Raw genomic sequence first — 53,359 nt, 5'->3', positions numbered from 1 at the left:
TTCTCTTTAATAGGAGGGCTGCAGATAGCTGACTACTGGACTTCAGCTATCTTTGGCACTCCCATCAAAGTGAATGAGAGCGTGGGTTTCTCCACCCACCAAGCAACACACCTATATTCAGCCTGGCTGGAGGAAGGGGGGGGGGGGGGGGGGAGACAACTCTCAGGCCCAGAGGGGGTCTCAGCAGGCAGCCCACCCTCAATCAGGTATTTATCCACTGTCATCTAGGTAAATAGAGTGCAGTAACATTTTGTGACTTACAGGTGACATCTCTGACTAATCCTTGACATTTCCCTTCTCTTCCCTTTGGACCGCCATGACCACTTCCAGATGTGACTTGTCTCTGTAAAGTTTGTAACACAGACGTCTTTGGCTCCTCACTTCTCCAGACACCTGACCCACATTGTCCTCACCTACACAAAGCCCCCAGCCTGCTGCTACCCCAATTATAAAATATAGAATATAACCCCCCCATAATGACTAATACCCCCAAGTTCATAATGTCTGTGTGCACCCCCATAAATAGTGCCCCTTATTAATAATGTCTGTGTGTACCGTGTATAAATGCTGCCCCTTATTATATAATATTGTCCCATGTGTTTTCTAATTAAAAGGTTTCTCAGGTCATTAATAAAAAAATAAAAGAAATAAAAAAAATCAATGGGGCTCAAAAACCCAGGACCCCCACTGATCAGCTGTTTGGATGGACCGTGGTACCTGGGTAAGCGACGTGAGTTTCTCTGTTTAAACAGTGGCCTTGTAATGTAACTACAGACTTTATCTTATACACGTCTATGTGACAAGACTGTAATTACATCACACATTCTCTAAAAACAGACAGCGGGAGATATGCACAGGTGCCATGGCCCCTTCATACAGCTGATCAGAGGGGGGACACGGATCTCTTATTGATGATCTGTCCTAAGGATAGATCATCAATTAAATTGAACGGGAAAGCCCCTTTAATAAAGCCCAAATGCCACCTTAAAAGGGTTGTCCACGATAACCACTTTTTTAATATGAGGCTGGGAAAGGTTCTCCAGTGTCTTCCAGCGTGTTCCAGTCCTGCTGCTCTGATGACTTCTTATACAAGAAATGCTGGTTGCGGGTCCACAACCACAAATTTGGCAGGAAATGGCAGATGCTCCAGTATTGGGGCATCAGGACACACAAAGTCGTCTGGTAGCTCCTGGGATTCGGGAAGTGGTTCAACTGAGGGAGAGACAGTAAAAGGACCCAAAAAGAGATCCTGGGAGGGGGCAAGGGTGGGATGAGTCTGTTGGGAAGATTAGGCATGTTGGGAGGAAGGAGGGGCAGACTTTTGGTTATGAACATGACTGCAGGTAGTGGCTGACTGGCTGGTGGAAAAGCAGCTGGAAACATTATCCACTAGCCATTGTAACACCTTTTCCTGGTGCTCAGGCCTGGTCTGCGTTGTACCCTGCACCCTGCTTAACACATTTGTCATATCAGGAATTGTGATGAGCGCATGCTAATCTTTCTTTCGGTTTAAATTTATGTTTCTGTCCATATTAATGTAGAGGAAAGGTTTCCAAGTATTTTTCCACTTTCATAAAGGTTCTAGTGAGTTTGTAAAGTGTCCAGTGGAAAGGATGGGATAGGATTTCACATAAGTCTGCCATCCATGGGCACTCATGGTGCAAAAACTGAGGGAGCTGACTTTGATGAACCCTTGGGTTTTGGAGATGGAACTCCATCAAAGGTCTCTGCTGCTCACACACCCTGCTCAACACATGGTATCTAGCGTTTCAGCGTGTGGTAACCTCAAAAAAAGAGCCGGTGCTTCAGGCAGATGGAGGCGCTGCTGGAGTGTATTGAGGCTAGCAGCGACTACTGTAGACTTGCAGAAGTGACCACACAAGTGCCGCACTTTCACCAGTAGCTGGAGAACATTGGGGTACATTTTCAAAAACCGTTGCACCATTAAGTTGAAAACGTGGGCCAGGCATGGACCGTGTTGGAGGCTGGCAAGCTCCAGAGCCGCTATCAGGTTCCGGCCATTATCACACACGAAAACATGCATAGGCCCAGGTGCAGCGGCGAAAACCATATTGTCGTTTTTATCAAGGATGGCATCCCTCACCTCGAAGCAGTGTGCTGTCTGTCCCCCAAGCTGATGATCTTCAGCACGGCCTGCTGACGTCTCTCCACGCCATTGTTGCAGCATTTCCAGCTCGTAGCTGGGGTTGATTTAGTGGAGGAGGAGGGTGGTATTTCAGCGCTCCTGCCAGGAATGTTGGGTGGGAAGAAAAGGCAGGTCGACACAGTTTGCGACTCTGTCCCAGCCTCAACTACATTCACCCAGTGTGCCGTGATTGAAATGTAGCGACCCTGTCCACATGCACTTGTCCATGCCTTGGTGGTCAAGTGGAACTTTGTGCAAAGCGTGGAACTTAGGGCCCGCCTGATGTTACGGGACACGTGCTGATGCAAGGCATGGACGGGACACCGAGAGAAGTAGGGACGGCATAGCGAGGTGCCGCAGTTGCCAGCAGGTCTCCACAAGCCGGGACGGCAACATCTCCTGGGACAGCAGTTTTAAGATGAGGCCGTTGAAGCCTGGGGCATGTGGGTGGGTTGTGCTGTACTTCTGCCTGTGATGAAAGGCCTGGGAGATGGGGAGTTGCTGGGAAGAAGCGCATGATAGTGCAGGCAGAAGGAGCAGTTGCAGGAAAAGAGGAGGATGAGGATGAACTCCCCAAAGTGGCAGAGGCAGATGTGGAGGTGACTTGGCTGGTGATGTGGACTGCAGTGCCAGCACTGCCATCACTGAGGATGGGTTGCTGGTCCACAACCACAAAATTGCCAGGAAATGGCAGAGGTTCCAGTGTTTGTGCATCAGGACACACAAAGTGGTCTGGTAGCTCCTGGGATTGGTGAAGTGGTTGGACCGAGTGAGGGACAGTTAAAGGACCTGAAAACATCTCCTGAGAGGGGGGGGGGGGGGGGGAATGTGGGATAACTGTCCTGGGAAGATTGGGCATGTTGGGAGGAAGGTGGACCAGACTCTTGGCAAGAAGTCAAAAGGACCGGCGAACCAGATTCAATAATAAATCCGGCATTAAGGAACTGCGCTCTTCTTAATAATTGGAAAACATGGATTTATTGGCATCAAACTCACACACAACGCGTTTCGGGCGTATAACCACGCCCTTCCTCAGGTGTAATAGTTTCTACAATCAAATCATAAATAAAAATGTAATGTAACATCTCAAATAAAACAGAAAAGTATACCCAGCATCCATTTCACCATATATGTTCGCACCACAAAGCAAGTATAAAATTGCATGAGTCACAATAAACATAGACTCATAATACAAATAATAATAAAAAAGTGACGGTCTGCATCATTGTTGAAGAAGTCCTTTTTCCTGTTGGCAAAAAAGAAATCCATTCCATGTTCTTATAATGTTCTTATTATGATTTAAGACTTTTCCTAAATACATTGCTTAAGCAAAACTGCTTTGTTTGGTGGCTATCTAAGATTCTTCACTTCATTGTTTACACTGTGTTTCCATAACCATGGACCTGGGGATGGTCTTATTTCTCCGCCCAGGACAAGTGATGTAGCTCCCTGCTCTCAGGAGGGGAGGGGGAGTTGAGTGCGCGGTGCTTGTATTTCTAAGCTGTTAATCTCCGGCTCTTCCAGTTATCAGTTGGCTAATTGAATTTTACTGATAAGGGCTGAGACAGGGAATCCATTAAACACAGACCTTAAAGTGAGTATATTGCAAACTGACTCTTGGTCATTCTTATCTACTATTCTGATTTTCACATTGGGGTTCATGTAATGGGAACTCTGACAGGCTCAGATAGAGGTTAAATCTTCTGGTCAGTTATTCCATATGCCGGCTTAGATGTTGTAAGGATTACTTTGAAGTTGGTAAAATAGGGATGTTTAAACCTCGACTGCCTGGACATGCTCTTAAACCAGCGACTTAGGGGATGTTCACACTTGCGCTGCTGTCCGCTCTTTGTGATACTGCCGAAAAGCCAGGAAAAACTGCTTGGGGACAGCCTGCCAGCGGTCAGTTTAAACCCTTTGAAATGAATGGGTTTATAAACTGACCACCGACAAGCTGTCCCCACGCAGTTTTTCCTGGCTTTTTGTCGGAATCACAAAAGGCGAACAGGTGAACACCTCAGAGGTACAGAGGTAGCAGTCTCTAATGGGCCCTAGACATTGAGGGGGCCCAAAGGTAACTTTGCTCTATAAAATAAAGCAGTATTTTAAATGGTACAAAGTAGGTAGGGGCCCCTTTACAGATTTTACTTCATGGCCCAGGGGCTTCAGGATACACCTCTAAAAAAAATGGGACCCCCACTTTAGAGAAATATTTGGTAAACCATGGTGACTTTATGGGCTAGGGCAGACCTGGGCAAAGTCCGGCCCGCGGGCCACATCCGGCCCTCTGACTGATTCAGTCCGGCCCGCACAGCTTTGACTAGGGAGGCGTGTCTAGGGGGGGGGGCGTGTCTTAGTGCCGGCCGAAGATGGAGATGTGGAGCGTGTCATGATGATGAGAGATGTAAGGTGAGCTGCAGGGGGGAGAGAGAGAGAGTGTGTGTGCCTGTCTATATGTGTGCCTGTCTATATGTGTGTCTGTCTGTCTGTCTATATATGTGTGTGTGTCTCAGTAACCTAGGGGCAGAGATGGAAGGGGAATGTTATACTAGGGCAGAGATGGCAGATGGAGGGAGGACATGAAACTGGGGGAGAGATGGAGAGGGGACATGAAACTGGGGGAGAGATAGAGGGGGAGGGGACATGAAATGGGGAAAATAAAGGGGGATATGAAACTGAGGGAGAAATGGAGGGGGGGACATGAAACTGGGGGTAGATGAAGAGGGCACAGACTGGGGGGACATTAAACTGTGGAGGAAGCTGTAGGGGGACCTGTCTGCCTCTAGTTGCCCCCAGTTTAATGTCCCCCTCCAGCTACCCCTACAGTTTAATGTCTGCTTCCAGCTTCCTGATTTTAATGTCCCCCTCTAGTTGCCCCCAGTTTCATGTCCCGCTCCAGCTGTCAATTTATTGCCGCCCTCCAACTACCCCCACTGTTTAATGTCCCCCTCCAGCTGCTCCAGTTTTGTGTCCCCTCTAGTTTCCCCCAGTTTATACTGGGGCACCAGGAGAGGGACTTAATACTGTGGGGCAGTTGGAAGGGAATATTACAATGTGGGGGCATATAATGTATGGGTGACTGTAGGAGGATTGTACTGTGTGGGGGGGATGGAAAGATGATTGGGAATGGGCGGAGTCAACGTAGAAGTGGGTGGAGCTAAATTTGTCGTGGCACGGCCCTCTAGCATAGTTTCAATTTCTTATACGGCCCCATGGGAAAATTAATTGCCCACCCCTGGGCTAGGGTATGCACCAATTGTCCTAAGATATTTGAGACAGTTGGCAGCAATGCATTAGTAAATCTGCCCTGTTGTCCTTAGTTATGAAAATGCAATCTAGATAAGAAATCTGTTCTCTTAATGTACCAGTAGAGGGCAGCAATGTATAAAGTTATTGATGAGATTGAGTACTATGCCCCCTCTGCTCTGTGACTTTACCCTCCCCTCACTCGACTAGATCATCACTAATTACTTTACATACATTCTTAGGAGACGCAAGAGAAGAATGCACAAAGTCTTGCAGACGTGGATGCTGTATTTTCTTTTATCCCAGTGTGCTTAAAATATTCTGACATTAAAACTACAAGAGGAGTATTGGGACCACGTGCCAATTTGTGCCCGTGGACAGGACATTGGCAGATGACTGGCTGCCGAACCCGCTCCCTGGCATGGATCGGACAACTATGGGAGTACGAAACCCCAAAAGTTATTGTGGTCAAGAATCGTCATCTTGGAACCATATACAGGCTACTGCAGCTTTTGATCATTGTATACTTTGCTTGGTGAGTGCACATACAGGAAAAGCTGAGGATACAAACAGCAGATTTAGTGAAAGTAACATGAGTTAGTGTTTGTATATACGCCATCCTTCCTATAGTGACAGAATCTCCATATCCTGATGTCTAATAATCACTTCTGCTTTATTGACAGGTATGTATTTGTGATACAGAAAGGATATCAGGCTCGGGAGACTGGTCCAGAGAGTGCAGTCATCACTAAAGTCAAAGGCGTTTCTATGTCCAAGGCACCCAGAGGAACTAGGAAGATCTGGGATGTTGCAGAGTATGTCAAGCCTCCAGAGGTAAGCTGCAGAATTATTTTTATTATGAAAATATCCGCCATATTAATGTTATATTGAATACTCCATGGATAAGGGAATAAAGAATGTTTGAGTGTGAGTAAAGACACTTAAGTAATGAAACACTGAGGAATAGATACATCTATTATCCATTATAGATGTGACTGAGGAGGAGAACACATCAATGATATGATGAATATGTGACCTACCTGATACATGGAACAATCCACGAGCAGGGAGTTGCTGAAGACAAAGGAATCCATGATAGATGGATAAAATGATATGATGGATAAATGAATGTTATTGTGTGGTGAAGGTAGATACCCAGCAAATTTAAGGTTATGGCAGTGTGCTAGATGAAGGAAATGTCACAGTAATGGGGTAAGGAAAATGTTTGTTCTCGTACCGTGTTAGCCAGTGGTTATGAAATATAAAAAACAAAAAACTTGCAAGTCTTCAGTAGGTGATACCTTTTTTAATGGCTAACTCATAATGATGACAGAATATGACGTTTCGAAGCTTCCTCTGAGCTCCTTCTTCAGATATATCACAAGATATAAGAGATATATCTTAAGAAGGAGCTCAGAGGAAGCTTCGAAACGTCATATTCTGTCATCATTATGAGTTAGCCATTAAAAAAGGTATCACCTACTGAAGACTTGCAAGTTTTTTGTTTTTTATATTACAGTAATGGGATGAATAGAAAGCTGCGCTATGAGATGGTGGAAGGTGTTGAGGGGAGAGAAAGGACAGTAAGGAATTGCGTAACTGAGAAAGGAGGAGGAAGTGAAGGCAAAAAAACATGGTTTCATTTTATAGAAATGAGTACATGATGATTGTCCATTAAAGCATAACTAAATTTTCGGACAACTTTTGAGTTCTGGCAGTATTTGTGCCATTAATACACTCTGTAATATACTGTATTAACACATTTTGGCTCCTTTCTGTGAAATCCTGCATCTCTTTATTTTTTCACTTGTTTCTCTATCGAGATCCATTCCCTGCTTCTTACTATGTATTGTGTATGTGCTTGCATGTGTAATGCAGGGAAAATAAGGGTGGGGAAGGTTCACTTCAAGCAGTTATATCTCAGGTAATGTAAAGCATAAAAACCTGCTTCCGGTGTTGTGTGAAAGAGGAAATTCCCATCTTCATTCTCATAGTGTGGCACTAAATGTACTATTTCCAGTAAAATCTCTGTTTGGATATACATTCGGATTGGGATATTTATATGCAAAAATTATGGATATTTAAACCAAATCCCTTACACCCTACACAGTGAGAGGGAAGTAAGAGAAAGAATAAAATGCAGGATTTCTGAGAAAAGAAAGTAAATTTGTTAGTAAAGTCTAGAATGTATTAATGATACAAGAAATTGTTTGACAGTTAGTGACACTTAGGGTCCATTCACATGGAGGAAAATGGTGAGGAATTTGGTGTGGAATTTCAGCGCTGAAAAAAAAGCCTCCCATCGACTTCATTGGGTTTCTGCTAGCAGAAAAAGGAACTCATTGAAGTCAATGGGAGGCTTTTTTTTCAGCGCTGAAATTCCACACCAAATTCCTCACCATTTTCCACAGTGTAATTGGACCCTTAAGAAGGAAAATGAGGAAGTGGAGATAAATGTGAGAATGGAGATTGAAGAAGGAATAGAATTAAGAACACCATTAAGTGTGGGGCATTGGATGGTAACATAATTGAAAACCATATCAGTTCTTTTCTTCTGTGTCAGGGTGGCAGCATTTTTACCATCATAACCAGGACAGAAAGCACCAAGCTCCAGACCTTGGGAACCTGCCCTGAGGTGAGAGCCATGTTTCCTTTGGGGATACTTGTATTTTCTTTGTTGACACATTCTTTCTTAATGCAGAGTAGCATATCTGTTATAGATGTACGCACCACTACATCAGGGGGTCATAAACCTGGGAGTCTAGAAGCAGAAGCAGCAGGGTGGGCAGTAAAAAAAACTCAGGTTACAAGAGATGTCCGCAAAAGGTGCAAGTATTTGAACATGGGATGACGCAGTTGGTGTGGTTTAGGGAAAACCATCAGCAAAAAAGACACTTTTTAAAGAAATTTTTCCCAATGACTTCGGAAATTGTTTGTTCTGTTTTATATAATGAAGTACAGTTTTACACTTGCAGTAAAGTGGGACACACTATTTGACCACATTAGAAAGGCATTACATTTTATGCATTCGGATATGCATTTCATTAGTAGATATTTTTACATTGCTTCTTATGAGTAGTGCTGCTTTTGTGTATATGGGGTATAACATACACTAGTTTTTAGTTCCAACCCAGTAAAATATTAAATGCAAGCACCAATGAGGCCTTTATGAAACTATGAACATTCTGTAGAGTCTGTATTATCCTATTAACAGCATAGTTGAAGCTTTGTAATAGGGAAACTTTTTTAGACCTATATTTTGCCTGTTTCCCAATTCAGAGATTTAGTATTCTATAGAGTCTATAGAATACAGTGTGTAGATTTAGTCATTTATTGTATAAAGTCAGCAATGCTGATTAAGGACTTATTCACACATGCACGAATCGCAGATGTGTGCTATCCATGTTTTCCACAGACAGTGCACTGGCCCATGGAGTGTAGTAGGTGTGTGCAGACATCATTATTTTTACAAACCAGTCCAGACCAGTCCATGAAAATTACAAACAGCAACCCAGTGCTGAGATACATTTTTCCACACATCCATTACATCAAATATGCATTGAAGAGTGTAAAAAAAAAAAAAAAAGCCAAATCGACTATGGACAAAAAAGTCCCAAAACTAAAACATGTCCTAAACTTGGACCACTGCAGATGAAAAACTACTGCCAAACAGTTACAGACCACAAAACACTCACAGATGTGTGAATTGTGCCTAAAACTTTTTAATAGCAGTGAATAAGCAATGAGCAAAACTGAAATTGATCAAAATTGCTTTTCTGATATATTTTTTTTAATTTTTAATATATTTATCCTCTTTTATTCAGAGCAAGAGTGTAATTGATGCTCGCTGTGTATCATCTGCAGATTGCAGACATGGTGAGATGCATGTGCTTGGGCATGGTGAGTTACATAATATTCTACTGCAAACTTTATTTTAACCCTTAGACCTTCACAATACTTATATTCTGTTGACTGCTTTTGCTCTGCGCAGCTAGAATGTAAATAAGGGCTAGGGCTTGTCCAGGATAAAATAAATAAATAAATGTACGACCCCTTTCATTCAATGAATAGGAGCTGAAGCAGCCGGGCCACAAAATCGGACAAGAATAGGACCTGTTCCATATTTTGCGGGCTGGACTGTCAGCCCACACACGTGACTGTGTAATTCACAGTCATGTGTTCGGGCCTGATTAAAACATTTTTAAAAAGTAGGCCGGGCAACCTCTTTAATAACGAATCATGCTACATGGCGTTTTACCATTAAAGAGACTTTCAGCCCAAACCCCTTAAGTAATAGGTTCAGTTCCATAACATAACATAATATGCATTTGCATTTGAGACTTGAAAAAGCGCTCGGAGGAGCACGAAACGGCTGTTGCCTTTTTCAGTCGCCATTTATGCTGTTCTTCCCTCTCAAAAGGTTGTTTTTAATGTTTAACCTTAATAAAGGATGTCTTTTTAGAAGAAAATCTTCAATGGGTGAGTTCCCTTCCTATTTTTTCCTTTTGTTCCATTTATCCCTAACATAACAAGCTTCCTGGATTAAGTGGGACAGTTCCAGATTCCAGGTTCTGTCCCAGTGGGTGGGAGATATGTCTCTAATTTATCATATGGACCCAGTCTCGGCTCCCAGCATTTTGGGAGCACTAGGCACAAGGTAGTCACATCACTACATCGCGATTGCTGTCCCAGTACTCCAGGAGCAGAGACAAGAGAGAACTGCAGGTGAACAGGGAAATCTGAGTATTGTTTGTTTCAAATATTGTACTGTGGGGGCAGGGCCGCCATCAGGAATTTTGGGGCCCCATACAGCCTAAGTGTCTGCCCCCCCCCCCCCCCCGCCGCCATTTTAAAACTACTTTAATTTGCGACATACCCATTCTGTATTACATTTCCCTTTATATAGCAGCATTACAAGGCTTAATCAGATTCTATTTGCAGGTATAATCTGCTACGTGTGACCGCGCCTATAGAGAGCCAACACCATCTATAAGAGCCCTCCTAATAAATCCTCAGGGCTTATTCACATTGCGTTTTTGGCCTCCCTTGCCGGGATACGTTGGTAACCAGTCAGAATCAGCTGTCAACTTATCCCTGCACGAAGAACTGGCCATTAAAAAAAAGGAGGGCCTGCAGTTCTCCGTGCAGGGATAAGTGGGGAGCTGATTGTGACTGGTTACCAACGTATCCCGGCAAGGGAGGCCAAAAACGCAATGTGAACACTCCTTTATATTGAAAGTCCCACCCCCAAACAGGCTGCTATGCTAGTAGTATAGCGGCCTACATCATTATTAATACAAAGCACACATACCTTTGGAGGTATTGTGTGCTTTGTAGTTCTCCAGCTAAAAACTTATATATTATATATTATTGCCCCAGACGTTCCCTCTCCGCAGTGCCGCACACCTGATGTCCCAACAATCCCCCTTCCCCCACGTCCACCTTCTAACATCTTTCCACTGCCCCCTGTACCCATACCTCCCAACTTTTGAAGAACCAAAAGAGGGACAAAATGTGCGGGGCGCTTCGCGCGCCGCGGCAAATTTAGCCCCACCCATTGTTATGTTGACTCCACCCATTCTCATTAATTTTTCATGTGCCCGCACACAGTATAATCCTCCTACAGTCACCCGTACATTATATGTCCCCCCTCTATCTCTCCCCCAGCTTCATATACACCCTTCATCTGCCCCCAGTTTCATGTCTCCCACCCAATCTCTGCCCCCAGATTCATGTCCGCCCATCCATTTCTGCCACCAGTTTCATGTCCCCCCCTCCATCTCTGCCCCCAGTTTCATGTCCCCTCCATCTCTGTCCTGTTTCATGTCCCCCATCTCTTCCCCCAGATTCATGTCCCCTCCATCTCTGCTCCCATATTCATGTCCCTCCATCTCTGCCCCCATTGTCATGCTGTCCTCTCCATCTCTGCCCCCATATTCATGTCCCCTCCATCTCTGCCCCCATATTCATGTCCCTCCATCTCTGCCCACATTGTCATGCCGTCCTCTCCATCTCTGCCCCCATATTCATGTCCCTCCATCTCTGCCCACATTGTCATGCCGTCCTCTCCATCTCTGCCCCCATATTCATGTCCCCTCCATCTCTGCCCCATAGTCATGTCCTCTCCATCTCTGCCCCCATATTCATGTCCTCTCCATCTCTGCCCCCATATTCATGTCCCCTCCATCTCTGCCCCCATTGTCATGCCGTCCTCTCCATCTCTGCCCCCATTGTCATGCCGTCCTCTCCATCTCTGCCCCCATTGTCATGCCGTCCTCTCCATCTCTGCCCCCATATTCATGTCCCCTCCATCTCTGCCCCCATATTCATGTCCCTCCATCTCTGCCCCCATATTCATGTCCCTCCATCTCTGCCCCCATTGTCATGCCGTCCTCTCTCTGTCCCCAGTTTCACGTTCCACATTACACTGACTGACTTACCTTCTCCTTCGTTCCCTCGCAGCTCTCTGCGCGCCTGTCTCTCACTGGCGCACAGTTATAGACGCGATGTGACGTCATCACATCGCGTCTACAAGCCAGTAGCGGAGGCGGCGAAGCGAGGAGCTGACACAGGTCAGCTCCTCGCTTCAGCCGCATGTGTGACAGCGAGAGAGGCGCACAGCGGCGAAGCAAGGAGCTGACCTGTGTCAGCTCCTCGCTTCGCCGCCGGCTACTGGCTTGTAGACGCGATGGCTGAAGCTGTTACCGCCGGCTACTGGCTTTTAGACGTGATGTGATCACATCGCGTCTACAAGCCAGTAGCAGCGGCGGCAGCGAAGCGAGGAGCTGACACAGGTCAGCTCATCGCTTCAGCCATCGCGTCTACAAGCCAGTAGCAGCGGCGGCAGCAAAGTGAGGAGCTGACACAGCTCCTTGCTTCAGCTGCGTATGTCTTCAACTCAGATCTGCGTCCTCTGGATGCAGATCTGAGTTGAAATAGGACATACACAATGACTGCTACGGGCGCCAGGGGGCCGGCACACGGTGGCCCCCATTTTTCAATTTGGCCGGGCCCCTGACGCCAGTACCAGTAGTACTGCCCTATCGGCGGCCCTGTGTGGGGGCACCAAGAGGGTGACATTATAAGGTGGGGGCACCAAGAGGTTGGGATGGCATGGATGGGAATGGGGGAATAGTCTAAGTGGAAATGGAAGGGGTTGGAGTTAGCGCTTACTACAAGTAAAGTCAAAGAGAAATCTGGGACCCAAATATAGGAAACCTTCTTTCTGTATTAGGGCCATTTATAAGGAAACATATAATATGACTGGTCTGCAACTGCCAGTGGGAGGAGAGGAGCATGCTGGGAGAATATGATCTGTGCATTCCTCTGTATATACAATTCATATTACCCCATATTCCTCCAGCACCCCTCCCCCTACACAGTTAAATAAACAATAAGCTTGTAAAATATTAGTAGAAATCCCCCAATTTTCCTGTACCACCATTCGTTATGCCATGGATCCATTTAATAATGCACCCATACCTTAGAAAATATGCTATATAAGATTCACACAAAAACTTTTTTGTAACTTCCCTCAATCTACTTTTATGCTATGCCCCCATTTTCAAATGCTACATATACAAAGCAGGAATTGAACTAGAAACAATGGAGTCTTTGTTCTCACATGCTATAGCAATGATGTAGGTTGGGTAATGTATTTTGTATTGTTATAAACAGGTAAGTGTAGGGTTAAATTAATGACAATAGCGTAGAAAGGGAAATTTGATCTTCTATCCTATTTTCCCATTAACCTCTACATAAAATGTAATTGAAAAAGAGTCTGTTTTAGTATCCCATTAAAGCCCCAAAAAGTAAAAGGCCTTGGTTTTGGCCAGTAAAGAAGAACTGTGAAAAACAACCTGTGAATAATGTGAGCTTATTGCTAATTTTTCTACCCTTCTATAGGCGTGCAGACTGGGCGCTGTGTCAATGCCACTCGTGGATCACTTAGAACTTGTGAGATCCTTGCATGGTGTCCATTGGAAGATGAAACTGTGACCAGGTCAGAAACAGATATAGAAATAGATATAAATTTAGTACTTTGCAAAAGTTTTAATTGTGGTTGTTGTCCAGTTGCAGAATAAATTTTGAGCTAGTTAGATTCCTCCCTGATAGTATTGCATGTTGGGTAAGCATTTGCCTGTATTTCCAAGCATTGAGAGAACCATTAATCTTGACCAAATCCTCAACTCTATTTGCTGAAATTCAGCCCAAACTTTTAGGGCCCATTCACACAGAGGAAAATGGTGAGGAATTTGGTGTGGAATTTCAGCGCTGAAAAAAAGCCTCCCATTGACTTTTTCTGCTAGCAAGAAATATCAATTTAATTAATACATTTTGGAAAGTACTTTATTAACAAATGTTGGCACCTTTCTGTGAAATCCTGCATCTCTCTATTCTCTCCCTTGTTTCTATGTTGGGTATTCCTGCCTCTCACTGAGTAACGCTGAGTTCACATGTGTATCGAAGTCTCGGTTGGAAATTACATTGCAGAGAATATTGAAAATCGATGGAGAAAAAAGTTCTGCATGGAGGACTTTTTTCTCCACTGCTTTCAGTTTGGAATTGGCAGACTCCATGACCATCTATGGGATACGCTGATCTCTGTGTGTAACGGCTGTTGTAGCGGTCCAATTCTCCATCGTTCAGGTCCCCCAATGGATCCAAATGACAGGGAACCTGGCACTAGTGTGAACCTAGATTAACTGTGTATGAAGTTTGGCCCAGAAATAAGAAAATGAGGGTAGGGGAGGGTCAATTCAAACAGTTATATCTTGGGTGTTGTAAAACTTAAAATCTTACTTTTGGTGTTTGATGTGACCCTCCTCACTCTCATTATCTTTTACATAGCTCCGTACTCAAGCCTGTACTCCATATACAGTTATCAGTGAGAGATAGGAACAGTTCTTAGTACAGATGCAAGGGGAAGAATAAAGGAAAGCAGAATTTCATAGAAAGGAGTCAATATTTGTTAATAAAGTGTATTACAAAATGTATTAATGAAACAAATATTGCCAAAAGTTATACTTTAAGAAGTATCAGCATAAAAAAGCCCTGGAAGAGATGGATAGAAATCGTGCTTTTCGTCTGTATGCAAATAAGTTCTCTCGCAGCACTGGGGGCATCAAACAATGGGCGTCCCCAATGCTGTGAAAGAAATCTACAGCACCACCTCCATCTTCTTCAGGAACGACCTCTCTGCGTGTCTTCTTCCGGAGCTGGGTTCAAACTTCTACGCATGCGCAGTTGGCTCTGGCATCGGGCCTCGGGCAGAGCCGACTGCGCATGCCCACAGGCCACAAGAAAATGGCCGCTTACACAGCTTACTGTGTAAGCGGACATTTTTCTTTTGGCCGCGGGCATGCGCAGTCGGCTCTGCCTGAGGCCCGAGGCCTAGAAGATTGAAACCCAGGACTGAAGAAGACACAGGGAGAGGCTGTTCCAGAAGAAGATAGAGGCATCGCTGGAGATTTCTCTCGCAGCATTCGGGACGCCCCCAGTGCTGTTTCAGCGCTGAGGCCCGCCCCCAGTGCTGTGAGAGAACTCATTTGTATATAGACGAAAACCGGGATTTCTACCGAACAGGTGGTGCAGAGAATACATCTAAAGGTAGGAGAAGAATAGCCTTTCTTAAGGCTATTCCTACGTGTGATCAAGAAAAAATGTGATTTTAATTATAGAATCCCTTTAAGGGACTTAGATAAGAATAACTTCCTTAAGATAATACAGGATCAGAATAGCTTTCTATAATAACTGGTGCTTTGTGAACAGACACAGGATGTTTTACAACAAGTTACTGTTTGCATTCATTAAAGAAAATCCATCTATTATGTCATGGAGAGCTTCTGTGCTTTTATTTAGCCATCACTTAATATTGTTGGAAGACCACAGCGGAAATGCAATGGATAAAACTCACCACAGACTTTTTCGTGTATATATTATTTTCCACTGCGTTTTGCATTTTTCCCTCTCCCCATATAGGTTAATGGGGAAAACACAGTATTCTAGCAGATAAAATAAATTTGCCACATTATTGAAAATGCATGTGTGTTTTAGTGTTTGTTTGTTCTTTAAAACACTGTCTTTTCACTTGTCTTTTCTTTCTGGTAATGAGATTAAATAAGATCTCATTAATTTAGTTGGAACTGAAAAACGCAGAATGTTTGCAATGTGGGGCCTTAGCCTTAAACTATAACTCTATTTGCAAAACCTTAAAGCATTTTCTACTCCAAGTACCCCTTCTACATATTCTAATGCCTCCTTCCCAGCTTAGAATTGAAGGTCTAAATAGTGCAAACAGGTAAAGGTGATCTGAAATGTAGCCCAAAAGCAATACAATGTGTACAGTGAAAAATATAATTTATTAAAGAAATTTTTCAAGAGTTTATATACTATATATATCAGCCATTTTGGCTACGTTGTATTGTTACTTCTTAATGAAAAATAACTAAACAAATGAAACCAAATACACGAGAGGGATCATTGTATACCTAAAGATCGTGTATTTAACCTTCCATTTCCCCTCCATAACTCCAATCGGCTTTGGTCTCTGTCTACTAGGCCGAAATGATGACATGCTGTCTACACACGTGACTGCTGCACCCAATCTGTGACCTAAATGGAGAGACTGCTGAGGCCAGTGATATGCGGTCATGTATGCAGACAGCACATCATTGCTGCAGCTCAGTAAACCCAGACCAGCAGGACGTAACAGGTAAATATGGCAACTTTTATTATTTTAGGCTAAAGCCCCACATTGCAGAAACTCAGATTTATTTATTTTTTTTGCAGTTTTTTTTAGCCAAAGCCAGAAGTGGATTGAGCAGTAGGTAGAAGTATAAGAACTTCCTATATAGTTTCCATTCCTTTCTAACCATTCTTGTCTTTGACTCAAAGAACCGCAACAAAATCTGCAAAAAAACCCCCCAAAAAGCAGCTTTCCCGCAACATGGGGTCTTAGCCTCAAACCGTTACCCCCTTTAGTCATTTTTTAACACAGGAACACATTTAATATATAGTTACAAATTGCTAATCTAGGTTAGAAGGGAAATTTTTTATCAAGTACCGAATATCTGGAAAAATATGAAGACATTAGTGACGACAATACCATTGACAGAGAGAAGTTAGATTCTCCCATATTGAATATTACATTGTAATTGGAAGTTGTCATTTCATAGTACATTCTAATATATTTTGTATTCGAGCTATAAGCTATTCAGTAGTCCCTATACAAAGCCACGGCTCTCCACATTGTATATTAATTCCATCACTTTATGTTGTTTTATTAAATGAATACTTCTAATAAATCTTATCGTGGGGGGATATACAGAGTATTGAATGTATGGCACCTCAAGGGTCATGCGTAGCTCATTCTATTGAATCTGCAAGCTACATCGTAAAGCTCCTACGTTTTATTGGCTGCTGGTAGGGAACCCCACCATTTTATTACATCTTTGCTTTATATCTTATTCTTTACAAGGGTGCTTTAGTAGACAAGTATTGAGATAAATTACACAGTGCCAGGAAATGCAATACTGAATGTCCCCTGAGGAGAACTCAGAAATATGGCTAATATCCTGGAAACTTACCATATCCTCAAAGGGTTTTTATGTGTCATTTCTCAATTGTCTTTTATCTCTTCTTCCTATTTCTCTCTCCGCTATAATGAAATCTTCTCTGCCTTCTTTCTGCCCATTGTCTCTTTGTTTCTAGTGAGTCATTGCATGAGTTTGTCCCAAGCTTCACCATCCTCATCAAGAATAACATCCATTTCCCTCAGTTTGGATTCTCCAAGTAAGATTATTTAATCGATATTTCTCAATCTCACCTCCTGCTGTGCAAAACCTTGTCCAAAAAGCGTGCACATATCGAGTCCAGACTACTTAGATTGCTCCTTGAGGTGATTCCAATGCTCTTAATGTATGTCTAACATCATTTCCTTTCCACGCTCCAGACAATGTGTTTAGTCTTTACCTAAGATAAAGTATGGCTGATCACTGCCAAAATAGGCTATAAAGTATAACTGATCAGCTCTTAGTGCAACACATTTCAATAAAAGGTGGTCTAATAAGTGGGGGCAATGAATATAAAGGTATCTATGAGAATCTGTGGGCTGCTTATATATATTTATGGCAGGAATCTGGTGGAGTCCATGGACTTCTTATTGTCATTTTAGATGAAAATCCCTTAAAGGGGTTGTCCCATCTACCTGTTTCAAGAACTTTGCCTACTGTCTCTTCTTATCACTTCCTGTATTCCTTATCAAACAGTCAAAGCCGCCTCCCCCAAGCTTGCTGAACAGGACACTATGAAGTATCACAATAATTATTATGATTCCTAGAATCCTAATATAAATGCATATCAGATAATATGCAGATGCTTGTAGAGAAGAAATCAGTGTTGTGTGTTTACATAGAGAGATAACCAACACTTTATCAGCTAACTGCAGTTATCCAAAGGCAGAGCTGTAGGTAACAGTGAGAGCAGTGAGTGATGTCATCTGTCTTGTCTTATCACACAGGTCCAGCGCTATGGAAACACTGTGTAAACAATGGTAGATACAATTTCACATAGCAGGAAAACAAAGCAGCATTGCTAAAGCAATATATTTAGGAAAAGTCTTCATTTACATAAACTAGCAGTATAGATAGGATGCTAGAGATGGGAATAACCCTTTAATTGGCAGAACAATTTGTAAGAATTCTACAATGGCTATGAAAATTCTCAAAAGCTAGTTATTGATTAAACTGGCTATGAAAATGCCATGTGAGACAGTTCAATGCAATTAAATATGGCTAAGGAGCTATATAACCAGAATGGCGACTATGTAGGAGCATAGATAGCACTGTTATATCATGTTGAAACATACCTCTATTGTTTCTTTAAGGATCTGGAAGGCATCTGACTTGAACAATAGAAATTGGCCATTAGCTAGGATATTTAAGTGACTGAGTGTGGAATAATAAAAGAGAAAGGTCCTCATGCATGAAGGATGTCTTGTTGGAAAAGTGGCCTTGTTTTGTAAAGTGCACTAAAGATCCATTGTGGTCAATTGCTACGGAAAGGAAGGCCATATTTTTTATGACAAAGTGTTGCTGCATAATGTTTATTATCATTACTTACATATCTAACTTAAAGAGCTAATGTGCCAGAGCTTACAAAGCAGATTTGTGGTTTTTGCTTAGGCAAAGCAGGTGGCTGAAAAGAGCCATATAAAAAAACAGTGTTTTTGCAAAACTATTTTTGTCATATAAAACAAGGATATGAATAATGTTGGTAAGATATGGGGGTATGCCATCCTCTTAAAAGATTTTGTCAAAAATGCAATTGCTGAAAACGAGTGTTTTGAGGAATCTTATGAACATCTAGTAAAATATGAAATATGCTGAACAGATAACCCTAGAATAAAGTAGAATCTGGAACAGGATAGATTTTGTTTGTGGCTAATTCTTGCGGTGAAATATGTAACAAATCATCTATGTTATATGCTCCGCTACTCTCTGACCTTCTTATGTGTATTGTGTCTTACAGGGGTAACATCGAGGGAGACAATGCCTTAAAGAACTGTACTTATCACCCTGTCCATTCTCACTCATGCCCAATTTTCACCATGAACTTTATTGTAAAAGAAGCTGGTGTTAACTTCACAGAAATTGCATATAAGGTCAGTTTATATTTCCTGAAGAATGCTGGTGAGTCTGGGGGTCACCAGTCACAGCAGATAACAAAAGAGTCATTTTCTATTCTTTATGGGGTTGTCTATCTATGGTGAGATATTGAGTTAAAATTCTGCCTACAGACTGCCATCAATTTTGCCATTATTCATATGACTTGCAGTCAAGCCAAGACTTGGCAAATAGATCTATCTTTTACATGGATCCACCTCAATGGGTGAATCAGGTCCATGAAATAGGACCCCCATAGTTTGACTAATGAAAAAAACGAATGGCCACTCTTCCCTCATCGAATCCCGCCCCCATGGAGCCTGTTGTTAAAAATTTTAATCCTACCCCTGCCTCAAAGAGTCGGCTCCAGTCTTTTACTGCTTATGTCCGTGGCTATACTGTAAAGCATATCACTAAATATTATTAACAGAAGAGATAAAACAAGATTTTATTATTTCATTTATAATTTTTTATAAAAGTTATGTATAGAAAATAGGATTAAAAAAAAATCTACAATCTGAAAATAATTTTTTTTTTTGAAAAAGTGATAAATAAATTTAGAAAATGGTGATTCCTATAAACAAATTCCATCCACACACTGCAGGGAATTTAGGTGGGCTAGACACAAAGAGGTTAAAAATCGTAGCAGTGCCTGCAAATTTGGGACTGTTGGCAACTATGTGGTACAAGAAAGAAATGTATATGCCAAACAAGATGTGAACAGAATCATGTAGCTTCTAGTTTACAAGGAGAGATATTATTGGCTGCCATCCCCACTGCTATAGTTAGTAGAGATGAGCGAACACTAAAATGTTTGAGGTTCGAAATTCGAATCGAACAGCCGCTCACTGTTCGTGTGTTCGAACGGGTTTCGAACCCCATTATAGTCTATGGGGAACATATACTCGTTAAGGGGGAAACCCAAATCCGTGTCTGGAGGCTCACCAAGTCCACTATGACACCACAGGAAATGATGCCAACACCTCTGGAATGACACTGGGACAGCAGGGGAAGCATGTCTGGGGGCATCTAACACACCAAAGACCCTCTATTACCCCAACATCACAGCCTAACAACTACACACTTTACACACTCAATACCACCTCTCTGACAGTAGGAAAACACCTTGAAACATGTGTATTTGGCACTTGCAGTGAGGAGAGCTTGTCACCAGCAGTGAATTTGGCCCTTGTAGTAAGTTGAGGTTGGCACCAACATTTGTTTTGAAAATCAGGGTGGATTGAGCCTCTAACCAGCAGAGTTTGGGCAAATTCATGGTGGAGGGAGCCTCTAAAAACCCCAGTTTGGACCAATTCATGGTGGAGGGAGCCTCTAAAAACCCCAGTTTGGACCAATTCATGGTGGAGGGAGCCTCTAAAAAACCCAGTTTGGACCAATTCATGGTGGAGGGAGCCTCTAAACAGCCCAGTTTGGACCAATTCATGGTGGAGGGAGCCTCTAACCAGCAGAGTTGTGGGAAAGCAGGGTGGAGGGAGCCTCTAAACAGCCCAGTTTGGACCAATTCATGGTGGAGGGAGCCTCTAAAAACACCAATTTGGACCAATTCATGGTGGAGGGAGCCTCTAACCAGCCCAGTTTGGACCAATTCATGGTGGAGGGAGCCTCTAAACAGCCCAGTTTGGACCAATTCATGGTGGAGGGAGCCTCTAAAAACCCCAATTTGGACCAATTCATGGTGGAGGGAGCCTCTAACCAGCCCAGTTTGGACCAATTCATGGTGGAGGGAGCCTCTAAAAACCCCAGTTTGGACCAATTCATGCTGGAGGGAGCCTCTAAACAGCCCAGTTTGGGCAAATTCATGGTGGAGGGAGCCTCTAAAAACCCCAGTTTGGACCAATTCATGGTGGAGGGAGCCTCTAAAAACCCCAATTTGGACCAATTCATGGTGGAGGGAGCCTCTAAACAGCCCAGTTTGGACCAATTCATGGTGGAGGGAGCCTCTAAAAACCCCAGTTTGGACCAATTCATGGTGGAGGGAGCCTCTAAAAACCCCAGTTTGGACCAATTCATGGTGGAGGGAGCCTCTAAAAAACCCAGTTTGGACCAATTCATGGTGGAGGGAGCCTCTAAACAGCCCAGTTTGGGCAAATTCATGGTGGAGGGAGCCTCTAAAAACCCCAGTTTGGACCAATTCATGGTGGAGGGAGCCTCTAAAAACCCCAGTTTGGACCAATTCATGCTGGAGGGAGCCTCTAAACAGCCCAGTTTGGGCAAATTCATGGTGGAGGGAGCCTCTAAAAACCCCAGTTTGGACCAATTCATGGTGGAGGGAGCCTCTAAAAACCCCAATTTGGACCAATTCATGGTGGAGGGAGCCTCTAAACAGCCCAGTTTGGGCAAATTCATGGTGGAGGGAGCCTCTAAAAACCCCAGTTTGGACCAATTCATGGTGGAGGGAGCCTCTAAAAACCCCAGTTTGGACCAATTCATGGTGGAGGGAGCCTCTAAAAACCCCAGTTTGGACCAATTCATGGTGGAGGGAGCCTCTAAAAACCCCAGTTTGGACCAATTCATGCTGGAGGGAGCCTCTAAAACCCCCAATTTGGACCAATTCATGGTGGAGGGAGCCTCTAAACAGCCCAGTTTGGGCAAATTCATGGTGGAGGGAGCCTCTAAAAACCCCAGTTTGGACCAATTCATGGTGGAGGGAGCCTCTAAAAACCCCAGTTTGGACCAATTCATGGTGGAGGGAGCCTCTAAAAACCCCAGTTTGGACCAATTCATGCTGGAGGGAGCCTCTAAACAGCCCAGTTTGGGCAAATTCATGGTGGAGGGAGCCTCTAAAAACCCCAGTTTGGACCAATTCATGCTGGAGGGAGCCTCTAAACAGCCCAGTTTGGGCCAATTCATGGTGGAGGGAGCCTCTAAACAGCCCAGTTTGGGCAAATTCATGGTGGAGGGAGCCTCTAAAAACCCCAGTTTGGACCAATTCATGGTGGAGGGAGCCTCTAAAAACCCCAATTTGGACCAATTCATGGTGGAGGGAGCCTCTAAACAGCCCAGTTTGGGCAAATTCATGGTGGAGGGAGCCTCTAAAAACCCCAGTTTGGACCAATTCATGGTGGAGGGAGCCTCTAAAAACCCCAATTTGGACCAATTCATGGTGGAGGGAGCCTCTAAACAGCCCAGTTTGGGCAAATTCATGGTGGAGGGAGCCTCTAAAAACCCCAGTTTGGACCAATTCATGGTGGAGGGAGCCTCTAAAAACCCCAGTTTGGACCAATTCATGGTGGAGGGAGCCTCTAAAAAACCCAGTTTGGACCAATTCATGGTGGAGGGAGCCTCTAAACAGCCCAGTTTGGGCAAATTCATGGTGGAGGGAGCCTCTAAAAACCCCAGTTTGGACCAATTCATGGTGGAGGGAGCCTCTAAAAACCCCAGTTTGGACCAATTCATGCTGGAGGGAGCCTCTAAACAGCCCAGTTTGGGCAAATTCATGGTGGAGGGAGCCTCTAAAAACCCCAGTTTGGACCAATTCATGGTGGAGGGAGCCTCTAAAAACCCCAATTTGGACCAATTCATGGTGGAGGGAGCCTCTAAACAGCCCAGTTTGGGCAAATTCATGGTGGAGGGAGCCTCTAAAAACCCCAGTTTGGACCAATTCATGGTGGAGGGAGCCTCTAAAAACCCCAGTTTGGACCAATTCATGGTGGAGGGAGCCTCTAAAAAACCCAGTTTGGACCAATTCATGGTGGAGGGAGCCTCTAAACAGCCCAGTTTGGGCAAATTCATGGTGGAGGGAGCCTCTAAAAACCCCAATTTGGACCAATTCATGGTGGAGGGAGCCTCTAAACAGCCCAGTTTGGACCAATTCATGGTGGAGGGAGCCTCTAAAAACCCCAGTTTGGACCAATTCATGGTGGAGGGAGCCTCTAAAAACCCCAGTTTGGACCAATTCATGGTGGAGGGAGCCTCTAAAAAACCCAGTTTGGACCAATTCATGGTGGAGGGAGCCTCTAAACAGCCCAGTTTGGGCAAATTCATGGTGGAGGGAGCCTCTAAAAACCCCAGTTTGGACCAATTCATGGTGGAGGGAGCCTCTAAAAACCCCAGTTTGGACCAATTCATGCTGGAGGGAGCCTTTAAACAGCCCAGTTTGGGCAAATTCATGGTGGAGGGAGCCTCTAAAAACCCCAGTTTGGACCAATTCATGGTGGAGGGAGCCTCTAAAAACCCCAATTTGGACCAATTCATGGTGGAGGGAGCCTCTAAACAGCCCAGTTTGGGCAAATTCATGGTGGAGGGAGCCTCTAAAAACCCCAGTTTGGACCAATTCATGGTGGAGGGAGCCTCTAAAAACCCCAGTTTGGACCAATTCATGGTGGAGGGAGCCTCTAAAATCCCCAGTTTGGACCAATTCATGGTGGAGGGAGCCTCTAAAAACCCCAGTTTGGACCAATTCATGCTGGAGGGAGCCTCTAAACAGCCCAGTTTGGGCAAATTCATGGTGGAGGGAGCCTCTAACCAGCCCAGTTTGGACCAATTCATGGTGGAGGGAGCCTCTAAAAACCCCAATTTGGACCAATTCATGGTGGAGGGAGCCTCTAAACAGCCCAGTTTGGGCAAATTCATGGTGGAGGGAGCCTCTAAAAACCCCAGTTTGGACCAATTCATGGTGGAGGGAGCCTCTAAAAACCCCAGTTTGGACCAATTCATGGTGGAGGGAGCCTCTAAAAACCCCAGTTTGGACCAATTCATGGTGGAGGGAGCCTCTAAAAACCCCAGTTTGGACCAATTCATGCTGGAGGGAGCCTCTAAACAGCCCAGTTTGGGCAAATTCATGGTGGAGGGAGCCTCTAAAAACCCCAGTTTGGACCAATTCATGGTGGAGGGAGCCTCTAAAAACCCCAATTTGGACCAATTCATGGTGGAGGGAGCCTCTAAACAGCCCAGTTTGGGCAAATTCATGGTGGAGGGAGCCTCTAAAAACCCCAGTTTGGACCAATTCATGGTGGAGGGAGCCTCTAAAAACCCCAATTTGGACCAATTCATGGTGGAGGGAGCCTCTAAACAGCCCAGTTTGGGCAAATTCATGGTGGAGGGAGCCTCTAAAAACCCCAGTTTGGACCAATTCATGGTGGAGGGAGCCTCTAAAAACCCCAGTTTGGACCAATTCATGGTGGAGGGAGCCTCTAAAAACCCCAGTTTGGACCAATTCATGGTGGAGGGAGCCTCTATAAACCCCAGTTTGGACCAATTCATGCTGGAGGGAGCCTCTAAACAGCCCAGTTTGGGCAAATTCATGGTGGAGGGAGCCTCTAAAAACCCCAGTTTGGACCAATTCATGGTGGAGGGAGCCTCTAAAAAACCCAGTTTGGACCAATTCATGGTGGAGGGAGCCTCTAAACAGCCCAGTTTGGGCAAATTCATGGTGGAGGGAGCCTCTAAAAACCCCAGTTTGGACCAATTCATGGTGGAGGGATCCTCTAAAAACCCCAGTTTGGACCAATTCATGGTGGAGGGAGCCTCTAAAAAACCCAGTTTGGTCCAATTCATGGTGGAGGGAGCCTCTAAACAGCCCAGTTTGGGCAAATTCATGGTGGAGGGAGCCTCTAAAAACCCCAGTTTGGACCAATTCATGGTGGAGGGAGCCTCTAAAAACCCCAGTTTGGACCAATTCATGCTGGAGGGAGCCTCTAAACAGCCCAGTTTGGGCAAATTCATGGTGGAGGGAGCCTCTAAAAACCCCAGTTTGGACCAATTCATGGTGGAGGGAGCCTCTAAAAACCCCAATTTGGACCAATTCATGGTGGAGGGAGCCTCTAAACAGCCCAGTTTGGGCAAATTCATGGTGGAGGGAGCCTCTAAAAACCCCAGTTTGGACCAATTCATGGTGGAGGGAGCCTCTAAAAACCCCAGTTTGGACCAATTCATGGTGGAGGGAACCTCTAAAAAACCCAGTTTGGACCAATTCATGGTGGAGGGAGCCTCTAAACAGCCCAGTTTGGGCAAATTCATGGTGGAGGGAGCCTCTAAAAACCCCAGTTTGGACCAATTCATGGTGGAGGGAGCCTCTAAAAACCCCAGTTTGGACCAATTCATGGTGGAGGGAGCCTCTAAAAACCCCAGTTTGGACCAATTCATGGTGGAGGGAGCCTCTAAAAACCCCAGTTTGGACCAATTCATGGTGGAGGGAGCCTCTAAAAACCCCAGTTTGGACCAATTCATGGTGGAGGGAGCCTCTAAAAACCCCAATTTGGACCAATTCATGGTGGAGGGAGCCTCTAACCAGCCCAGTTTGGACCAATTCATGGTGGAGGGAGCCTCTAACCAGCCCAGTTTGGACCAATTCATGGTGGAGGGAGCCTCTAAAAACCCCAATTTGGACCAATTCATGGTGGAGGGAGCCTCTAACCAGCCCAGTTTGGACCAATTCATGGTGGAGGGAGCCTCTAAAAACCCCAATTTGGACCAATTCATGGTGGAGGGAGCCTCTAACCAGCAGAGTTGTGGGAAAGCAGGGTGGAGGGAGCCTCTAACCAGCAGAGTTGGTGGAAATCAGGGTGGAGGGACCCTCTAACCAGCAGAGTTGGGGGAAATCATGTTGGAGGGAGCCTAGTATTAGCAGAATTGTGCAACGCTTATGGTGGATGAGTATGAGGATGCGGAGGAATTGGAGAGGTTGAGTACAGACATGGAGTTTCATGTTGGGGTGCTTTACACAGGTGGGCCCAAAAATGAAGGCTCTATCCAGTGGTGGTTCATTTTTATCAAAGTGAGCCGGTCGGCACTCTCAGCTGACAGACGGGTGCGCTTGTCAGTGATGATGCCACCGGCTGCACTGAACACCCTCTCAGATAGGACGCTGGCGGCAGGACAGGACAGCACCTCCAAGGCATATAGGGCAAGTTCAAGCCACAGGTCCAACTTCGACACCCAATACGTGTAGGGCGCAGAGGGGTCGGAGAGGACAGGGCTGTGGTCGGAAAGGTATTCCCGCAACATGCGCCTATACTTCTCACGCCTGGTGACACTAGGACCCTCTGTGGCGGCACTTTGGCGAGGGGGTGCCATCAAGGTGTCCCAGACCTTAGACAGTGTGCCCCTCGTTTGTGTGGACCGGTGAGAACTTGGTCGCCTACTGGAGGAACTGTCCTCCCTGCCGCCAACGTCACATGCTGGAAACATCTCCATCATATTCTGCACCAATTGCCTGTGGCAAGCATTGATGCGATTGGCCCTCCCCTCTACCGGAATAAAAGACGAGATGTTGTTTTTATACCGGGGGTCAAGGATAGCAAAGATCCAGTACTGGTTGTCCTCCATGATTTTGACAATACGCTTGTCGGTTGTAAAGCACCCCAACATGAACTCAGCCATGTCTGCCACAGTGTTAGTTGGCATGACTCCTCTGGCCCCACCGGAAAGTTCAATCTCCATTTCCTCCTCATCCTCCATGTCTACCCATCCGCGCTGCAACAATGGGACGATTCGAAGTTGCCCGGAAGCCTCCTGTATCACCATCACATCATCGGACAACTCTTCTTCCTCCTCCTCCTCCTCCTCCATTAAACGCGATGAAGCGGACAGATGTGTGGACCTACTCTCCAGCTGTGACGGATCGGATGCTATCCCTGACTCCTCTGTGTGATCTGAGTTATCCCTGATGTCAATCAGGGATTCTCTCAGAACACACAAGAGCGGGATTGTAAGGCTCACCATCGCATCCTCAGAGCTCACCCTCCTTGTGGACTCCTCAAACACCCGTAGGATGTCACAAAGGTCTCTCATCCATGGCCACTCATGGATGAGAAACTGAGGCAGCTGACTTTGTGGCACCCTAGGGTTTTGTAGCTGGTATTCCATCAAAGGTCTCTGCTGCTCAACCACTCTATTCAACATCTGAAACGTTGAGTTCCAGCGTGTGGGGACGTCGCACAAAAGCCGGTGTTGTGGCACATGCAGGCGTTGCTGGAGAGATTTTAAGCTAGCAGCGGCTACTGTCGACTTGCGAAAGTGGGCGCACATGCGCCGCACTTTCACCAGTAGCTCTGGAACATTGGGGTAGCTCTTTAGGAAACGTTGCACCACTAGGTTGAAGACGTGGGCCAGGCATGGAACATGTTGGAGTCCGGCAAGCTCCAGAGCTGCTACCAGGTTCCGGCCGTTATCACAAACGACCATGCCTGGGCCCAGGTGCAGCGGCTCAAACCATATTGCCGTCTCATCGAGGAGGGCATCCCTCACCTCGGAGGCAGTGTGCTGTCTGTCCCCCAAGCTGATCAGCTTCAGCACAGCCTGCTGACGTCTACCAACGCCAGTGCTGCAACGTTTCCAAGTCGTAGCTGGGGTCAATCTAACAGCGGAGGAGGAGGCGGTGGCGGAGGAGGAGGCGGAGGAGGAGGAGGAGGAGGGGGGTGTTCTTCTCGTGTCCCTGCCAGGAATGTTAGGCGGGGAGACGAGGTACACCGGGCCAGTTTGGGAAGCAGTCCCAGCCTCAACTACATTAACCCAGTGTGCCGTCAGTGAAATGTAGCGTCCCTGTCCGCATGCACTTGTCCACGCGTCGGTGGTCAAGTGGACCTTTGTGCAAAGCGCGGAACTAAGGGCCCGCCTGATGTTGAGTGACACGTGCTGGTGCAAGGCGGGGACGGCACACCGGGAGAAGTAGTGACGGCTAGGGACGGCATAGCGAGGTGCCGCAGTTGCCATCAGGTCCAGGAAGGCGGGAGTTTCAACAAGCCGGAACGCCAATATCTCCTGGGCCAGCAGTTTAGCGATGTTGGCGTTCAAGGCTTGCGCGTGTGGGTGGTTAGCAGTGTATTTCTGCCGCCGCTCCAATGTCTGAGAGATGGTGGGTTGTTGTAAAGAAGCGCCTGATGGTGCCTTTGATGGTGCAGGAGAAGGAGATAAGACAGGAACAGGGGAGGATGAGGGAGAAGTCAACAAAGTGGCGGAGGCAGATGAAGTGGTGTCCTGGCTCGTCCTCTGGAGTGCATCGCCAGCACAGTCAGCAGTGGCAGTGGCAGAGGCAGTGGCAGTGGCGTGAACGGCAGGCGGCCTTTGTCCTGCCGTTGCTGCCTGCCACTGATTCCAGTGCTTGGATTCCAAATGACGGCGCATTGAAGTGGTGGACAGGTTGCTCTTCTCAGAGCCCCTAATCAATTTCGAGAGGCAAATTGTGCAGACAACACTATATCTGTCCTCGGCGCATTCCTTGAAAAAACTCCACACCTTCGAGAAACGTGCCCTCGAGGTGGGAGTTTTTCGGGGCTGGGTACGAACTGGAACATCTTGGGAGATTCCGGGTGTGGCCTGGCTTCGCCTAAGCTGCTGACCTCTGCCTCTGCCTCTAGCTACCCTTTTTGGTGCTGCACTTGCCTCAACATCCACACTACTTTCCCCGCTTGACATCCCCCCTGTCCAGGTCGGGTCAGTGTCCTCATCATCCACCACTTCCTCTTCCAACTCCTGTCTCATCTCCTCCTCCCGCACAATGCGCCGGTCAACTGGATGCCCTGACGGCAACTGCGTCACATCATCGTCGATGAGGGTGGGTTGCTGGTCATCCACCACCAAATCGAACGGAGATGGAGGAGACTCTAGTGTTTGAGCATCTGGACACAGATGCTCCTCTGTTAGGTTCGTGGAATCGTGACGTGGAGAGGCAGGTTGAGGGACAATGAAAGGAGCGGAGAACAGCTCTGGGGAGCAGGAACAGTTGGGGTTATTGTTCTGTGAAGCTTGGGAATTTTGGGAGGAAGGAGGACAAGACTGTTGGGTAATAGGAGGAGAGGAGGCAGAGTCTGACTGGCTGCTGGACAATGTGCTGTAAGCGTTCTCTGACAGCCATTGCAAGACCTGTTCCTGGTTCTCGGGCCTACTAAGGTTTGTACCCTGCAGTTTAGTTAATGTGGCAAGCAACCCTGGCACTGTGGAGTGGCGCAATGCTTGCTGCCCCACAGGAGTAGGCACGGGACGCCCTGTGGCTTCACTGCTACCTTGCTCCCCAGAACCATTCCCCCGACCTCGCCCACGGCCTCGTCCACGTCCCTTTCCGGGAGCCTTGCGCATTTTGAATTCCCAGTTAGAAATTGGCACTATATACCAGTAGCAAAAATTGTGGGTGCACGTAACCCCAATATATTCTTTGAATTACCAGTCAGACAATGGCACTATATACCAGTAGCAAGAAATGAGGGTATTTATAACCCCAATATATTCTTTGAATTTCCAGTCAGAAACTGGCACTATATGGCAGTAGCAAGAAATGAGGGTATTTATAACCCCAATATATTCTTTGAATTCCCAGTCAGACAATGGCACTGTATACCAGTAGTAAAAATTGTGGGTGCACGTAACCCCAATATATTCTTTGAATTACCAGTCAGAAACTGGCACTGTATACCAGTAGTAAAAATTGTGGGTGCACGTAACCCCAATATATTCTTTGAATTCCCAGTCAGAAACTGGCACTGTATACCAGTAGTAAAAATTGTAGGTGCACGTAACCCCAATATATTCTTTGAATTCCCAGTCAGACAATGGCACTATATACCAGTAGCAAGAAATGAGGGTATTTATAACCCCAATATATTCTTTGAATTCCCAGTCAGACAATGGCACTATATACCAGTAGTAAAAATTGTGGGTGCACGTAACCCCAATATATTCTTTGAATTCCCAGTCAGACAATGGCACTATATACCAGTAGCAAGAAATGAGGGTATTTATAACCCCAATATATTCTTTGAATTCCCAGTCAGACAATGGCACTGTATACCAGTAGTAAAAATTGTGGGTGCACGTAACCCCAATATATTCTTTGAATTCCCAGTCAGAAACTGGCACTGTATACCAGTAGTAAAAATTGTGGGTGCACGTAACCCCAATATATTCTTTGAATTCCCAGTCAGAAACTGGCACTGTATACCAGTAGTAAAAATTGTGGGTGCACGTAACCCCAATATATTCTTTGAATTCCCAGTCAGAAACTGGCACTGTATACCAGTAGTAAAAATTGTGGGTGCACGTAACCCCAATATATTCTTTGAATTACCAGTCAGAAACTGGCACTGTATACCAGTAGTAAAAATTGTGGGTGCACGTAACCCCAATATATTCTTTGAATTCCCAGTCAGAAACTGGCACTGTATACCAGTAGTAAAAATTGTGGGTGCACGTAACCCCAATATATTCTTTGAATTCCCAGTCAGACAATGGCACTATATGGCAGTAGCAAGAAATGAGGGTATTTATAACCCCAATATATTCTTTGAATTCCCAGTCAGAAACTGGCACTGTATACCAGTAGTAAAAATTGTGGGTGCACGTAACCCCAATATATTCTTTGAATTCCCAGTCAGAAACTGGCACTGTATACCAGTAGTAAAAATTGTGGGTGCACGTAACCCCAATATATTCTTTGAATTCCCAGTCAGAAACTGGCACTGTATACCAGTAGTAAAAATTGTGGGTGCACGTAACCCCAATATATTCTTTGAATTACCAGTCAGAAACTGGCACTGTATACCAGTAGTAAAAATTGTGGGTGCACGTAACCCCAATATATTCTTTGAATTCCCAGTCAGAAACTGGCACTGTATACCAGTAGTAAAAATTGTGGGTGCACGTAACCCCAATATATTCTTTGAATTCCCAGTCAGACAATGGCACTATATACCAGTAGCAAGAAATGAGGGTATTTATAACCCCAATATATTCTTTGAATTCCCAGTCAGACAATGGCACTGTATACCAGTAGTAAAAATTGTGGGTGCACGTAACCCCAATATATTCTTTGAATTCCCAGTCAGAAACTGGCACTATATGGCAGTAGCAAGAAATGAGGGTATTTATAACCCCAATATATTCTTTGAATTCCCAGTCAGACAATGGCACTGTATACCAGTAGTAAAAATTGTGGGTGCACGTAACCCCAATATATTCTTTGAATTACCAGTCAGAAACTGGCACTGTATACCAGTAGTAAAAATTGTGGGTGCACGTAACCCCAATATATTCTTTGAATTCCCAGTCAGAAACTGGCACTGTATACCAGTAGTAAAAATTGTGGGTGCACGTAACCCCAATATATTCTTTGAATTCCCAGTCAGAAACTGGCACTATATGGCAGTAGCAAGAAATGAGGGTATTTATAACCCCAATATATTCTTTGAATTCCCAGTCAGAAACTGGCACTGTATACCAGTAGTAAAAATTGTGGGTGCACGTAACCCCAATATATTCTTTGAATTCCCAGTCAGAAACTGGCACTGTATACCAGTAGTAAAAATTGTGGGTGCACGTAACCCCAATATATTCTTTGAATTACCAGTCAGAAACTGGCACTATATGGCAGTAGCAAGAAATGAGGGTATTTGTAACCCCAATATATTCTTTGAATTCCCAGTCAGAAACTGGCACTGTATACCAGTAGTAAAAATTGTGGGTGCACGTAACCCCAATATATTCTTTGAATTCCCAGTCAGACAATGGCACTATATACCAGTAGCAAGAAATGAGGGTATTTATAACCCCAATATATTCTTTGAATTCCCAGTCAGACAATGGCACTGTATACCAGTAGTAAAAATTGTGGGTGCACGTAACCCCAATATATTCTTTGAATTCCCAGTCAGAAACTGGCACTATATGGCAGTAGCAAGAAATGAGGGTATTTATAACCCCAATATATTCTTTGAATTCCCAGTCAGACAATGGCACTGTATACCAGTAGTAAAAATTGTGGGTGCACGTAACCCCAATATATTCTTTGAATTCCCAGTCCGAAACTGGCACTATACGGCAGTAGCAAGAAATGAGGGTATTTATAACCCCAATATATTCTTTGAATTCCCAGTCAGACAATGGCACTGTATACCAGTAGTAAAAATTGTGGGTGCACGTAACCCCAATATATTCTTTGAATTCCCAGTCAGAAACTGGCACTGTATACCAGTAGTAAAAATTGTGGGTGCACGTAACCCCAATATATTCTTTGAATTCCCAGTCAGAAACTGGCACTGTATACCAGTAGTAAAAATTGTGGGTGCACGTAACCCCAATATATTCTTTGAATTACCAGTCAGAAACTGGCACTATATGGCAGTAGCAAGAAATGAGGGTATTTGTAACCCCAATATATTCTTTGAATTCCCAGTCAGAAACTGGCACTGTATACCAATAGTAAAAATTGTGGGTGCACGTAACCCCAATATATTCTTTGAATTCCCAGTCAGACAATGGCACTATATACCAGTAGCAAGAAATGAGGGTATTTATAACCCCAATATATTCTTTGAATTCCCAGTCAGACAATGGCACTGTATACCAGTAGTAAAAATTGTGGGTGCACGTAACCCCAATATATTCTTTGAATTCCCAGTCAGAAACTGGCACTATATGGCAGTAGCAAGAAATGAGGGTATTTATAACCCCAATATATTCTTTGAATTCCCAGTCAGACAATGGCACTGTATACCAGTAGTAAAAATTGTGGGTGCACGTAACCCCAATATATTCTTTGAATTACCAGTCAGAAACTGGCACTGTATACCAGTAGTAAAAATTGTGGGTGCACGTAACCCCAATATATTCTTTGAATTCCCAGTCAGAAACTGGCACTGTATACCAGTAGTAAAAATTGTGGGTGCACGTAACCCCAATATATTCTTTGAATTCCCAGTCAGAAACTGGCACTGTATACCAGTAGTAAAAATTGTGGGTGCACGTAACCCCAATATATTCTTTGAATTCCCAGTCAGAAACTGGCACTGTATACCAGTAGTAAAAATTGTGGGTGCACGTAACCCCAATATATTCTTTGAATTCCCAGTCAGACAATGGCACTATATACCAGTAGCAAGAAATGAGGGTACTTATAACCCCAATATATTCTTTGAATTCCCAGTCAGAAACTGGCACTGTATACCAGTAGTAAAAATTGTGGGTGCACGTAACCCCAATATATTCTTTGAATTCCCAGTCAGAAACTGGCACTGTATACCAGTAGTAAAAATTGTGGGTGCACGTAACCCCAATATATTCTTTGAATTACCAGTCAGAAACTGGCACTATATGGCAGTAGCAAGAAATGAGGGTATTTGTAACCCCAATATATTCTTTGAATTCCCAGTCAGAAACTGGCACTGTATACCAGTAGTAAAAATTGTGGGTGCACGTAACCCCAATATATTCTTTGAATTCCCAGTCAGACAATGGCACTATATACCAGTAGCAAGAAATGAGGGTATTTATAACCCCAATATATTCTTTGAATTCCCAGTCAGACAATGGCACTGTATACCAGTAGTAAAAATTGTGGGTGCACGTAACCCCAATATATTCTTTGAATTCCCAGTCAGAAACTGGCACTATATGGCAGTAGCAAGAAATGAGGGTATTTATAACCCCCATATATTCTTTGAATTCCCAGTCAGACAATGGCACTGTATACCAGTAGTAAAAATTGTGGGTGCACGTAACCCCAATATATTCTTTGAATTCCCAGTCAGAAACTGGCACTGTATACCAGTAGTAAAAATTGTGGGTGCACGTAACCCCAATATATTCTTTGAATTCCCAGTCAGAAACTGGCACTATATGGCAGTAGCAAGAAATGAGGGTATTTATAACCCCAATATATTCTTTGAATTCTCAGTCAGAAACTGGCACTGTATACCAGTAGTAAAAATTGTGGGTGCACGTAACCCCAATATATTCTTTGAATTCCCAGTCAGAAACTGGCACTGTATACCAGTAGTAAAAATTGTGGGTGCACGTAACCCCAATATATTCTTTGAATTCCCAGTCAGACAATGGCACTATATGGCAGTAGCAAAAATAGTGGGTGTATATAGCCCCAATTCTATTGCTAGGGGACTTGCAGGGTATTTCTGGGGTGAAGGTGGGGGGGCACACCGTTGGAACGGGTATCGGGGGTATATATCGGGTATACGGGAATACACTGACAGTGTATTCCATTCAGGATCCTGGGAAAGCTGGGTTGCGGCGATTGAGCCTGTCAGTGCCACGTTACACTGACAAGCTTCTCCCTGGAATTTAGCTCTTATAAGAGCTGTTGGTTGTCTTCTCCTTCCTATCCTAGCCTGTCCCTGCCTACCCAGAATCTAAGCCCTAGCTAGCTGGACGGAAACCTCCGTCCTCGGTGAATTGCAAGCTCAGAATGACGCGAAGCTGGGCGTCGCTGTTCTTTTAAATTAGAGGTCACATGTTTTCGGCAGCCAATGGGTTTTGCCTACTTTTCTCAACGTCACCGGTGTCGTAGTTCCTGTCCCACCTACCCTGCGCTGTTATTGGAGCAAAAAAGGCGCCAGGGAAGGTGGGAGGGGAATCGAGTAATGGCGCACTTTACCACGCGGTGTTCGATTCGATTCGAACATGCCGAACAGCCTAATATCCGATCGAACATGAGTTCGATAGAACACTGTTCGCTCATCTCTAATAGTTAGTGCTAAACAACCTCTTATTTCATTTTTAAAGGGAGGAATCATCGGGGTGATCATTAACTGGAACTGTAATTTGGATTTACATCCCTCAAAGTGTCGTCCACAATATTCATTCCGACGCCTCGACCTGCAGAACAATATCTCCACTGGCTATAACTACAGGTTAGTGTCTGATTGTCTTACCATAACAACTAGTATAGAAAAGTGTGTAAATAATGTCTTGTGGACATTCCTTAGATGGCGTAGGAGTGAAGGCATACAATGGAGTGTTTATAGAAACATACACACAAGTAGCAAGTAAGGGGGAAAGGCTAGACATAGCAGAGGAGTGAAAAGCTACTTAAAGGGAGTCTAAGCCGCCTCTTAAGTGGCGTTCACATTACCGCTGCTGTCCGCCCCGGGGTGTCTGCTGTAAACCCCAGGGAACAGGACAGCAGATGGCTTGCGAGCGGTCAGCTTTAAAGCCCATTCATTTGAATGGGTTTTCAAAGGTGACTGCCCGTGCGCGTTTTCAGCCTCTCCGCCTGGTTTCTGTTTTTTTTTTCCACGGACACAAAATCCTACAAAAAACGGACGCCAGGCGGAGAGGCTGAAAATGCGCACGGGCAGTCACCTTTGAAAACCCATTCAAATGAATGGGCTTTAAAGCTGACTGCTTGCAAGCCATCTGCTGTCCGGTTTCCCTGGGTTTTACAGCAGAAACCCCAGGGCAGACAGCAGCGGCAGTGTGAACGCCGCCTTAGCTGATTGTGTTCACAACCCTCTTCTTCTTCTCCAGATCTTCTGCCTTTTGGAGGCATCAGTATGCTCAGTTCTCCAGAAAACTACTCAAGCGTACTGCGCAGATGCAGTATACTCGTGTAGCATACCACTGCAAAATGGTGGTCCGGCAATGCACAGTCAGCTCTGCCGAACCTGATGTGGCAGAGCCAATTGTACATATGCAAGATTTGATATTTGTACAGTGCTTTGTGCGATACCTGCAAAAGGCAGAAGATCTGGAGAAGAGGAAGAGAGGAGTGAACACTAAGGGGCGGTGGAATGTTATGACAGGGGGATGCTCGGAGCACAGGGGAATGCCCCTGGTGCTCCATGATCGTAATTTGCATTACAGAAGAAACAAATTTTATCAGAAACGGCGGGGAGAGGAAAAGAATGGAAGGTAGGAGTAGAATAGCTTTTTTAAAGGCTATTCAAACATCTCATGAGTTAAAAAGGTGTTTTTCTAATGATAGACTCCCTTTAAAGGGGTTGTCCAGGCAAAAATGAACATCACGTTTAATTTTTAAATCAGCAGTGGGGCAGTGAAAAAAAAAATACATATTTGCCTTTCTACGGTGCTCTGATGACTCCCAGCATGGTCCAGTCTTCTCAGTCCAGTGTTCATGTGTGGCGGAAGACTCATGCGATATCACTACATGGCATCACGGGTATCTTCCTAAAGCCTGCTGAGGCTGCTGACTGGCGTCAACAGTCACATGACCACTGAGATCGATCAGCTGCTTCAGCAGAACTCAGGAAGAGACCCGAGAGAAGACACCAGAGCAGAAGAACTGGACTGCACTGGGAGGACACTGGAGCACCAAGGACAGGTGAGTATGATTTTTTTTTTTTCACCTCCCCTGGCATATTTAAAATTAAAAAAAAATGCCTGGACAACCTATTTAAGGATCTTTAGAATACAATACAACACAATACTCTAAAATACATTAAAATGTGATTGCATGATATATTATTAAATGATTAAATTATATTATTTATGTATAATTTATAATTATAAATTATTATTTTGTGTATTAAATTATTTAGTCTCTTTCAGCTCTGCAGACTTATGATTGCTACAAAGTACAAAACCAAAGCCTGAGGCTACATTAATAAATCACCAAATACATCCATGTCCACACATATTAATACATATTTACATTTGTTTGTCTTTCTTTGAGGCACATATCGATGTGAATTGGGGTTTATAGCTTCACATGCCTCTTTGACGATGGTGGATTTATGAAGCTTCCTAAAAGAAAACACTTTTCTGGTCACATCAGCCAATCACAGCGCAGCTACCATTTCATTTTCTGCTCCTGAAAATGAAAGCTGCACTATACTTCGCTGCTATGGGTGACAAAGACAGCTTTTCTTTTTACATAGTTTCATAAATCTCTAATGTGTGTGATATACAGAAAATCAAATGTGTAACATATTATTCTTATTGGAATATTCAATAGTGCGTCCTTAGACTTTGGGTCTGTATCTTCAAGCAATTGAGTACCTTATGTACACTTAAAAAATGTCTGCCTTTAAGTCATTAAAGCGCTGCGGGAAGAACCAGCGCGTGAACACATTGCGGTTCTTTCCGCAGCGCTTTTAAGAGAAAGTTCACACAGTTTTCCTCTGCAAACTTTCTCTTAACATTATATCTATGGGAAAGCCGCCGGCGTTTCCGTAGATATAATTGACATGCTGCATTTGCAAAGCCGCAATGGCTTTGCAAATCGCAGCGTGTCCGCACTGCGATCTTTTTCGCAAAGTGGGGATGGGATTTGCATGAATCCTATCCACTTTGCCTGCACTGTACAACTCCGCAATTTTTCCCACAGCGTTTCTGCCGCAGCGTTTACGTCCCGTGGGGCCCCGGCCTAAAAAAGTCTTCTAGTATAGTTCCACTAAAATTGCAAGTTTTACAACAAAATGTTTTTTAAAAAAAATAAAAAAATAATCCAATATTCTATTTGCAATTTTGCACCAAATTGCTGAGTTTTAATCGAAAGTTAAGCATTTATGCTACCATTATATGGATATAAGTTACAGTAAAACATTGCAGCATAAGCAGCTAAAACATGTCATGTCAATCGCAATTTATAGAAAGGATAAGCATTCACAAAATAACGGAATCAATCTCAACTTCTATATAATCTAATAAAATAATTAACATAATCTTAGCACCAACCTTTACCTGTAATAAAGAAATATTAAAGAAGTAAAACAACTGAAGACATGTATATGTAATTGTTAGGACAAATATTATATATCTTGCTTTAAACCAACTTTTTGCTGTTAGCAAGTTGTCACAAGTCTGATTCTGTATCCAGTGAATGATACAGTATTGGAGAAGGTTATTCTTACATCTCTCCAAATATTGTTACATTTAGATTTTATTGAGAAATTATCTGCTTTAATTATGGCATGTGATAAAAATGGAGGCGGTAGTTATGGCAAATAATAAAGACAGTGGCTCAGTGGTTAGCACTGCAGCCTTGCAGCGCTGGAGTCCTGGGTTTGAATCCAACCAATGACAACACCTGCAAGGAGTTTGTATGTTCTCCCCGTGTTTGCGTGGATTTCCTCCCATACTCCAAAGACATACTGATAGGGGAAAAAAATCTATAAGTATCACATATTTGGTAATTCAGAAATACTGTATATATTTGGAGGACATATCATCATATAGCTTATTGTACCAACACCATGGAGCTGACTGAAAGGCCATGAACAGTGTTGTATTACCGTGGGTTCTAAGAATAGTGGGAATCAAGAGTGCCATATATCACTGATATAAGTGATTTAATAAAAGATGGAAACAAGCAAGTAAAATTAAAAAGGACCTTTCACCGATTTGGGCACAGGCAGTTCCATATACTGCTGGAAAGCTGACAGTGTGCTGAATTCAGCACACTGTCGGCTTTCCCGATCTGTGCCCCGGGTAAAGTGCTACCAGTCCCAGTACTGTAGCTCTTTACAGTCAGAAGGGCGTTTCTGACAGTCTGTCAGGTACGTCCTTCTCCACAGCAGCGCCTATCGCGCTGTACAGTGTGAGCGGGGAGGAATGCCCTCTCCCCTCCAGATAATACTCGTCTATGGACGAGCACTGTGAGCAGAGGGAGGGGGCGTTCCTCCCCACTCACACTGTACAGCGCGATAGGCACTGCTGTGGAGAAGGACGTACCTGACAGACTGTCAGAAACGCCCTTCTGACTGTAAAGAGCTACAGTACTGTCAGCTTTCCAGCAGTATATAGAACTGCCTGTGCCCAAATTGGTGAAAGGTCCTCTTTAAGCAAGTAGAAAACAATAAATGAGAATATAAGCACAGTTACAAACCTGGGGTACACCCAATGTCTGTTAGCACTCAAGGTATACAGGAAAATCACAGATGATGAGAACCAAGTGGAATGAATGTGTTAGGGCGGGTTCACACCTGCGCCCGGTCTCCGCTTTCAGGTTTCCGTCTTCTGCCCTGAGAAACTGGACAGGAGACGGAAACCCAGCGGTCAGTTTTCAAACCCATTCACTTGAATGGGTTTGCAAAATGACGGCCCATGAGTGTCTTCTGCCTCTATGCAGCAAACCGTTTTTTTTAACCGGACACAAAGTCGGACATGTATAGAACTTTCCAGAAGCCTGATGGTCACTGGTTTGGAATTTGATCATACACATTTTGCACCAGACAGTACCAGACATCTTAGCAAGCTTATATCACAACTAAGACAGATAACAGAGAACTAACTGATGTGAGAGAAGAAGTAAGAAGTCATTTTAACCCTTTACAATACAAATGTCCTTCATTTAACCACAAGTCTATTAAAATATCTGGTGTTCCAATTTATCTCAGAGGTGTTTGATGGAATCTGGACGACAATCTTGCCAAGTGGTTTTAGGTATCTTGTTCTATGAAACCAAAGATCTCTCTGAAACCAAAGGTCCCTGGCAAAGCCATACAACAGCTTCAGATTATCATTCCTACAGTTTCTTCTACTGAGTATTGCAAGACCATACACAATGGTAGAGCATGAACTCATGTGGTACAAGGGGGGAGTGGGAGCCCAGTGACAGATGGACCCATACCATACTACTGGTTGGAAAATGCCTATGCAGGACTCCTCTGTACTTCTATGATGGTTTATCCATTTCACTGCTAAGATCTGTTTGTTTTGGTACCGTGTTAGCCAGTGGTTATGAAATATAAAAAAAAAAAAAAAAAAAACTTTGCAAGTCTTCAGTAGGTGATACCTTTTTTAATGGCTAACTCATAATGATGACAGAATATGACGTTTCGAAGCTTCCTCTGAGCTCCTTCTTCAGATATATCTAAAAACACCTTCTAGAGGCTGCATATTTATAACTGGACAAAGGGGTAGGATTACAGGAGGGAGGGGGGAAGAGGCTTATTACTATATACTTATAAAAACAAACAATCAATTGCCAGATCCCAGGTTATCTTAATGGCTGTCTTAATGATTTGTATAAAAAGACATAAACCCACGTGAGATGTTCATTCCATTGTCCAGCGTCTGGAATAGGGTCATGGCCTTGTACTCATAAATCAGTCGCTGTTTCCTTGATTTACAACAGACAACAACAAACAAACAAACAACAGAGAACTGATCTTCCCGTGCCAAATCATTTCTGCCAGGAAGAGCATAACATCATCAATGACATGAAAATCTTGATCTTAAAAGGGAACTTTAAATCAAGGAAACAGCGACTGATTTATGAGTACAAGGCCATGACCCTATTCCAGACGCTGGACAATGGAATGAACATCTCACGTGGGTTTATGTCTTTTTGTACAAATCATTAAGACAGCCATTAAGATAACTTGGGATCTGGCAATTGATTGTTTGTTTTTATAAGTATATAGTAATAAGCCTCTTCCCCCCTCCCTCCTGTAATCCTACCCCTGTGTCCAGTTATAAACATGCAGCCTCTAGAAGGTGTTTTTAGATATATCTGAAGAAGGAGCTCAGAGGAAGCTTCGAAACATCATATTCTGTCATCATTATGAGTTAGCCATTAAAAAAGGTATCACCTACTGAAGACTTGCAAAGTTTTTTTGTTTTTTTTACATTTCACTGCTAAGATCTGTAACTGTAAGAGAGTGTTAGAAAAAATATCATATAGCTGATGACTGTGATAGATATATATATATATATATATATATATATATATATATGTGTGTGTGTGTTATATACAATCAATATAACTGTCACAAGTAAGCATGAGCAAGTGTATTTTTTTTTGTCAGTTGTTTTTCAATACTGTCTGACCTTCCTGACATTTTATCACTTTCAGGTTTGCCAAGTATTATAATAAGAATGGTACAGAGGCCCGAACACTGATAAAAGTTTATGGGATCCGTATTGATGTCATTGTGCATGGACAGGTAATGTCACACAACTTATATTCATTACACGGTATATCTGTACAGAGGTAGGCTGAATTCACACAGAGTAAAGTGGAGCGCGATCTGGCACGTATCTGGCACATATACGGCGTGTCAGAGTTTGCGCGCTCAAAAAGATCCCATTGATTTCAATGGGAGTTACAAGTGTGTACGCCGTGTAATTTTGTGCCCGCAAAATTACAGGTGCAAATTTACACGGCATATACGCTCATAACCCCATTTAAATCAATGGGATCTTTTTGAGCGCCCAAACTCTGACACGCCGTATATGTGCCAGATACGTGCCAGATCGCGCTCCACTTTACTCCGTGTGAATTCAGCTGTACATTAATAGGACTACAGGCAGAGATCTGCCACAATTAGCTCAGAGTAACAAAACGTACATATTAGGCTAAGGGCCCTCATAGTGTCCTGCAGCAAAAAAAAAGCGCTGCAGGAAAAACTGTAGCGGTAACGCAACGCGGTTCTTCCCTCAGCGTTTAGCAAAGAGTTTGCAGAGGTTTCCTCTGCAGATTTTATGCTTCCATTACACCTATAGGAAAACTGGCGGTGGTTCATTTGGTATAATTGAAATGCTGCGATTTCCAAAGTCGCAACGTTTTTGGAAATCGCAGCATTTCTATTGAGCAGATTTTACTGCAAAGTGGAGGTGGGGTTCGCTAGAATCTCATCCACTTTGCAATGACTGTAAAATGCCACATTTTTTTCCACAGCATTTACACCATGTGGAGCCCCAGCCAAAAGTGAGCAAACACAGGAATGGTGGACTTGACGGTCATGTAGGGACTTACAGTGTTGGCCAAAAGTATTGGCACCCCTGCAATTCTGTCAGATAATACTCATTTTCTTCCACTTTACTCCGTGTGAATTCAGCCGTACATTAATAGGACTAAAGGCAGAGATCTGCCACAATTAGCTCAGAGTAACAAAACATCTTTGGTATTATTATCTTCATTTAATTTGTCTTCAATGGAAAACCACAAAAAGAATTGTCAAAAAGCCAAATTGGATATAATTCCACACCAAACATAAAAAAGGGGGTGGACAAAAGTACTGGCACTGTTTGAAAAATCATGTGATGCTTCTCTAATATGTATAATTAACAGCACCTGTTACTTACCTGAGGCACCTAACAGGTGGTGGCAATAACAATCACACTTGCAGCCAGTTGAAATGGATTAAAGTTGACTCAACCTCTGTCCTGTGTCCTTGTGTGTACCACATTGAGCATGGAGAAAAGAAAGAAGACCAAAGAGCTGTCTGAGGACTTGAGAAGCAAAATTGTGAGGAAACATGAGCAATCTCAAGGCTAAAAGTTCATCTTCAAAGACCTGAATGTTCCTGTCTATCGTGCGCAGTGTCATCAAGAAGTTTAAAGCCCATGGCACTGTGGCTAACCTCCCTAGATGTGGACGGAAAAGAAAAATTGACGAGAGATTTCAACGCAAGATTGTATGGATGGTGGATAAAGAACCTCGACTAACATCCAAACAAGTTCAAGCTGCCCTGCAGTCCAAGGGTACAACAGTGTCACCCCGTACTATCCGTCGGTGTCTGAAAGAAAAGGAACTGTATGGTAGGATACCCAGGAAGACCCCACTTCTTACCCAGAGACATAAAAAAGCCAGGCTGGAGTTTGCCAAAACTTACCTGAGAAAGCCAAAAACGTTTTGGAAGAATGTTCTCTGGTCAGATGAGACAAAAGTAGAACTTTTTGGGAAAAGGCATCAACATAGAGTTTACAGGAAAAAATAAAGAGGCCTGCAAAGAAAAGAACACGGTCCCTACAGTCAAACATGGCAGAGGGTCCCTGATGTTTTGGGGTTGCTTTGCTGCCTCTGGCACTGGACTGCTTGACCGTGTGCATGGCATTATGAAGTCTGAAGACTACCAACAAATTTTGCAGCATAATGTAGGGCCCAGTGTGAGAAAGCTGGGTCTCCCTCAGAGGTCATGGGTCTTCCAGCAGGACAATGACCCAAAACACACTGCAAAAAGCACTAGAAAATGGTTTGAGAGAAAGCACTGGAGACTTCTAAAGTGGCCAGCAATGAGTCCAGACCTGAATCCCATAGAACACCTGTAGAGAGATCTCTTGATGGCAGTTTGGAGAAGGCATCCTTCACATCTCAGGGACCTGGAGCAGTTTGCCAAAGAAGAATGGTCTAAAATTCCAGCAGAGCCTTGTAAGAAACTCATTGATGGTTACTGGAAGCGGTTGTTCGCAGTTATTTTGTCTAAAGGTTGTGCTACCAAGTATTAGGCTGAGGGTGCAAATACTTTTGTCTGGCCCATTTTTGGAGTTTTGTGTAAAATGATCAAAGATTTGACTTTTTTTTTTCATTCTCTTTTGTGTTTTTTCATTGCAAGCAAAATAAATGAAGATACCAAAGAGTTTGTGCTTGCAATCATTTTTGGAAGAAAATGAGTATTATCTGACAGAATTGCAGGGGTGCCAATACTTTTGCAATACTTTTGGCCAACACTGTATGGTCATGGTAAACAATTATACAGCATATAAAATGGAGTTATATGGTTAAGAAGCATGACCAGGTAGTGTTTAATAGCATAATTCAATCTAATAAAAATATACATTCTGTGCAAAAGTTTTAGGCAAGTGCGAAAAATGCTGCAAAGTAAGATTGCCTTCAATAATAGATTATTTTTTTTATCAACAAAATTATGTAAATCGCCATAGGAAAAATCTAAACCAAATCAATATTTGGTGTGACGGTCTTTTGGAGGAATAGTCCTGGAAGTGATGATATGACCACTACAGAGCTGTGATCTTAACATCATCCAGTCTGTCTAGGATTACATGAAGTGACAGAAGGATTTGAGCAAGCCTACATCTACAGATAATTTGTGCTTAGTTCTCACAGATGTTTGGAACAGCCTCCCTGTTGAGTTCCTTCAAAAACTGTGTACAAGTGACAACCGACAAATAAACTGTTGAAGGGGTTATCCAGGGAAAATTGACATCCCTTTTAACTTTTAAATCAGCTGGGGCATTGAAAAAAAAATTCATACTCTCCTGTCCCTGTTGCTCCAGTGCCCTTTGGCACGTTCCGGTCCTTTTGCTGAATGGGTCTTTTCCAGAGTTCCGTTGAAGCCGCTAATTGGCCTCAGTGGTCATGGCAATTTTTTTTTTTTACTGCCCACGGCTGATTTAAAAGTTAAAGCGGTTGTACAGTTTTGTCTGGGTAAGCCCTTTAACACTTTATTCAAACATTCTTACTTTTTCCACTCCTGCCTAAAAATTAGCAAATCACTGTATTATGTTGGATAATTATGTAAATATGATGCAGATGTACTTCTGATCCTGAGTTACAATACATCCTATCTTAAGGTATGTTCACACAAAGTTTTTTGCAGGCGGATTTTGATGCAGAAACCGTTTCAAAATCTGCCTGCAAAGATGACTCTCATTCATTTCAGTGGGAGTCCCTCGCTTTTTTCCTGCTAGCGATTTTTTTCAGGTAGCGGGAAAAAGAAGCGACACACCCTATCTTCCCACGGATTCGCCAGCTGAGTCAGCCGCGGCGTCCACGGCTCGAGGTTCCCTCCTGATTAGGCCCATTCATTCGGGTCTAATCAGGAGTGGGATGCCACGACGGAATGCTGATGCACTGTATCAGCAAAAGATATCTGCCGTGTGAACAACTACAAAAAACGTCTGACTGCTGTGCGCGCCAACAAAGGTTTTTTGCACTAAGTATTAAATCTTGTTTGCCAGAGGGATCAAATATTTATTTCTCTATGCAAAATGCAAATAAATGTATAACATTTATACAATGTGATTTTCTGGATTTTATTTCTGGTATTCTATATCTCACTGCTAAAATTAGCCTATCCTTCAAATTATAGACCGTTCATGTCTTTGTCAGTGGGCAAACTTACAAAATCAACAAGGGATCAAATACTTATTTCCTTCACTGTATGCATTGTCATTGTCTATTGAATATGTACATTGATTTTTCTGCAATATGTTTATTCTTAGTAAGCTTTATTGTTTTGATATTAAATTACAGATCTAGATTATTCCATATGTAATATATTTAAAAAAAAAAAAAAAAACTCTACAAGCGCTACAAAAAAAACCAAAAAACTTGACAACTTGACAAGCTAGGTGTTACTTGGTATTGACCAACTTTTCTTATAACACAGGCTGGAAAGTTTAGTCTTATTCCCACCATCATTAACCTGGCCACAGCCCTGACCTCCATTGGTGTTGTAAGTACATTATTTAGTTTTCAATTGATGTTTTAGTGCTTAATATGTCTAGAAGTCTAGTAGGACTGGACTAGTAGGACCTGCACCTCAAAGCTTTTGTTTCTGTGAGATCCTTACAGAAGACTATTAGGCCGGGTTCACACGATGTATTTTGGCACGTAATGTGGCACATAGACGCCGCAGGAGCTTTTGCGGGCCGTATACACTCCCATTGTTTTCAATGGGAGCCGGTACCGTATACACGGCGTAATTTTGCGGCCGCCGCAAAATCACGGCCGCAAAATAGAGCCGCATATGAGTACAAATTTATGACCTTATTTAACACTCTCTCTCTCTCTCTCTCTCGAGAGAGAGGGATGAATCTCTCACATGGATTCATGGCATCCTATAGAAATCACTGAACTGAGACAGCCTGCCATAAAGACACTATGTGACCTATTAAGAACATCACAAACTGATGAATTGTTTAGTTGATTAGTTGTATAACCAATAACCTTCTTCTATCCTCCCTCCTAGAATTCTATTCCTATGTGTCCCTTTTGTCCATAAATATGCATCCTTCAGAAATTGTTTTTAGATATACCTGAAGAAGAAGCTGGGAGCTTTGAAATGTTGTAAACTACCATCATTATTAGTTAGCCATTAAAAAAGGTATCAACTACTGAAGACTCTCAAGTTTTTAGTTTTTTTTTAAATATTTCCTACCCACTGGCTAGCATGGTACAAAAACAAACATTTTTCTTATCTTATTTAAGAAATAAGTTTCCATTTATTAAGTTGAGTAACTTTTTATGTATTCTATGGATCGGTGAGTGGGAGACTGCTGTGTTTTAATCAATTAACAGCCTCATCCTCCCCCTCCTCTCTCCATAGAGTCCTGGCTCAAAATATATACTCACCTGTCCGAGTTACTCCAGTGTTGTCCCACACCTCCCGCTTCATTCGCTATCTCCAGTCTATTCCGGCGCTGTGCTAAAGTCACTGATTGGCCAATCAGACCTCAGGAAGAGGACCCATGTTCTCACAAGCAGTGACATTCAGGCCCTTCGCTGATAGACCTCAGCATTCTTTTTTACAGTGCTAGTTATAGTCTGTGACAGGGGACAAGCTTAGTACCAGGGTTTTTAACGTGGTGGTGTATTTTGTTTAAGGCTTCTGTGCTCTGAAATCAAACTTTAAACACTTCACATTGGTGCTGCTTTAACCATAGGGCAAATGGTGCACTTGCACCAGGTCCTATGCAAGTAGGAGGCCCCTTGGGACAATCCCAAGGCCACATCTGCAATGAGGCCCAAGGTGGCCTGTTGGTGAGTGTCTGAGGAGGCACTGAGAGTATTTGAGACAAACCTCATTAGATCCATCTTATGAGGTTCACTCAGAGATTTTGTTCAGCCCAAACATGTCCGAAACAGAACATTAATTATTATATGGGGTCTCTTCAGATTAAACTTAACCTGGGGGGGGGGGGGGCAGGTTAATGTGTGATGCCACCGCAGAGACATTGTACTGTGTGAGGGCCACTAAGGGGTATTATACTATGTGGGGGCTGCCTAGGGGTCATTATAATTTGTATATCTAAGTGGTGGTGATGGGTAGGCCCCACGTATGAAACCTTTTCAATGGGACCACCAATGTGTTATAAAGGCCCTGTATTGACTGTCTCTTGATCTTTGTTGCTGTGCATTATTATTATCACTATTACTGTGCATGGCAAATGTTCCACTACTTGTGTAACAAATATATCAGTATTTACAGCTTTATATGTCATTTTGGCCTTGGTGATATGTACATTACATTATATACAGATCACATTACAATCCCTACAATTAAAACCATTCCTTTTTGTTCCTGGCAGGGTTATTGGGGGCAACATGCATTACATTTTTTTTCTGTAATGAAAAATAAATGCTTCTTACAATTTATATAAATCAGACATGGACAAACTGTTGCTCAAGCAAACAAGATACAAAGTAACTTGAACCGTAGATCGCGCTCTCTGGTCAGACGCAAAAGAAGCAGTTGAGGGTTTTCACTCAAACCTTTTATTGATACAGTGGCACAATGTGTTTCGGGCAGCCCCCTGAGGAAGCCAGGGACGAAACACATGTAAGAGCTCATGGTGGAGGTCCCATCCATTCACTGTTTTTGCACTTGAGAAAGGGCAGATTCATCCTGAAAAGCGTTGTACCACTGTATCAATAAAAGGTTCAAGTGAAAACCCTCAGATGTTTCTTTTACGTCTGACCAAAGAGTACGGTCTACTGTTCATGCTCTTTTGTATCTTGTTTGCCTGAGTATGCCCGATCCTCCAGTGTCCATTTGGTAGCTGCTGCCACTCTAGCCTTGGGGCAACTAATGCACCGTTTTGTTGTTGTGGCATTTTCCTGGTCCTATATTTCTTTCCTGCACCAATTTGTTCACATCCAGTTTCCAATGGATCGACACTTAGTGTATTGCTTGGTGTCCTGTATATTTTTTTGCTTTTGCAAACCTTTCGCTGAAGGCCTCTTTCAGTGTAAAGTATCACACCTAAGACTTCTATTACCTACATGCCTGGTAGCCAGTAGCTCACACAAATAGCCCAGATTACCATTAATTCTTTGTAATGTAGTTTGTAAATGTATCTTGCCCCTGCATGGGGAGGTATACGGTAATGACTGAAAGCTTATACTTTATGAGTAGAGCTTTTCAAGGAGTTGTCCTATTGGCAGTGCCATTTTCAGTATTGTGGATCAGGCTTTGTATTCCCTCAATTCATGTTTGTGTGTTTGTTTTGTATTAAAATGTAAAAAATTGTTAAATTGTGAATGAGAAGGCATTCAGCTCAGGGTTTGGAGCCACATGGAACCTTTTTAGGTAATGACTCCTGTGGCCTACTGTGGCCACATTATTATTATTTATTATTATTATTATTATTATTTTTTTTTTTCAAGGAACTGCACTGAGCTTGTCTTTCTTTATCCCTTTAGGGTTCTGTGTTCTGTGACTGGATCCTACTGACCTTCATGAATAAAGACCACATGTACAGTCTCAGAAAATATGACAAGGTAAAGATATTACATGTATACAATGGTTGATAGAATTGTGACTTTTTTTTGTGAAACTGCCCCTGAAATAAGATCCTGAAGCACAATATGGTAGACAAAAATCTTATCAATATAGATATGTATAGAGAGAAAAAAATTCCTCAATTTGAAAGCCAAATAATTGGTCAAGCCAAGTTCAACAATCTTTTTCATGGTTAGCTCATTCAAGACCCATGTTATTGGCTTAGCCTTATTCAGATGGCCATATTACAGCCATATCATACGGACTATATTATGACCCCAAATGCTATCCTGACCCCAAGTCTAATGACTAGAGCTAGCTGCAGTATTACAGCCGCGGAATATTTTTACTATGATTAAGTTAATTGAAATGTTTGTGTTCAGACATGGTACATACAACCAGAGAATACCTGTAGATCTGAACATTTACTTTACCAGTCTATAGTCCAGAACTCCCTTTCCTTGTAAATGTACTTAAAATGGAAGATTCAATAAAAGCGCCAGTGGGTTTGGCTATTTGGTTTAAAAATGGAGCCTGACCCATGGAGAATTCTGTGTAACTTGCAGGCAGCTACAAAGCAGAAGGAGCTAAGCAGATTGACAAATAGTTTTATGGGAAAAGATTCACTATAACTTGTATTTACTAATTTATTTCTGTGTTATTTCTATGCTTAGAAGCAGTCATGTGGATGGTCCTATCAGTGTGCACAGTGCTAGAGGAGGGGCTGTCAGTCACTGATAGGACCACCCCCACTTTTAAGTATAGAAAGAACAAATATATAAGTTAATAAATACAAGTTATTATGAATATTTTCCTACTAAACTATATATCAATCTTCTCAGCTCCTTCTGCTTGCAGATTTCACTGCAATTTCCATTCCATTGAGATGCCAGGCCCCAACTCTAAATGTCTGTTATCCTACTGAACCCACACATATAGGGCCATTATTCTGCTTTGTATAAACACTTTGTGGATGTCAGTTTTCATCATATATTTTCTAACAGTACCAATTATGATTTACCTTTTAAAGGTTTGGAAATTGGAGGAGACGCATACTGCAACAATTACCACGGTCAGCTCTCCCCAGGACTCTCCTGCTACCTCCGAATCTCTCTGCACCAATCATGACCCTCCATACAAAGACAGTAGTCCCACGACTGAAAGTCTCTCCCATCAACAGGGGCAGCAAAAGCAATCATGGAGTGATGGGTCAGAGCCCCCACCTGGAAGCTGACGTTACATAGAGAGCTTCAGATTCTCTCTAAAGGCCTAATACTTTTTGTGGGACTCAGGAATATATATGAGTAGTGGAATAAATACTGGTTCTCTCCATTGAATGGAAAGTTATAGGGTCAGTGCTTGGGCTGGACTCTTAGCTTCAGAGAAATTGGACAGATGGAATCAAGGACCAGACACTCAATAATGGACCACCAGCGTTAACTGACGTCACATTCTCATAGACAATGGAAAACCTTTGTTCTTAGCCCTTAACTGTACTTACTGTAACTTAATGCCTTCTTGATTTTATATATACGTGTATCTCAAACTGTATTCTGTATATTGTCAGTCCTTGCAGCTTCCGTCTTTTATATTTACATCTCATTCTTCTATTTAGTTTCTTGCAATTAGCATTCTCACATGATCCAGGGTTGTATTATCCATTTATTACCATCTATCCATCACTGTTTTCTCTTCTCCTCTCTGTATCTTTCCATCTCTGTTCCATAGTTTTCCTACTTTTGGACCTCTCTCCATTTCTGTCTCTTTGAGAGTCTTGTACTGATTCTCTGGGGATTCATGAGCAGGGAAGTGATAAGTAATGATCTTTCTCAGTAGATAACAAGATTTAGCAGTAATTATAAAGATCGGGACCTGTGGTCTCAGATTTACCTCCATTACTTTGTAATCCACTTACTGCCCAAGCTCTCCTTTTATCTCATCTTACATGAGAAATGGAATCCTTATATCTTAGGGTGCCTCATAGGAATATTAGCAGGAGATGTAGTAAGTGCTGAGAACTGTCCATAAATCAATTATCAAGTTGCTTGTGGTATTAGAGTGCCCATAATTAACTTGTAATCACAAGTAATAACTTCTCGATAAGCCTGGCCTTGCTGCCGGACCTCTACAAAGACATCGCTGTTCATAGGGATTGTACAAATTTACTTCACCAATTCATAGAGCCCTGAGGAGAAAATGTATAAGATAATAGGCTGAATCTATAGAATTACTGGTTTGTGTAAGTGTGCCTTAAACGACTTTTTTTTTTTTATGAATTGTTTTATGACATGTACTTGTCAACCAATATCGATATAGAAAGCCACATGCTCAGATTTACCACACAACATTTGGAAGAATTATGGCTGGAGCTCAGTATTTATTTGTTCTTTAACCACCTCCACCATGCGCAACCATAAGCTCGAATTCCTTAATAGGAGATCTGACTATGGGTTCTCTAAACCATAAAATCCCTTTGAAGGATAATTCTATCTAAAGTGTTTATGGCATATGTAACGAAGGACATAAATCGACAGAAATCAAGTGTCCCCTATCTCCCATCTCGAAAATTGTTGTTCCCAAAAGTGGGATCCCCACTTATTAGACATTATAACATATCATGTGAACAGTTTTGTAGTCAATTCTGAGCACTATCCATAAGTACATATTTTTTCATATTTGCTTAATTTAATTTATTACTATCACTATATGTACTTTATTCAACTTTGAGCAAAGCTGTAATACTTAATGTGCAGATTTTCTAAAATGTTCCCTCCACGACCTCCTAAGGTGAATCCCAAAGTCATTTTGAATATTGGCTATTAGCTGTGTAAAGTCTCTCTATATGTTGTAATGAATGACTTTGTAACCAGGTCAGAGTGTCTTTATTCCTTAATGCCTATGTTCTTGGATATTATATGCTTATCTCTATCCACGTTGTAGCTTGTCTCTAAATCTGCCTATAAGCTAATTTAAAAACTAATCTGACTTGGTACTTGGTCAAGTTTCCTAGAGTAGTATTTCTAAACCAAGTACCCCAGACTCAAGTAAAAATGACTGTAAAATACCCCATTAGGCTGTTATCACACAATGTATCGTCTATCTACAGCATAGCCTGAGGTATGCATTTACATCAGAGACATGGCAGGTACCCCTGGAGAAAACAAACCAAAGTTTGTCAACCTAACACTGACCTTCTCAAAATGTTTTACGCTAAACATGGCTTAGAACTAAATTAACTTTTGTTAGCATTCTTTCGTTCGGCTAGAAGTACAGCTATGACAACAGAATGTGTCCATCTCAATACATGTTTACACTGACATTTAAGCAGTAGCGTAATTAGGAATGGCGGGGCTCCGTGGCAAACTTTTGACATGGGCCCCTCCCCCAACCGACACCGAAGACCTCGACCGACCCCCTCCTCTGCACTCTATTATGTCCCTTAGTAAGCCCTGCACACAGTATTATGTCCCTTAGTGGCCCCTGCACACAGCATTATACCCCATAGTGGCCCTTCACACAGTATTATGTCCCTTAGTGGCCCCTGCAGTATCACACTGAGGTGCCTAGGGCCCACCATTAAAATTTATTCTGGGGCTCACTATACAGCTACATACAAATATTACTTGACATTTGTTCACGAACATCTAAAATGTCACCAACTTACATTTATTTTACAGCAGTAAGTTGCTGCCTAGCCGTTGTTGCTGACGGTTTCTGTCCTGGAGTTCTGTCTGTAGCCTGCTGCCTGGCTCTTCCCTTGACCTAGGGCCCTTTTAGCCTTGTGTTCCAGAGATATGTTCCCTCACAACAGTATACATGGTTATTGGGGTCCATGTATTGTGATTGAGAAGAGGGGGCCCAAGGCAGAAAAAATACCGTTTGGCCTAACTCTGTACCTAGATGTCATCTCAGCTACTCAATGTGTCTACAGTATATAAAATTGAACTGTGTAGTTTTCATAATAATCTAACTGGTATATTATATAGACCATACCTCCCAAGTGGCGGGGCAGTCCCGCTTTCATACCCCTGTCCCGCAGTCCCGCGCAGCTCCCTACATGTCCCACTATGTCCCTTTATTGTTTTACTGAAAAATTTTCCTCCGATCACCGCCTGCTCTTATAACGCTTCACTATGGTTCAAGGACCTTGTGTGACATCACACGGTCACGTGACTAGGTGGGCATGTCAGTGTCCCGTGCAGTGAAGACATGAAGAGATGCGTGTAAGGTACTGAGAAGGTAGGGGGGATGTGAGATGCAGGATGGGTAGAAAAAGAGCGAGAGTGAGTGTGTGTGTCTGCATGTGTGTGTCTGTGTGTGTGTGTATGTCTGTGTGTGTTTGTCAATCTACTAGGGGCAGAGATGGAGGGGGGACATGAAACTGAGGGAGAAATGAAGGTGGTAGAAGAAATCGGGGGCAGAGATGGAGGAGGGGACATGAAATGGGGCAGATGAAGGGGGCACTTAAACTGGGGGACATTAAACTGGGGACAACTGGGGGGAGCATTAAACCTTGGGAGTAGCTGGAGGGGGACCTGTCCGCCTCTTGTTGCCCCCAGCTTAATGTCCCCCTCAAGCTACACCAACGATTTAATGTTGGCTTCTAGCTGCCTGAGTTTAATGTACGCCTCTAGTTGCCCCCCGTTTAATGTCCCACTTCATCTTCCATTAATTTATTGTCCCCCTCCAACTACCCCCATTTCTAATGTCCCCCTCCAGCTGCTCCAGTTTCATGTCTAAACTGGGTCACCAGGAGAGGGACTTAATACTGTGGGGCAGTTGGAAGGGAAAATTACAATGTGGGGACATGTAATGTACTGGTGATTGTAGGAGAATTATACTGTGTGGGGGCACATGGAAAATGAATGGGAATGGGCGGAGTCAACATAAAAGTGGTGCGGATCTAAATTTACCACGGCACGCTATGCGCGCTGCACATTTTGTCCCTCTTTCTGTTATTCAAAAATTGGGAGGTATGTATAGACACATAGTGTACCTGAGATGATGTACAATGAGTATCCATATGAATACATTGAGTGCATTGTGTCATGCCAGGGGAGCTGAATGCCCACCTGGTTCAGGGGTCCACCAAGGGATTCACCTGTTCACTGTTCACCAGTGAGTCAGTCCAGGACTGCTTGTTCATTCATCTATTGATCTCATTAAAATATAATTCATAATTGAATATCTGTAATTTATACTGCAGGATTCTCTATATTTAAGCAATATTTCTCATTTACGTATAGAATTCACATAAAAACGTCAGTTTCTGCATACATTTATTTTATACTGTTTCTATCTTTTAGACTATGATATATTCCAGGACTGTATTCACAATTCTAAAGGCTTTAGAGACAAAATCTGCAACCAGATCTGCCAAATTTGTTTGATTTTAACAATATATATATATA

General features: G+C 43.3%; 1 protein-coding gene across 1 annotated transcript; it reads left to right on the top strand.

Annotated features, from left to right (window-relative positions):
* Window positions 1–5,784: 5,784 nt before the first annotated feature.
* P2RX2 (purinergic receptor P2X 2) lies at window positions 5,785–49,182 on the top strand. Its single transcript, XM_075263041.1, has 12 exons — window positions 5,785–5,927; window positions 6,076–6,226; window positions 7,956–8,027; window positions 9,217–9,292; window positions 13,298–13,394; window positions 17,105–17,185; window positions 18,923–19,055; window positions 34,522–34,649; window positions 40,556–40,646; window positions 44,835–44,900; window positions 47,870–47,947; window positions 48,979–49,182. Exons 1-12 carry the CDS (start codon window positions 5,785–5,787, stop codon window positions 49,180–49,182), a joined length of 1,320 nt encoding a protein of 439 aa, XP_075119142.1.
* The last annotated feature ends 4,177 nt before the right edge of the window (window positions 49,183–53,359 follow it).

This window comes from Leptodactylus fuscus, chromosome 1 (genome assembly GCF_031893055.1).
Source record: "Leptodactylus fuscus isolate aLepFus1 chromosome 1, aLepFus1.hap2, whole genome shotgun sequence".
Lineage (NCBI taxonomy): Eukaryota > Metazoa > Chordata > Amphibia > Anura > Leptodactylidae > Leptodactylus > Leptodactylus fuscus.
This window is presented reverse-complemented; position numbering and strand designations above follow the sequence as displayed.

Bases quoted from the DNA above. Each gene is read 5' to 3' on its own strand.
- P2RX2 (XM_075263041.1), top strand. From the start codon at position 5,785: ATGACTGGCTGCCGAACCCGCTCCCTGGCATGGATCGGACAACTATGG. The intron at 44,901-47,869 runs GTAAGTACATTA...TTATCCCTTTAG, and splicing joins CCCTGACCTCCATTGGTGTT to GGTTCTGTGTTCTGTGACTG. The intron at 47,948-48,978 runs GTAAAGATATTA...TACCTTTTAAAG, and splicing joins GTCTCAGAAAATATGACAAG to GTTTGGAAATTGGAGGAGAC.